This window comes from Rutidosis leptorrhynchoides, chromosome 7 (genome assembly GCF_046630445.1).
Source record: "Rutidosis leptorrhynchoides isolate AG116_Rl617_1_P2 chromosome 7, CSIRO_AGI_Rlap_v1, whole genome shotgun sequence".
NCBI classification, from domain to species: domain Eukaryota; kingdom Viridiplantae; phylum Streptophyta; class Magnoliopsida; order Asterales; family Asteraceae; genus Rutidosis; species Rutidosis leptorrhynchoides.
The window spans coordinates 368,079,189-368,151,277 of NC_092339.1; the positions used below are offsets into that span (position 1 = coordinate 368,079,189).

The following is a 72,089-nucleotide window of genomic DNA, read 5'->3' on the forward strand; positions in this document are numbered from 1 at the left end:
GTTGGTTATAGGTGTTCTAATAGGCTTGGTTATAGTCATACCGGTTAAAGGGTGGTCGGATCTCGGGGCTGTGTGGCGGAAAATGAGCAGGTCGAGTAGGTACATAGTTATTTAGTACCTGATATGATAGCTGGCTCATGATTTGGTGCTGATAAACTAACCAGCTATCGTGTTGGCGTCACCTATAATCCTCGTATACTCGCTCGGAGTTCCACTGCTCATACATACTATGTCTGGCCGCGTTCGTCATTGCTTCCTCATCTATACGAACGTGGACGTCAAGAATAGCATCTCGAAAGACATCCCTAATGTCTTCCGCCTCCTCCATTTCCTCGTCTGAGCCTCTCTCTACCTGAGGATGAGATCCCTCATAGGGTACTGCCTGGTTACGTCTACTTTTCAATACCTTAGCACCCACATAAACTTTCAATCCTAAGGGCTCAACATGTTCTCTACAAAGCTGTAATGGACCTCATTGGTTCCTATCAACACCTAAATACTCTCCAATGAGAGTAACAAAAATCCCTCCTCCTATTATACTCCCGTCCTGCATTCCCTCTACCATTTTAGATAAATAAAAAGCAACACAGTAAGGGATATTGACAAAGCTTCTAGGATCCCGAATACACTTTAGGTAGAATAAATCATGTAAGGTAATTTTTTCTTTATTGTGAACTCTCTGTGTAATCGAGTTAGCCAAAAATCTATGAATAATATGAAGCTCGGCTCTGTCAATATGTGTATAGGAGTGTCCTCCTGCTCGTGTAAAAACATCAAAATGTGACATACGCCTCCAAATGGTGTCAGCGTCAAAGTTGCTATCTACCCTTTCACCATAATGAATCAAGTTTGTACAATCGGGTAGTAGCAACTCACCAGGACTATATATCTGTAAAGCCCTGGCCATGTCCAGCATGGACATTCTGTACATCCTACCGCCAAGGATAAACCTAAGAAATCTTCTATCATCTATTCTAACTATATTTGTATCAAGTGATACAGTACTCATCAACTCAACACACCATTCCTTATATACAGGTCTACGAATGGTGAAAAGACGTTCCCAATCTGTAAAAGAAGCACTGCCATACCTTTGAACTAAAAGCTGTCTAACACGGTCAGCTAGATGGACCGTTTCCAAAGGGGCCCAATCGATTACCCTTGGCACCTCTACATTTTTTGTTACCAATTTAAATTTGTTCCTTTGATATGTCTCGTAATCTCTCCATCTTCTATCAAATCTCATATTAGGATGTAGAGTGTGCTCAGGAATCGTTGGGAATTCTACTGGCGGCCTCATTGGGAATACTATGAATTCATCAACAAACTGTATCGGATCATAATAAGGTATGTGCTGATCAGGCTGTTGTTGTGGTTCTTGTTGTGGTTCTTGTTCGTGTTGCATTTCTGGTTCTGGTTCTGGTGCTGGTCGTCTAGATGATGATGCTCCTGAACCTCCAATATCGGCTTTTTGCAAAACACATTAAACACAAAATTTGTGCATCCAAATATGCATTAGTGTTAGCAAAATAACAACTTAAAACAATCACTATAACATGTTAAATCAAAATTAAACTTATACACATTTTCACAATTCTACACTTTTCAAATAAGCACATATGAAAATGTATACAAAGTTCATAAGCTTTTAACTCAAATAACATGTCAAAATAGTCATTACTAATAATTAAACAAGTCTCAAATGGCAATTACATCAAATTAATCAAGTTCATGAATTTTGGACTTAAAAAGTCCACTTTAATCTCCAAAAATCATGTTTAGGATCAATGTTTAGATCATTTAACTACCTAAACATGTTACACTACTCAATTTAGCAATAATTCATGACAAAAATCGACCATAACCTGTTTATATCAAAAAGCCCCAAATTGCTCAAGAACACAAACCCTAGATTTCTAAAAAATTTTAAGTTTTTGACTTCAAATCATGTTAAATAGCATCAATCTAGGTTATACATGCATAAAATACTAACAATTTAACACTAATTACACTAGAAATTAACAAAATTGCATTAGGTAAAATATTGGTAATTATCACAAAAACTAGCAAATTTATGAGTTTAGGGGTGTAATTCTTACTATTTTGCTGAAGAATGAGAATCTAGGCATGGTTAGTGCAAGAAAAATGACGAATTACGGTGGAAAATTGGCGAAATTTGGTGAAGATTTGAGAGAGTTTCGTGTTTGTGTGTGTGTTATGTGGAGAAGACAGACCCGCTGTCTGTTTTGAGTCTGGCCTGCATTTGGTCCCCATGCGATCGCATGGGTTCCAAGTGCAAACCCCATGCGATCGCATGGGGTGCCGGCTACAGTACTTTCAGCTTTTTTTTTTTTTTTTTTTGTAAAACCTTATACTTTATAAAACATATAATTAATAAAATTCTAAAAATTTTGTTTTCCTTTAGGAGCGAGGGCGTTACGGATCGTTGTCCTAGTCTGTCCCTCGACAAAATTTTAAAATTTGTCAAATCAAAGCGCCGTTTTAAAAGTAAAGATTTTTGGGTTTTTTTTTTTTAATGTTTTTGGCATACTTTAGTTCAATAAGATTAAAAATAATGATAATAAAAGTTCTCGTCCCTCCCTCGGGTAAAGCAATTTCTGTTCAACGACCTAATCTTCAACTCACGACGAATTTTAAAAATCATATTTTTAACTTAGCAAAATAAAGTAAATTTTTATTTTTAAATTCACACAACTTAAATTAAAAAATGCATAAAATTAAAAATTCACACCAAACTTAAATAAAAATTCATATTATAAATTCACACCAAACTTATATTATATTTTTGTTTTTATACATACAAACTTATATTAATTATATTAATTTTTCAAATATTTACAATTTTAAATATATTGATTTAATTTAAACAAGTTTACAATATTATTTTAATATTAATTTTAAAAACAAAGTAAAAATAAAATTAAAAAACTTTTTGGCTTTTATCCCACTTTAATCAATCAAATATTATCAAAAATATGCGCCCCTCTTTTCGGTAAAGTAATTTCGGTTCCATGACCTAATTTAACTCATGACGAATTTTTGAAATATTTTGGGTTGATTGATTAAAGATATTTATACCTTAAGAATAAACGTTAAATTTCGCAGTGATGTAATAAATTTTTGAATGATATCAATAATTTCGGTCGCCAAACCTAATTTCATCGAATACCAATTTAATACTTTATAGCGAACAAATTAGCGTTTATTATCAAAAGGTTAAAAATAAAAATAAAAAAATAAAAATTGTACAGACTTACCTGTGAGATAGTATTCTTAGTGATACGATCTATTCTACTCATAAGATAGTCGGTTTAATTGGTTTTCCATAGCTACATAGGCGTAACCTCGAGCATTCAGTGTTTTTTCTTCTAAACATATGAACGGTCCGTCTCTGCATAAAGTAACAAATTCGGTGTTTGAATAGGTTTGATTATTTGAACATTTACCTCCATGTGACCATTTTCCGCATTTGTGACATCTTTCTAGGTGTCGTGCTCTTCTTTTCGCTGCAGATTTTGATTTTCCTTTACCAAAATTGTAACTTATTATCTTCACATCTGGATTCTTTTCTTACTCCATCCAATCTTTCTCTGATTACTGATACTAGTTCACTTGGAAGTGTGTCATTATTACGTTTAGTGATCAAAGCGTGTAGCATTAGACCATGGTTTAGTTCACAGGAAGTCTTCATTTCGTAAAAACCTAAAAAAAATAAAAATTCAGAATGGGGGAAGAAGACTAGTTCTTTAGGGTCTGCTAGGGAAAGACCATTCGGGTTCCATTTTCGAGAACTACACGAAAACAGAAAATCTAACTCTAACAGAAATACATATTATCCTTTAAAGACTTGATTCTTCCCACACTTAGTTAGCTGTGGTATCGAAATTGTGATTAACTTCGTTGTCGACTTCCATCGGACTATCTATGTAATGTTTAACTCTGTGACCATTAACTTTAAATTCAATTCCATTTGAATTTATTAATTCTATTGTCCCGTATGGGAAAACTCTTTTGACTATGAATGGTTCAGACCATCTTGATTTCAATTTTCCAGGAAATAGCTTGAATCGTGAATTGAAAAGAAGAACTATGTCTCCTTCTTTAAATTCTTTTAAACTTCTGATTCTTTTATCATGCCATTTCTTTGTTCTTTATTTATAGATTAACGAATTTTCGTATGCTTCATGTCTTAATTCTTCTAATTCGTTTAGTTGACTTAACCGTAGACGTCCAGCTTCATGTAAATCAAGATTACATGTCTTCAAAGCCCAAAATGCTTTGTGTTCAATTTCTACTGGAAGATGACATACTTTTCCATAAACGAGTCTAAAAGGTGTGGTTCCAATTGGAGTTTTGTAGGCTGTTCTAAAAGCCCAGAGTGCATCCTCCAATTTAATGGACCATTCCTTCGGATTTGATCCTACGATTTTCTCTAGAATACGTTTTAAAGCTCGGTTGGTATTTTTAACTTGTTCACTTGTCTGTGGATGATAAGCAGTGGAGATTTTATGAGTTACTCCATATCTTTTAAGAACTTTCTCAAGTTGATTATTACAGAAATGAGTTCCCCGATCACTTATTAAAGCTTTCGGTGTTCCAAACCTTGCAAAAAGACGTTTTAAAAAGTTGACTACAACTCGTGCAACGTTAGTTGGGAGAGCTTGTGCTTCCGGCCATTTAGATACATAATCAATGGCTACGAGAATATAGAGATTATTATGAGATTTTGGAAATGGACCCATAAAGTCAATACCCCAAATGTCAAATACTTCACATACTTGAATGACATTTTGTGGCATTTCATCACGTTGACTTATTTTTTCGGCCCTTTGACAAGCATCAAAGGATTTGCAAAGAAGGTGTGCGTCTTTGTAAATTGTAGGCCAATACAATCCAGCATCATAAACTTTTCTTGCTGTTAGTTGAGGCCCATAATGCCCTCCTGTTGTTCCTGTGTGACAATGGTTTAAAATTTTACTAGCTTCATCTCTGAATACACATCGGCGTATTATTCCATCTGGACAACTTTTAAACAGATGTGGATCTTCCCAGAAATAGTGTTTTATATCACTAAAGAATTTCTTTCGTTTTTGGTACGATAATCCTTTTTCAAGGAATCCACATACTAAGTAGTTTGCATAGTCTGCAAACCATGGAATTTCATTATAATCTATCTTCAATAGATATTCATCAGGAAAGTTGTCTTGTATGGCCGATTCATTTAGAACTTCTAATTCGGGATTTTCAAGACGAGAAAGATGATCAGCGGCGAGATTTTCTGCTCCTCTTTTATCTCGGATTTCAATATTGAACTCTTGTAAGAGTAAGATCCAACGAATTAATCTTGGTTTGGCATCTTGTTTCGAAAATAGGTATCTAAGAGCAGAATGGTCGGTATAGACCACCGTTTTTGCTAGAACGAGATATGATCGAAATTTGTCAAAAGCAAAGACAATAGCAAGGAGTTCTTTTTCAGTAGTTCTGTTATTTGTTTGTGCTCCTTGTAACGTCTTACTAGCATAATATATAGGTTGAAATCTTTTTTCAATCCTTTGTCCTAAAACGGCTCCCATTGCAAAATCACTTGCATCGCACATTAGTTCAAACGGTAGATTCCAATTTGGTGTTATCATGATCGGCGCATTAGTGAGTTTCTATTTAAGAATATTAAAAGATTTGATGCATTCATCTAAAAAGATGAATGGAGCATCCTTTTCTAGGAGTTTATTCATAGGAGTGGCAATTTTAGAAAAATCTTTTATGAAACGTCGGTAAAAACCGGCATGCCCTAGAAAACTCCTAACTCCTCTAACATTGGTGGGATGTGGAAGTTTAGCAATTACATCTACTTTAGCTCTATCCACTTCAATTCCTTCTTTTGAAATTTTATGTCCAAGAACGATGCCTTCTTTAACCATGAAATGGAATTTCTCCCAATTAAGTACTAGATTTGATTGTTCGCATCTAATAAGCATTTGTTCCAGATTAACTAGACAAGATTCAAATGTATCACCGAAGACTGAAAAGTCATCCATGAAAACTTCCATGCATTCTTCTATCATGTCGTGAAAAATCGCCATCATGCACCTTTGAAAGGTTGCAGGGGCGTTGCAAAGTCCAAATGGCATGCGTTTGTAAGCAAAAGTACCATAAGGGCACGTGAATGTGGTTTTATCTTGATCTTCGGGTGCTATTGGAATTTAAAAATATCCGGAAAAACCATCTAGAAAACAATAGTAACTATTTTCGGCTAATCTTTCCAACATTTGATCAATGAAAGGTAAGGGAAAGTGATCTTTTCTGGTGGCGTCATTTAATTTTCTATAATCAATACAAACACGCCATCCTGTTACAGTCCTAGTAGGAATAAGTTCATTTTTCTCATTTGTAATGACAGTCATGCCACCCTTCTTAGGCACGCATTGAACTGGGCTTACCCATGGACTATCAGAAATTGGATAAATTAAACCTGTATCTAGCAGTTTAATTATTTCTTTTTTAACAACATCTTGCATATTAGGATTTAGTCTTCGTTGGCGTTGCACATACGTTTTATGACCTTCTTCCATAAGGATTTTATGTGTGCAATACGAAGGACTTATTCCTTTAATATCATGAATCTTTCATGCAATGGCTGGTTTATGAGCTTTCAACACAGAAATGAGTTGAGATTTTTCATTTTCAGTAAGAGAAGATGATATTATTACAGGTAATTCAGATTCACCATGTAAATAAGCGTATTTCAAATGGTTTGGAAGTGGCTTTAACTCTAATTTTGGAGGTTCTTCTATCGATGATTTGTATCGATATCTGTCTTCTTCTTTTAGCATTTGAATTTCTTCTGTTGTTGGTTCATATCCATTAGCCATTAGTGTAGCTAACATTTCAGTTTCATCAATTGGTTCAGTTCCTTCTCCTAAAGAACATTCTCCTGTTCCTTGTAATTCTGGAAATTCTTCTAATAATTCTGCATGTGAATCTATAGTTTGAATATAATAACATGTATCATCTGCAGATTGCGGTTGTTGCATTGCTCTATCAACTGAAAAGGTAACACTCTCGTCCTCTATACTTAGGGTCAGTTTCTTACCAAACACGTCTATCATTGCTTTAGCCGTGTTTAAGAATGGTCTTCCTAATATGAGAGGAGCTTGAGAATCTTCTTCCATGTCCAGAACAACAAAATCTATTGGAAATACTAAAGTACCAACTTTAACTATCATGTTCTCCATTATCCCTCTAGAATATTTTATTGATCGATCGGCTAGTTGTATGCTTATTCTTGTTGGTTTCAATTCTCCAAGGTCTAGTTTAGCGTATAGTGAATACGGCATTAAATTTATACTAGCACCTAAGTCTGCCAATGCTTCTATTGAACTAATACTACCTAGAAAACAAGGAATTGTGAAACTTCCTGGATCAGATAGTTTTTCTGGTATCTTATTCAACAGCACTGCTGAACAATTAGCATTCATAGTAACAGCCGAGAGTTCTTCCATTTTCTTTCTATTTGAGATTAGATCTTTCAGAAATTTAGCATATCTAGGCATTCCTGAAATCACATCAATGAAAGGAAGATTGACATTTATTTGTTTAAACATATCCAAGAATTTGGATTGCTCGGCTTCAAGTTTCTCTTTTTTCATTTTACTCGGGTAAGGAAGTGGTGGTTGGTATGGTTTAATATAAGGTTTAGCCTTAACTATGTTATCTTCATTAACCTTTTCAACTACCGGTTCTTTTTCCTTATCTTGTTCAGGTTGTGGTTCTTGTGGAGTAGGAATAGCTTCATCAGAAGTTACAGGTATTTCAGGTGGTTTAAGTGTTGTACCACTTCTTGTGGTAATGGCTTTAGCTGTTTCATTCCGGGGGTTTGCATTTGTATCACTAGGTAAACTTCCCGGTTTTCTTTCACCTATTAACCTTGCTAGGTTACTTACTTCTTGTTCCAAATTTTGAATAGAAGCTTGTTGATTTCTAAATGTTTGAGCATTTTGTTCATTCGTTTGTTTCTGAGATGTGAAAAACTACGTTTGAGTTTCAACTAGCTTCGTCATCATATCTTCTAAATTCGGCTTTTTATCATCGGTTTGTGGTGGTTTGTTTTGAAAATTAGGTCTTTGCTGATTGTAAGTATTATTGGATACTTGTTGATTGCTAGGACCTTGTTGGTTGTTGTATGGAATATTTCGATTATAATTCTGGTTTTGATTGTAAATTGGTCTTGGCGGTTGATAATTATTCTGATAATTATTTCCAGGCCTTTGGTTTATGTATGAAATATTCTCTCTTTGTTCCATTGTTAGTTCAATACTGAGACAATCTTTTGTCAAATGTGGTCCTCCACACTGCTCAAAACTAATTCGTATTGAGTGGATATCTTTAGTCATCTTTTCCATTCGTCTCTCGACAGCATCTATCTTTGCAGAAATGGAATCTAAGTCATGGTTAGAATCGGCTCTAGCTGCTTTAGATGATCTAATGATATCTTTTTATTGGTGCCACTCATGTGAGTGGGAAGCAGTTTCGGTTTTCTTCATAATAGAACCACCAGCTGCTATGTCTATGTCTTTTCTTGTAGTGATATCGCATCCTTGATAGAATATTTGTACTATTTGACAGGTGTCTAAACCATGTTGCGGACATCCTCTTAATAACTTTCCAAATCTTGTCCATGCCTCATATAGAGTTTCATTCGGTTTATGTGTGAACGTAACAATTTCTCCTTGAAGTCTTACGGCTTTAGATGCCTGAAAGAATTGTTTAAGAAATTTTTCAACTAAAACATCCCATGTTTCAATCGCCCCTTCAGGTAACGATTCCAACCAATCTTTGGCTTATCCCTTTAAAGTCCAGGGAAATAACATGAGATATATCTGTTCATCCTCAACTTCTCTTATTTTAAATAGTGTGCAGATCCTATTAAAGGTACGAAGATGTTCATTTGGATCTTCCTTCGGCGCACCACTAAATTGGCATTGATTAGTCACCATGTGTAGAATTTGTCCTTTGATTTCATAATATGGCGCATTAATGTCAGGATGAGTAATTGCGTGACCTTGGCCAGTGCGTTTAGCTCTCATTCGGTCTTCCATACTTAAAGGTTCCAGATTCTCCATAATTGAATTTGTTGAATCTGAATCACTAGAAGATTCTGATTTAATGGTTCGTTCCTCAACAATCTCTGTTTGAATGATTGGTGGTTCCTGAGGAAAAATTAATGGTTCAGGATCTATGAATCGTCCCTGAATATTCTCCGGATTCTCAATTGTGAGGTCGGGTTCAAAAAATGGATTATCGGAAATTTGAATTGGAGTACTTGGTCGACTGGATGATGATTCTAAAGAAAAATCAACAGCGGTAATATTCGCTAGATGTCTTGATCTAGTTACAGGTGGTGAACGTACAAAAGGTGGTGAACGTCTTGCTCGGTGCATTCACTGAATATCCTATTAGTTTTTAAAAGGAAAGAAAAATTATATAAGTTATCCAATTAATAGACTTTTCTGATTTTGCCCACGTTTCGAATAGCCAAAAGATGCAGCAGAGGGGCAGGATTCGTTTGGTCTCAATATAATTGAGTACTGTTTGGCTCCAATAACCCGGTCCACGTACAAATCCAACTATTACTACGAACCAGAAAATTTTGATGTCTATCAATTTAACCACTTAAAATAAATTTTCGTAATTTTAAGAAATTTAGATAAGAAGTAGAATAAAATCTATGTCCTAAAACTAGAATAGCGAGAAATAAGAAAGAAAAAGAGCGCGTCGAAAAAGGTCGAAAAAGAAAAGAATTGAAAAATAAAAGGCCTCGAAAAATAAGAAAGAAAAAGAAAATGACTATAAAACTTTAAAAACACTCGACTAACCCAACCTTATTACTATCACTAACTTAAAATTAAAATTGCAAATTGAGATTACTAATTGGAGTGATAATTGATACATAGGTAAAAGGCGTCGAAAAATAAAAATAAGAAAGTAGCGCGTTGAAACTTAAAAAGGAACTAAAAACTAAAAACTAAAAGTTGCGTCTAAAAATATTAAAGCTTACAAGTAAAACTATATCCCAAATGGCAATAATTTAAAAAGAAACTAAAACTTAAAAAGGCGTCGCAAAATTCTAAAACACCTAAATCTTAGTCTAAAGAAAAAGCACTTAAGGGATTTTACGGCAAAGCCTAAAAATTTAGAAGGTAAAAAAAATAACTATGGCAAAAACTATATTTAAAAACTAAATACGAACGAAAAATACAAATATTACGCTAAAAACAATTAAAAAAAATAAAATATAAAAATATACTAAAAGTTGTAAAAAGTACAATTTTTATAAAAATATTATTTTTATATTATTTATTTTATAAAAGTATTAATTTTATAAATTATTAAAACTAATTAAACATAAAAATACAAATTAAATAAACTAAACTAAATTAACTAATAAAATACTAAACCCTAATTAGGGTTTAAGTATAATTAATAATAATACTCCGTAATGATTACTGAATTGGTCAACCCTGGCGTGTCTGCAGGGCTCATGCGATCGCATGAGTTCTAAGCTACCCGGCCATGCGATCGCATGGGCTAGGGTTTCGGGCCACAGAGTGGGCTGCTACAGTACGGGCCGAATATAAATTTTTTTTTTTCAGTTTTGTTTTTGCTGTATTTATTTTTTTCTGTTTTAAATATTTATATAATATATTTATATAAATTAAATAAAACTTATATTTTTGTAAAATAAAGATAAAGAAAATTTTTATATAACTTACAAACTCTTAAAAATATTTATATTTTTGTTTTCTTTTCTATGTTTTCGAATATTTAAAACGTATTTTTACAAAAACGTATTTTTTTATAAAAGTAAACTAAAAATAAAAATCTTTTTTTTTATATTAGCGTTGCGCTTCCGGCTTTTAAGCTAGATGTTCCCCGGCAGCGGCGCCAAAAATACTTGATGTCAAAGCTAAGGAGTATAAAATACTATTAAATTTTACAAGGAAATACTATTAAATACGATATAATTTTACACAAGATATTTATTTATTTAGAGAATGGATATACTTAAACCTTGCTACAACACTTATAGGCAGTGTACCTAATCGTACAGTAGTGTAGTTTTTTAGTAAGTCCGGTTCGGTCCAAAGGGAATCTTTTAAACAAAGCTTAACGCTATATTAGTTTTATTTTATAAAAATACAAATATATATATAAGTAATATTATTATTATAAAGGGGGGTTTTTACCGTTTAATGACCGGTTTGTCAATTTTAAAAACTTAAGTCGCAATTAAAACCAAATGTAAAATATTAAAAATAAATACAAGACTTAATTTAAAGCGTAAAATAAATAACGATAATGAAATTGCAATAAATAAAAGTGCAATAATTAGAAGTGCAATTAAATATGAAATAAAGGAAATTAAATATGAAATAAAATAATTATGCTTATTTAAACTTCCGTAATCATGATGTTTGACGTGTTGATTTTAGTTTTATGCCCATGGGTTAATTGTCCTTTGTCCTGGATTATTTAATATGTCCGTCTGGTTTTTGTCAATAACAGTCCATCAGTCATAAATATAAAGTGCGAGTATCCTCGTCAAATTATCCTTATACCCGAAGTTAAATATTCCAACTAGTTGGGGACTTAAACTGTAACAAGATTTTAATACTTTGTTTAATAATTACACCAGGTTATCGACTGCGTGTAACCCAAGGTTTTAATACTTTGTTAACAATTATGCCAAGTGTCCTTGTACATAATTTCGCCCCTGTTTTAATAATTCTAGTGGCTATTAATCCATTCCCGTGTCCGGTTAAATGAACGATTATTCGTACATATAAATATCCCACCCATCGTGTCCGATTGAGTGTATATGGTTATTTATAGGGACGTCCAATTGTAAATCTTTATATTAAAATTAACAAACTATCATTTAGTTAAACAAATATAAAGCCCATTAATAGCCCATAGTCTAATTTCCACAAGTGTCGTTCTTTTGTCCAAACCCCAATTATGGTACAAAGCCCAATTACTCAATTTTAGTAATTAGCCCAACATCATGATTACTTCGTTTTAAATAAGCATAATAATAACTTAGTTACGAGACATTGAATTAAAAAGGTTGAACATAACTTACAATGATTAAAAATAGCGTAGCGTTACACGGACAGAATTTCGACTTACACTCTTACAACATTCGCTATCATACCCTTATTATTAGAAATTAAAATTAAAATTAAAATTAAAATATAAATTATAAATATAAATATTACGTATAGATATAGAGAGGATGGATATATGTTGAATGATGCACCAAACACTCGATTTTATAGGCCTTGTGAACTGGAAAAGATGCTCATGCTATCGCATGGGATTTCTTCCTCCAGGCCATGCGATCGCATGGCCGTCGGTGACAGCTCAAAGTTCTTGTTTTCTTGTTTGTCGACGTTTTAATTAAATAAATATAATATATAAATAATTATAAGAATTATTTAAATATTATATTATATTTATGTACATAGTTGACTTGTAATTTTTAGTCCGTTGCGTCGAGCGTTGAGAGTTGACTATGGTCCCGGTTCCGGATTTTCGAACGTCCTTGCGTATAATTTAATATCTTGTACTTTGCGTTTTGAATTTTGTACTCTTGTAATTTTGAGACGTTTCTTATCAATAATTGGAACCTCTTTGATTGTATTTTGTACTTTTGAGCTTTTTGGTCGTTTGCGTCTTCAATTCGTCGAATCTATCTTTTGTCTTCACCTTTTATTATTTAAACGAATATCACTTGTAAATAGAACAGTTGCAACTAAAAGCTTGTCTTTCTTGAAGAATAATGCTATGAAATATATGTTCGTTTTTAGCATTATCAGTTATCAAGCCATAATATGGCATTTTCAAAGTTTCTTGCACAAATTATTAAATTGAGAACACATTATTCTGATTACACCATTAAAAGGATGAGACTTGATAATGCCGGTGAGTTAACATCTCAAGCATTTAATGATTATTATATGTCTACAAGGATTGTTGTTGAACATCCAGTTGCTCATGTGCATACACAAAATTGGTTTAGCTGAATCAATAGATAAACGCTTGTAGCTAATAACTAGATAATTGATAATGAGTACAAAACTCCCAATATTTATATGGGGACATGTAAATTTACATGATGCGATATTAATTCGCATTAAACCAAGTGCAAGTCATAAATATTCTCCATTACCAACTTAATTTTGGTCGAGAGCCAAATATTTTCCATCTTAGAACATTTGGTTGTGCGGTTTATGTTCCTATCGCACCACCACAACACACTAAAATGGATCCTCAAAGAAGGATGGGAATATATGTTGGATATGAAATATCTTCAATCATAAGAACCCATGACGGGTGATGTTTTTACAGCACGTTTTGCTGATTGTCACTTTAATGAAACATTGTTCCCTAGATTAGGGGGAGAAATAAAAAATAAAGAAAATGATGTTTCATGATGTGAACATAAATTAATGTATCTTGATCATCGCACAAAAGAATGCGAAAAGAAAGTTCAAAAATAATACATATGCAAGAACTTGCAAATAAATTACCTAATGTATTTACAAATACAAAAAGGAGTGACTAAATCATATATACTAGCAGTAAATGTTTCAGCTAGAATTGAAATTCTAAAAGCTGCCAATAATGTCACTGTTGAGTCTTTGCCACGCATCAAACGTGGAAGATCAATTGGTTCCGAAGATAAAAAAATCCTCGAAAAATAAAATCAGCTGATAATGAGGTAAAAGAAAGTGTTCAAGAAGAACCACAAATCAATATTCCTTCTGCAGAGGATATTGATAAATGTAAATACATAAATTGCGATAAATTATGCAATAATATGGAACCGAAATGAAATGAAAAATCTTGATGAGATATTTTCATATAATATTACAATGACATCATGAATAAAGATGATGATCTAGAACCAAAATTTGTCATTGAATATCAAAATAGACATGATTGAGCTCAATGGAAAGGAGCAATACGAGCTGAATTAGAATCGCTCAATAAAAGAAAAGTTTTCGGATCAATCGTTATCACTTTTAAAGATGTGAAACGTATGAGATACAAATGAATTTTTATCCGAAAAAGAAATGTGCAAATGAAGTTACAAGGCAAAACTAGACTTGTAATTCAAGATTTTCCACAAAGACCAGAAATGAATTATGAAGAAAACTTATCCTCCTGTAATGGATACAATTACTTATTAGATACTTAATCAACCTGGTAGTTACTTAAATGCATCTCATGGATGTTATAACTACTTATCTGTATGGATCACTTGATAGTGATATACATGAATATACCTGAAGGGTTTAAGGTATCATAAGCATCTAATGCAAAACCCAAGGGAATGTATTCTATTAAATCACAAAGATTTTTTTTTTATATGGGTCTATACAATCGGGACGTATGTGGTATAACTGATTAAGTGATTACTTGATAAGAAAAGTGTATACATATAAACTTATTTGCACATGTTTTTTATTATGAAAAACAATGATCGGATATATATCGTAGTTATTTATGTCAATGTTCTTAATATCATATGAACAAATAAAGAGATCTATGAAATCATTCAACTTCTAAAGAATTATTTTGAAATGAAAGATCTTGAAAAAAACCAAGTATTACCTTGGATTGCAAATTGAGCATATGCCTAATGGTTTACTTGTACATCAAACAACTTATACCGAAAAGATTTTAAAACATTTTTTTTAAAGACAAACTCATTGTTGTTAGATCACTCAATATTGACACTGATCTATTTCATCCCTGCGAAGATCATGAAAATCTTAACAGATCAGAAGTTCCATATTTTAGTGCAATTGAGGTTCTTATGTATCTTATAAATTGTGCAAGACCTGACATTTCTCTTGCAGTTAATTTGTTGGCAAGATTCAACTCAACTTCTACCAAATGACAATGGAACGGGATCAAACACATATTTTGATACCCTTGAGGAACTGCCGATTTAAAATTATTTTATTCTAACGCTTCAAAACAAGATTTGGTTGATTATGTATATGCAAGTCATTCATCAAATCCTCATAAAGATAAATCTCAAACTCGATATGTATTCCTAAATGGAGGTATCACAAAATCATGGCGTTCTCAAAAACAAACACTTGTTGCAACATCATCAAATTATGCCGAAGTGATTGCATTACATGAAGCCACTCGAGAATGTTTTTGGTTAAGATCAATGACACAACTCATTATTGATTCTTGTGGACTAGAACGCGATAAAAGTTCAACAACTATCTATGAAGATAATGCAGCTTGCATAGCACAGATGAAAGAAGGATATATCAAAAGTGACTGAACAAAACACATACCTCCTATATTCTTCTTATATACTCAAGATCTTATAAAAGACAACCAGCTTAAAATGAGATACGTTCAATCAACAACTATACAGATCTTTATACCAAAACACTGTCAACTACTATTTTTAGAACACATGTTCACAATATTGGCATGAGGCAAGATCAAAAGATGTGACGACTCAGCGATGTCTACTTGAGGGGGAGTCAACTCTATGTTGCACTCTTTTTCCCTTCGCTAAAGTTTTTATCCCACTGGATTTTTTTTATTTAGCAAGTTTTTAACGAGGCAGTAACTTGTAGTTAATCTCTAGTGAAACAAAATTGTCGTCCAAGGGGGAGTGTTATAAATCAAGTATCACGGTGTAGTGGCCGACACTTTTGATAAAGTAAAATTTGGTGAATCAATATATTTGGTGGATCACGGATATTACTGTTCCACCTAACTGCACAGTGAATTATTGTACTATAAGTATGTTATCGATTGTAATCAGTTTGTACACCATTCTTGAATAAGAATCTACTATCTTTTTTCTTCTTTCATATTTCTTCATAATAGTTATTACAAGTAGTTATAAACTACTGAATTATAACAAATAACAATAACAATAATAATAATAATAATAATAATAATAATAATAATAATAATAATAATAATAATAATAATAATAATAAAATGACTATATTTATAGAATTCGGCTTAATGTTGAGTACAAAATTTGCGTAAATAGAAACTGAAAGTAACGATTTCCTTTAGACATATGACCGGCTTTTGTAAACTCGAAGGGGCATTGAAGATGAGCCAAGCCAATCCAACACATGACAACAATCCTAGATGGCTCCGGGTATGTTATTCGCTCATAACGTGGACAATACAAGAAGACATACTTGAGTGACTATGCACGTAAATTCATACAAAACCTGATCTTTGGTGGACGGAAGTTAGGTATTGGTTTTTCATGTTTCTTTACAACGGTTTTAACTATTTATATTGTCAAAGGTTTTAATTTTTTTTATATTTAAAAATTTGGTTGTTGAATATTATTATTTAATTATCTGATCTATCTATAGTTTCTATTAAAATGCTAAAATGATGATGTCATTATTAAGCTAATTCCTTTGTTAAGAAAAAATCAAAAATAAAAAGAAAAAATCTAGGTCACTTAGATGATGTCATTAATCCTAAATATTTTATAATTAAAAAAAAATTATTTATAGTAACTAACTTGATGATGTCATTAAAATAATTAATTATTTTAAATAAAATTATTAACATGTTAATTGTATAATATATAAAGCATTATGTACAACTTTATGATAAAATACCCTCATTACCATATGTACAATATTTGAAGCAATATGTACAACCTTATGGTAAAACACTACCATGACCATATGTACCATATTTGAAACATATATATATATATATATATATATATATATATATATATATATATATATATATATATATATATATATATATATATATATATATATATATATATATATATATATATATATATATATATATATATAACTTAATGATAAAACATCTCATTAACACATGTACAAACTTTGAAGCATATTGTACAACCTTCATATAATAATTGTATTTTAGTTTTTTGAAAAATAAAATTAAAGCGACATTTGTTATTATTAATAATTATTATTATAAATATAAATACTCAATAATAGAGCAAACTTTATTATTATTATTATTATATTATTATTATTATTATTCAAAACTGAGTCATCTTTACGGGATTAATTACGTTACATATGTATGCGAAATACATGTCCCAATAAAATGTTGTAATGTAGCTTTTATGACAAAAAAATAATAATTTTGATGAAAATTGGAACAAGGTGGTGGGAGAATAAATGTAGTTCATTTATACTGACCAAGTTTCTTAGTCGGAATCTATGGTTCCACGGGTTATTAAACTAAATGACTTTAGCATTTACATTCACTTAATACCTAAAACATATCATTAAACTGTTTCATTTAAACAAACCCGTGATTTCACGGGTCATTTCACCCGTCTATATATAAATTGCTAAAATCTTAGCAGAGATGACCAGTATGGGTCAAAGTTTGTATTATTGAATAAAACAAATACACTATTGCAAATCCTTTGCTTCTCTTTCCCATATTTATTGAAGGTAATTGTTTTCCTTTTACAATTTGCTACTCTTAATATGTTTTAATCCTTTCCATTTACTTTGTTAATATCCGCTTATCCTCTAATCGTGCCAAACTGACCTATTCGCACCGAAACGTGCGGGCCGGGAAGGACCTCTTATTTTTTAATATTAGAAAAAGTTGTGTCGTTGGTCCCTGTCGTTTGCTCAAAGTGAAGTATTGACATAAAGTTTTTTTCGACTTCGTTAGTCTCTGTTGTTTGAGATTTGAACCCGCTTGTTTGAGATTTGAACCCGCTTGTTCCCTCTCAAATGCTGGTTAAGATAGATCCGTCAAGTCACCCATGTACCTTACACATGAGGTCACCCATGTACCATACATATGAGGGTATTTTCATTTATTTACTAATCCCTTAATACGATTTGAGATTCATTCAAAATCTCTCCTGTGATAACTACTCAAATAAATATAAGTACATCGATAAACGAAATCAACTCTAATTCATCATCACCGTACCTCAAATACATACATCGTTGAACAATATTAAACCATAATTCATCATCACCGTACCTCAACTTTGGAAGAGAATAGTCATCATAATAACATCGACATAGTTATCGACTGTATTGCACCCTACGTAAACTCTCTTTTAACTAATTACAAAATATAATAATTTCTTACATAATTTTGACATTAATATAATTCATGGCATGTTTAAGTTATAAAAAGAGAATTATATTATTAATGATAGGCTTAAACCTATTATTATCAAAGAAAATAAAGAAAAATTTAGTTGAGAAAAATTTAATTGAGAAAAATATCGATATTAAATATGGAATTCGAATCTAAAACCCCGATAATACAATACTTCCTATAATAATGGGATTCAATCAAAATCTCTCCTTTGATAACTACTCATATAGATATATAAACACATCGTTGAAAGAAATCAACCCTAATTCATATTCACCGTACCTCAAATACATCGTTGAACAAAATTAACCCTAATTCATCATCACCGTACGTACCTCTACTATGGAAGAGAATAGTGATCATAATAACATCCACACAGTTATGGACTGCCTTATACCCTTCATAAACGACCGCAACACTTTTTCTTTAATCTGTCGTTCATCTTATGATGCTGATTGTAAGACGCGTAAGCATGTCACCGTCTATACCCGTTATGCCACGTCACCGTCACGTTTTTGTCAACGTTTTCCGTTTCTCCAATCACTAACCCTGGATGGATCATCCGAGTGGATGTATCGTGATGACGTCAACATCACTCAATGGGTTCAACAAATTACTACTAGTTTACATCACTTAAATTCCATTCGTTTCAAAAAAATATCTCTCAAGGATTCTGATCTTAAGTTATTAGCTCAATCACGTGGCAAACAGTTGCGCATAATTGAGATATGGTCGTGTATTGATTTTTCGAGGTTAGGGTTATATCATTTAGCAAAATATTGTAATAATTTGAAGGATTTGTGTGTGGTTGATAACGTGATTTATGGAGAAAAAAAAAAGGCGAAAATTGGTTACGGGAATTGGGCACGGGAATAGAAAAGTTAAATTTGAAGCGTGTAAAGTATGATGTAAAAGATCTTGAACTTGTTGCAAAAAATTGCAGTCGAAACTTAGTTTCAGTTAAGATAGATGAAAGTTATGATTATATTGATCTTGTGGGATTTTTCAGTTTCGCGGTTAATTTAGTGGAATTCGCTGGTATTTAGTAATGAACATAAGGATGAATATAAGAGTTTTAAGTTTCCTGATAGTGTGAAACATTTGTTGATAAGATGCACAATTGATGTAAAAATCATTGTTCCGTTTGCCCATTTGATAATGGAATTGGATTGTCGAGATTATTATGATTGTCGGTAGGGGCGGAACTTAGTTATATCCCGAGGGGGTGCCCGCCCCCTCCGGATTTGAAAAAAAAAAAAATTTACACTAAAAAAAAAAAATTTACTAATAAATAAGGTTTTTTTTAGTGTTTACCCTCCTGGCATTGAAACTTTTATTAAATTTTTACATTCGCCCCACCTGTGTCCGGGTTCAAGTTCCGCCACTGATTGTCGGTCTTTTTATAGAGACGAAAATTTAGAGTTGATTAAGAGTTGTCGTAACTTGAAAGTGCTACATTTGCGGGATGAGATTAGGAATCGTGGATTGCAAAACATTAGTTCTTATTGCAAGAATTTGAGAAAGCTTTTTATTGATTTTAATCATACATTAATGACAGAACATGGAAAAGAGTGTGAGGTGATACATAATGGAGTTATTCATATTGCAAAACATTGCGTTGAATTAGAACATTTACATATTAATGTCTCTGATATGACGAATGAAGTTATGAAGTATATTGGTAAGAAATTGAAAAAGCTTAAGGATTTTAGTTTGTATATGTGGCAGTGGACAACGAAACATGAACCAGTACTAGACTATGGGGTCCGGTCTTTGTTAATTGGTTGCAATAAACTTGAAAAGCTGGGTTTATATTCTTGGGATTATGGTGGGTGCTCGTGGTTGACAGATAAGGGTCTCGGGTTTATTGCGAAGCATGGTTGTAATTTGAGGTATCTTTATGTTAACAATATTGATGTAAAATTATCAGATGCAGGAGTTATGGAGCTGTCAAAATTGGGATATCGATGTCGGCCTAACTCGTACAACAGGGAAGTGATTATCTCTGGCCGTAATGTAAAGGGCATACCTCAACCTTGTCGGGATATTGAATAAGTTTGACATGATACGATTAGTGAGTGGGTTGTTAAGATAACACATAATCAATCAGCTTCTTTTTTGCTTGAAAGTTGCAACGACTTTGACATCTTAATATATGCCCAAGACCTGATCTTTGGTGGACGGATGTTAAGTATTGTTTTTTCATGTTTACTTTAAGGTTTAAGCTATTTATGTTGAAAAAGGTATTGATTTTTTTTATATTGGAAAATTTGGTTGTTGAATATTATTTATTAATCAGTAATGCATCCATATTCTAAAACTTGATTGTCATCATCTTTCGTTTTGTTGTTCTGTTTATGTTTGGCAGAGTGGCGAGTTTACTAGTATACCCGTGGGGGGACACCACTATTTTAAAAACTTTTAGTATAAAATATCCTTTAAATTGTATAGGACACCACTAAATTTAACCGCATGACTCCATATATTTTTCAAATTTATAGTTTTTCATTTAAATTGTTTAGTACACCACTAAATTTAAGTACTCGGACACCATATATTTTTCGAGTTTTAAGTTTTTTGAAATTAAATTACAACTAAAATAACATTCAAATATAATTAGTTGTGAAAAAAAATTTTTGGACGCATTGCGTTTTAATCCTCGAATCGCCACTGGTTTGGCAGCAATTCAAAGCTTTCCTTTTGGTGTTATACAACTGCCATGATTTTCTATTATCCTTTTTCTCCTTAGATATTTTCCTTATGTGTAAAAAATGCCTAAGAAATAGCTTTGGGGCAAATAGGTCCAAAGTCACCCAAATTGTACTTATGAACTGCCCAATTAACCATATGTCTTCTGTGTATATAAAACGTTAAATCTTACCAGAGATGATCTGCAAAAGATGGGTCAAACTTGCAGAAAATGGGGCAATATGATATTAGAACAATTGGTTAAATGGCTTAAATGTATCGTACAAGTCGTGTTTACCGTTTTGTTTATGGATGTCATTGGATTGGCTTGCTGTTGATGAATAGTTTAGCAGATGGTGTTTAGTATACAGGTATTCTTTTTTGTTTTGGGCAGGAATAACCCCTGTGCCTTTCTTTTGAATGGATGGTTATTAATATGTTGGTCAATTAAAGAGTTTTTCACAAAAGTACATACGATGGATACTAACCATCGATACACACACACATATATATATATATATAGAACCACCGATAATAACAAACCTCCGACGAGGGGGTTGGATTTTAGGTCTAGATTACTTATACCATCGACAATGGGGAACTGATTGCATATACCGGCCTTCTTGAATATGCTGACAGAAATACGCCTCCATTTGAAGAAACAACCTTTAGTCACAGGTTCCAAACTGATCAAATATGGGCAGTCAGTCTAGAGAGATTGTAAGAAAGGTTCATATGAAACCACTGACCTGATAACACATAATGCACATGATGATGATGATGATGATGATGATGATGATGATGATGATGATGATGATGATGATGATGATGATGATGATGATGATGATGATAATAATAATAATAAAGAAAAAAAAAAAAAAAAGTAGCGTTGTTGTTACGTTAAAGTCGGCCTTTTTTTGCTTCTTTTGTGTAAAATACGAATGTGGAATCTTATATGAAGTCATTATCGTCATACATTTTTGTATATTTTGTATCTGTCTATTCTGACCAAGCAAATAAAGCCAGTGGCTGCTTACCACCGAGCCTTTGATTGAGAGTGGTATGAGAGGTTGAATTTTGTTCCAGGTTCGAATCTTAGGGAGGCGAATTTTAAGGATATTATTTCACGGGTTTAAATCTCGTAGAGGGTTTTCACCAATTTTGGTTGCCTAACGGGACGAATCGGTTTCCTCCGGTGTGTGAATGTGCCGAATATGATCGGTTGGTGGTTTCTATCCCGTCCGTCAGTGATTCCAAAATCACCGTTCTAAAAAATGTATTGTGCGTGAGGAAAGGATCTTGCATGATAAAGCATCATGATTGACTTTTGAACATGTAAGATTGTCAATGTTTGCATTATTGAGCTCAACGGATTATGTGAAGCACTTTCGTACTACACTATTATTAATGAACAAAAACAAACAAAATAATTTGTTCCGAGTTATCATGTTTTGTTGTAAATCACACACATTTTAATACACGAGTTTTTCAATTTTTAGATCTGTATAATAAATAAAATAACCATAGCATTCGGCTTAATGTTGGGTACAAAATTTGCGTAAATAGAAACTGAAAGTAACCATTTCATTTAGACATATAACCAGCTTTGTAGTCTCAAAGGGGCATTGAAGATGAGCCAAGTCAATCCAACAGATGAAAACAAACCTAGATGGCTCAAAGGGATATGTTTTTCGCTCATAACGTGACAATACAAGAAGACATACTTGAGTGACTATGCACGTAAATTCATACAAAACGTTTTTTGAAAAGGCTGTGTCGCTTTGCTGGATCCTTAGGCTTGCTCTTTAACCCTCCCTTTTGTCCAGTCCTGCAAAAAAGTAAATGGGGGCGCCTCTAATGAGAAGGATCAAAACCACTCGGTGTAAAATATATAAAATCTAGAAGTACAAAATATATTTTCCAAGGAAAAATTTATATTATTCTTCCTAATTAATTAGTATTAGATTAGTTAACACAGTTGTTTCGCGACTAGCTAGCATTCGGTTGGTTTTAGTACACGTGGGAACCAAGCACTTGATGGCTCGCTTATAACGTGACAATACAAAAAGACATACTTGACTGACTAGGTAAGCACATTCATTCATTCATTCATTCATACAAAACGTTTTTTGAAAAGCTGGTGTCGCTTTGCTGGATCCTTAGGCTTGCTCTTTAACCCACCCTTTTGTCCAGTCCTGCAAAAAAAGTAAATGGCGAGCGCCTCTAATGAGAAGGATCAAAAGCAGTTAAGTATAAAATATATTTTCAGCAGAAATTGATAAAATCCTCCCTAGTTACAAAGTAACAATTAGATAACAGTTTCTTGGCGACTAGCAGTCGGTTGGTTTTAGTACACGTGGGAAACAACAAAGAGAAGAAGAAGACCATAAATAAATAAATAAATAAAAAATAAAATACAAACCTGAACTCATGATACATCATTCCTTTAGCTCCTGACATGGCACTCATAGATCCCGCAAGACGACGAGCACGAGCTTTTTGAAGTGCAATGTCATCCGTATCATCTTCTAGTATTTCTAAACCTACTAAATCATCTCCCGCACTTAACACCTGTCCGGTCATATAAACAATGAGTAACTACCCCAAGACTAGAACCTGACAGTTTTGACCCATTTAAAATTATGAGTCAAATGGGTTTATCTATCTATTTAATTAAAATAATAATGCAAACAAACCTGTAAATCCATGTTATTTATTTATTATTATTATTCAGTTTATATTAATACCATAATAATCATCAAGTATTTGTGAGTAAACCTTAACCCACACAACCCGTTTCAACCCATCCTAAAATGAACCCACTCATACTGTATGTATATATAGCAATAGAAAAAGAAATAAAACCTTTCCAAGAAGAGAAAGTTGATCCTCGAGCCGATGATAGCTCAACTCCGCCCCTGTGTCTGGAGGAGGCAGGCTTGTTATCACCTGAGGTATAATACGACAGATCTCAATACAACGCCAGTTTTAGTTGCTAATTGTGGGTCCCATTTTTTATTTTTTTTAAAAGGATGCAGCAACATAAAGCTCAAATCAGTTGATCACAAAAAGTAACAAGGGGTTACCTTGAAGCTGTAACCTTGGTCAATCAGAAACTGTTGCCTCTTCGTTGAGTAGTACATTTCCTGCAGCAGTATAAATAAATGAAATAATAATTAACCAACCAATTTGCTAATCACAAACAAAAACTAGGTTTGTCATAAAGTTGATTAAGACCGTTAACAATATTAGTATTAGTACAAGTATATTACCTGTGTATCTGTAGATACTAAGGAGTAGAAGAAAGCATTGTATTCTTCTTTACCACCCGCCATCCTATCTTGAAGACGACCCTACACACGATCATTGATTCAAAGAAAATCAGTTAACAACTTGTAGATCATCATAATAACAAAATCTGGTCAACGTTAATGGCACAATAATAACAATATAAAAATAACAAAGCCGAAAATTTACCTTGGCCCTAAGAATACGTCCAAGACGTTGAGCTTCTTGACGTCTTGAACCAGCATGTGATGATATTTGAATAATCACATTTGCCTCGGGAATATCTATCGAGTTATCACCCACCTATAATAAACAAAAGTAACGATTTCAGCACATTATAGATTCATTAAGCAGCCATATAATAATAATCCACAACCAAAATGAATAACTAAAGAGGAATTTGGGGTACAAACCTTTGAAAGAAAAACAGTGTTGACGTCCTTGCTAGTTTTAAAAGCCTCTAGTATCTTTGTCCTTTCAATATGGCTGCACGTGATATATATAAATATATATTAAATATATGCAAGATAATGATAAAAAAAAGGTTTATTTTTAAAAAACTGTAAGCCAAAACAAACCTGGTAGCACCATAGATCATCGGTTTGCGAAGTTTCATTGCATACTCAGTAAGTGCAAAAAGATTATCAGCAAAAACAATTATCTTATCTCCACGTTGCTGTTCATGAAATCTAATAAGGAACTCGCAAGCTCTGAACTTGTTAGGGTTCATCACATATAGCGCCTGCAAATTTAACCAAAAAATCACAATTTTCAGTTACAGATATAATAATAGCAAAAACAGTCACCAAAGATCTATTATTAAAAAACTCAAATGCACGAAATTATAAACCTGTTTCTTTTTTGAGTTTTCTTTCTTGAGATATTCAGCGAAAAACTCTTTGGTCATTGGGCACCAAACTTCAGCACACTGAACGTTAGCAATGAACCCTCCTTTGACCAAGTCTAGCCAATTTGCCTCGTACAGTTTTGGACCGATAAGAAAATTCAGATCCGTAATCCTTTCATCTTCTCGAACAAGTGTAGCTGCATTATTTATATACTCCCACCTCAGACAACTAGTATACAACCATCCATGTATATATACATATATACATGCCTATATACACATGTATACATATATATACACATGTATACATACATCTTACATCTATATATACACATGATATAGGGTATACATACACATGATATAGGTATACATTAATACATGTATAGACACACATATATATATAAACATGTATAGATACACATGATATAGAGTATACATACACATGATATAGGTATACATGTATAGACACACACACATATATAAACATGTATAGATACACATGATATAGGTACACATACGCATAATATAGGTATACATTAATACATACATGCATACATGCAATATATACATGTATACATACATCTATATACATCTATATATACACATAATATAGGGTATACATGCATATGATATAGGTATACATGTATACATACATACATATACATGTATAGATTCACATTATATAGGTGCACATACACATGATATAGGTATACATGTATACATGTGTACATGCATACATACAATATATATGCATATACATGTATACATACAGTATAGATGTACACATGTATACATACAATATATGTGTGTATGTGTGTGTGTAATATAGTTGTTAGAAGCGTACCGGTCAGGCCAAGCTTGCAATGGGATTTGGTGATGCTAATGACCTTACGAAACATGTGTGCAGGGACCACATGCACCTAAAACAAGCACAAGAACAAAGATCAATATTCAGTTTCATAAAACTAAGGTAAAATTCACAAAAAAAAAAAAAAATTACCTCGTCCATAAGTAGTAAACCCCATTCTCTGTTTCTAATCTCCTCGATAATCTTTTCAGATTCTTCAGATCGTTTACCACCAAAAGCAACCATGTTGTATGTGGTTACAACAACACCAGCGTTACCACGAAATCTTTCTTTACTATCAGATGTAAACCGACATATATGTTCATCCCGAATGTTTGACCATAACTTGAACTGAAAAGCCCATTGGTCAACCGAAACAGCATTTGTTGCTAAACATAGACAACTTTTCTTGATTCGGCACGCAGCAGAAACACCTACTAATGATTTCCCGGCACCGCAGGGTAAAACAATGATGCCAGACCTTGCTCTACCTGGAAATTAGGTAAAGGGTATAACATGTTAAGTCTCCCGAAGTCTAAGGGCCCGTTTATTTTTTTAATTATTAAGTTATGTTGGAGTATGAATTTATATAAGATAAATAATGTTCGTTTTATGTGCTAAATAATTGTCTGAGTAATTAAAATTACCAATTTAAACCTCTATGTGAGGTAATTATAAAAGCAGTTACTAATAAAGTTCAAAAATTTATGACAAAAAAAATGTAATTTCACACTTATTTGAATTTTTTATTAAGACGCATCTTATCAGTGTTGTAAAAGTCGGTCGACTTGGCCGAAGCGTCGGCCGATGCGTCGTTTTTTTGGGTTCTCCGTCCCGTTTTTTCTGAAAACGACTCAAAAGACGGTCAAAGCTAAAAGTTCGATCAAAGTCTGTCAAAGATGGTCAAAGTTGGTCAAAAACGGTCAAAGTCAATCAAATTTTCGTCAAGATCTGATATATTTTAAAATTAGGGTTTGTTTTCATTTTTTGAGCCGCTCTTTTCTCTGTGTCCTTACTGATTATGTACTCGGTAACATTAATTGAGTTTGAAGTTTGATTGGTTTTAAATTCAAGTTCTTATTTAAGAAATTTATGGTACATAATCAACTATTTTATGTATATATAAATATATATTTAAGAAATTATTAATAAAGTCAACGTTAGTCAACGACCGATGCGTCCACGATGCGTCCCCCGACACAGCCGACGCGTCCTTTTTAGGTCTCGACCGATGCGTCCCCGACTCGCGACTTTTACAACCTTGCATCTTATTTAATAAGTTAAAAACAAGCACCCCTTTATTACTCTCCATATTAAGTTCATTCTATTAAGATCAAATTAAACATGGCCCAAGTCTAATGCATATATCATAACCATTCTAAACAAGATTTTCATTAACATATACAGAAACACAAAAAACACAGTCGGCAGATTTTAAGGATCTGTAAAGTGTAATTACCATTTCCAAACATTTTGCTAAGACTCTTCTCTTGATAGGGACGTGGTTGTGCTTGAGGCTTTAATTCCATCTCAAGATCTGGATTAATCTGCATAAGTTTATTAGTGATTATAAATCGTAAAAAACAACAACCAATTCTAAAAATGAAAAAATAAAAACTTGATGAGAAGTCGAGTACAGTGTAAATGAAAACTTACTGTATCATTGCGAAAATCATATTCCTCCAACATGGGATAGTTTAGAGCATTTGGCAAGCATCTCTGCTTTACATTTTCAACCTGTCATCATGTAATTTTGTTAACTCCATGTATTTATATTATTATTATCTTAATTAACAATGCATAATTTCCAAATTTACAGCCTAAACGAATTCTTGTACAAGAAAATTTGAAGTACCCAAGTTAAATATATGATGAAAGATACCTGAGAAGGGTCAATTTCAAATGAATGTGCTTCTTTTTCTTCAGCTACAGCCGCTAACTGTGCTTCATTTAATAACTCATCATGTGTGCCTTCGATTTCGCCAGTTGATCTGCTAACAGTGAATCCATCACCACCCTAAAAATGTGAAAATTAGAATCAAAATTAATCCCAAAATAAGGGGATATTTAAAAGGGACTTCTAATTGTGAATGTAATTACAGGGAAGAATAAACATCGCATAAGGGCATACCTCATTAGAAATTCTTGCTCGGGATATCACTTCATCACTTAACAATCTCTTCAAAACCTGCAAAAAAGCATCAAATAAAGTAAAAAAAACTAACAGAAAATCAACAATCTGTATTCTAAACAGGAAAAAATGATGAAAAATCTTGCCTCTGGAAACGGAGATTCAACCAAGTACCGATTTTTCTTTAGTACAAGCTTCACTTTACCATAATTAGCAGTTGATGCATGAATAAAATCAATCATCTCCTTTGGTAACTTAGTTTTTGAAAGTTTGTTTAAAACAGATATAATGGTCTCGGTTTCAAGACCCACTGATACAGCCGCGTAAAGTGAATGAGGAGTGAGGTTGTATTCATGCATTGATTCTGGCCTATATAAACAAAAAACCACGCCCATAAGATACTAAAATCTCGTTTTTTTACAGAAGATTACATAGTTATTAGTGGGGATACATCATGTATTACCTGCAAACAGGTTCTGCAATAGCAATTAAGAAGTCATAAGCTTGTTTATACAACGACGAAAAGGTCTCAAGAAAGATACGGCCATCTGCGCAAGCCCATAACGGGCGATTGGCGTGGTCGGCTTTAAGTTCCAATTTAGTAAAATCTCTATTACTGCCCTCACCATCACCTTAAATACATACACAAAAATTATTTATCTGGCATCTTAATTAAACTCAAAGCCAAGGGAATAAAATACAGTCATGAGTCATAATATTCGATTAAAAATACCATCACGATTATCATCACCACCACCAAATTCTTCATAATACGCCTCTTCTTCATCAACTGCAGCTCTATACTCCTCCTGCATGATAAAACATAATTAAACCCTAATTCCTACAAATCCTAATGGTATATCAAACTTGTCGAAAATTCATTTCAGATACAAATTCATATGATTATGAATACAAAAAACTCATATTTCTACTATCATATTATGACTAACCTTTTGGACTATTGGTATTATCAAACCAATGTACATCTAAAACCCTAGAAATATAGGTATATATAATTTATAATTTATATATTATAAAGCAACATTATCATTGATATAATTAAAACAGGTTCAATAATCAGTTGATCAATGTAACTACAATATAACTTTTGTTTAGCCCTAAAAGGATTATTAGTTGAACTTTTGATCGTATGATAAAAATTGCAATTGATATCCTTATCAATTAATTAATATAACCTTGGATGATGACGATGATGATTTGTGTTTCTTGCTAGGTCTTCCACTTTTTTCACCTGTAAAAACAAAAACAGATAGTTGAATATATCTACACGGAATCTGTTTAATCGTAGAAATTTAGGTTTCGATTTATTCAGACTGTAATTAAATTGTAAATTGAAAATACCGTGTCCCATGATCGGCTCTGGATTCGTAGATAGAATCAACGATCAACGTTTTTGTGTATATATATAAGAAAATTTTCGGGTATGTATGAGTGATGATGAGAACTGAAGATCTTTATGACCGTGGGTTATAATTTATAAGGGAAGGGATTCACGTCGGTTGTGCTTGAAAACTAAGTTTCGGGTCAAGTAATTAGTGATCTTCAAACGGATCAAGTGATTAGTTTTTTCCCTTTTTTTTTCTATGCAAAAAACGGTATCTCTCTTCTCTCTTACCTATAATAAGAAAGTAACTATGGTGTCATAAAAAGCAATGTGGCAAAATTCCACCCATTAGATGCTTTTCCTAAATTAAATCTCAGCCATTTAAATTGTTAATGGCGTCATTAGCAATGTTAATCGGCAGTTTAAGGTTTTTAATTACACTTGTGCCCTCTATACGAATTAAATAATAAAAAAACTGTACCGCTAAATTAGGGGAAACTGATCAAGGTCAAAATTGCTACCGGTTTCTTTCTTCCATTAACGCTTCATCTTCAATAAACCCTAGATACATATCGATGATTGTTTTTTTATAATTCATTTCGATTTTTTCTATCTATGATAATGACCGACGATCAATCAACCATCAGTTGCGATTCATTTCTGTTCCATCTTTTTTCATTGCGCTTGATGATTAAAAGAGCTTTTGTCCTTTGATTCTAGGCTTTAATTTTCAATCAATTGCAAATATATAATCATTGATTTATTATTAAAAAGTTTGTGGTTGATTTAGGTTTCTGAATTCAAAATACTTTTGCAACCGGTGGCTATCAATATCCATCTAATCATCTGTTACCCGATAATCACAATAACCATTGGACGAGGTAAGTAAACATTCAATACTTCTCTTTTCTATAAGTGGTTTGTATTGGTTATACTAGGGAATATTGGTTGTTTAGTTATTGATTGATTCGATTTTTTTCAACTTTGATATTTGATGTTTACGTAATGTTCTTTTGTAACAACCCAAACCAAACCACGACAATTCCCGTTAAATTTCACAACATAAAAAAAAAAATTCTAGTGCAGTTCATTTGCGCGGCGCGCCAGGTGGGTGCGCGGCGCGCCAAACCACCTGGACAGCCCGCTGTCCCCGGAAGTCAATTTAACGAAAATGTTTGACTAGTTCCCGACATTTTTAGCCAAAACGCTTTTAACCATAAATTCATATATATAAAACTAGCACGTTTAATTAATAAAATTGAGTTTACGAAGCGGGTCCCACAACGACCCATTTTACCACCTTAAGTACCGAAATACAATATTCGACCAAAAGACTTTTAATACAACAAAGCCGAGCATGGCGATTGGGAATACGCTACCCAATCCTAAATGATTCAAAAGTAAGTCACTAAAGCAACTATGCACGTCTTCTAGTCCTCGCGCTTACCCGAGCCACCAATCCACATGCGATCTATAAAAAGAGTCAACAACGAGAGGGTAAGCTAATGCTTAATGAATGATAATATACTACATACATATATATGTATAAAATGAATACGCCACACAAACAAATACCGCATAACGAAGCATCCAAGTATAAAGCATCTACACTAAGCATACCGTACGATCTAAGCAACGAGCTAAAGATACAACACAAACATGAGTCCACCAACGACAAAGTGAACATCGCCAAATAGCTACACCCGGAGGGTTAGCTACAACACAACAATACATTAATATATATAACAATAATAATAATGCACAAGGTTAACCCCTTAACCTCAATCACACGAACATTGGCCGAACTACCCGAGCCTTGTGAATTCGCACAACCCGAAATTCACTTCTCAACCATAAGATGACCGAACAACCCGAGTCATCGTGAATCCGCACTACCCGAGATTCACTACCTCAAATAAGGTGACCGAACAACCCGAGTCACCATGAATCCGCACTACCCGAGATTCATTTCTCAATACCAAAACCCATGGTCACGGGATTATAAAATCCACCAAATCGGGGTCATCCACAACACAACCATATCAACCCTTCGCCATTAGGGTTACAACAAACAAATCACAACCAAGTGTGATAATGTGCACACAAAATGTGCACCTCGCCAAAGATGGTCAACCAAAACGCACAACCGTGCCAATTGGACTTATACACAAGTCCATCAAGTCCACCTATATGTGAAGTGAGCTCTATAACCGAGAATCACTTCACCCGACCCGCACCCATCCTACACATACATATGCACATAGGATATTATCACTCACCTTGAAGTCTTGAAGAAAGCTTCCAAGTAATCCGCAACTCGTCAATGGAAAGTACCTATTCCATTATCACAAATATCACAACACAATTAGGATGGATTTACAAACCACCCAATTCGACCCTTAGTGCAATTTCGACCCAAATGCACTTCCAAGCACAAACCGTATCCGAACTAACCAATAATCACTAACACAAGTGAGAATGGTCATAATATGCTAAATAAACCCGAACTCAAGTGTTAAACACGTGTCATACCCATTTTGACACTTAAACCCTAATTTTGACCCATAAAGGTCAAAATCTCATCCTTTACAAGTTTGACACCAAAACACAATTAACTCGATTTAATACATCAACTTAATCCATTTTAAGTTTATAAACCTCATTAATTCGCCAATCGGGTCATAATTACCACCAAAACCTAATTTGACCCAAAGTCACAATTAGTCACCCAAATTACCCTAAATGGGTTCCAATACTTCCATAATCACTAATCCAAGTGATTAAACTCCAAACCAAAGCCTAATCAAGGCCAAAACGTCATACAACCCAAAACCCGCCAAGTGACAAGAATAACTAGTCACCATAAACCCATTTCATCACCTAAGTGGGTTACTCAACAAATTAACTCAAAACCCTAAATTGAATATCAAGTTAAACAAATGAAATTCGGAGTTTGAGCTTACCAATACTATCACCGCGTAGCCGAGAACGAAAGGAACAACTTTAAAACCCGAGCTTTTGCGAGAAATCCACTCCTTCTTCCCCAATCAAGCTCTCTCTCTCTAAACTCCCTTCTCTCTCTCTAGATGTAAGTGTGTGAGTGAAAGAGGTGAAAATGAAGATAAGATTGCCCATGGATCAGTTTTGTGGCTCAAAACCCGGCCACCAAGTGAAATACCCATTTTACCCTTTTTAAAACACTTAAAAGAAAAAGGGGTCTGCCAGCTCGATTCTGCGCGGCGCGCACCAGGACCGCGCGGCGCGCAACATGCCTGTTCCAGCTTCTTTTGCTTTTTAACTAATACAAATAGCCAATGCAACCAGAACTCGAATGTTATAAGTACATAAGTATGTAATATAAATATTTGGGTCTTACAACTCTCCCCCACTTAGACTCGATCACGTCCTCGTGATCCTCGTCACTTAACCCAACGGACCTCACCTCACGGTCCTCGACGTAAGTCCCAAACCGACTTTCCTAAGCAATTCTTTCCAACGAATCGCCTTCTACAACTTAATCGTCACCCGCGATTTCTCAAGTTCACAACCCGAGCACTAAACCATGCTCATTCCCCAACATCGAGGAAAACTCAGCTAATCTCGTACCGGGATGTCAATCCCTTAGCATACTAATACCGAGTACAACTCTAAAAGCAACCAAGTCTCAACCTAAGGTCAACGACCCGAAACAATGAAGACCGAACCAAAAGAATCCTTACGGATACCACCAATCACGAATCATCCATTGTAGTGCGCAATACGACCCATACGCAACTACCGTAACAACACAATCCACGGTTAGAAACCGATAGCGCCCAAAGCGGCTATGGGAACACAAATCCCAAGGTGTACGAAATCGTCCATCGTCACACCCGTAACAAACATGTGAGCGAAACACGGCTATCGCATCACTAATCATACCACGTGGTCCTCACGACCCCACCATCGACGCATAAAACGACCGATAGTTCCCACAACATGGTCCTTACGACCCCACCATTGGTGTATCAAACAACCAATAGATTACAACTCAACATGGCCGAAACAACCCGAGCCAAAACACATATGGAGGATGGTCGAAACAACCCGAACCTTAGTGAATTCGCACAACCCGAAATCCACCAACCCAATCCATATATCTCACAACGAAATGACCGCACAACCCGAGTCATCGTGAATACGCGCGAACCGATATTCACTACCACCGCCACATAGTATAACCGAGGATGGCCGTACAACCCGAACCTTAGTGAATCCGAACTACCCGACATTCACTACCTCAAACTATGAGCCCAACCAACAGGGACATTCGTACTACCCGAAATATTGTGAATACGAACAACCCGATATTCACGTCCCACAACACAACCCTCTTGATGAAGTCAGCGGACCCCGAAGGTCATGCTCCACCAATCTCAACACCACGCTCATGACGAAGTCAGCGGACCCTAAAGATCTTGCTCCATCAATCACGTACTCCCATGATGAAGTCAGCGGACCCTAAAGATCATGCTCCATCACGCAACCATACTATAATGAAGTCAGCGGACCCCGAAAGTCATGCTTCATTAATCATCAATACCACGATGAAGTCAGCGGACCCCGAAGGTCATGCTTCATCAACTACATACCATAATCGAGCAAGAACCACCTATATCAAACATAGGTACCGAACAAGAATTCTCCAAAAGAGAACCCGACACACACCTTCCTTAACCGAAGGATTTCACCTTGCTCACCAAACACGTCCATTATCTCTCAACGAGATTTACCACATTACCGCCTCGGTGGGATTCCAATCCAAACCATAAGTACAATTTATCCGAAATCGCACTCTACCACGAATCGACCCAAAACTAGGTCTCGGTAAAAATTCCAGATCTACCAAAATCATCATCCGAAATATCACACTAACACTTTCCTCGCGCAGGAGTGCGACTCCCCCACTTGGAAACACGTTCCTATATCACAACTCGTACACCCGTACGATACTACCAAAGGTAGACTTTACCAACAATTGGGTACACACGACCCATCACCACACCTTGCTCTAACCTTGAGCACACGAAGGATTTCAATCAATCCTTAAACACTTCGAACGAAAAGTGTACCACGATTACACAAACCATACCCTCGCAATTATCCAATTGCTTTAGTTTGTCAAGTTTCACCTAGTCACTCATGTACCTACGGGTTTCTCCCGGTACCCTAAGTACAATGTAACCACAACACAATCGGAGTCGACACCACGCTAGTAGGTATAAAAGAGGCACCTAATGTCGCGTCATAAAGACTCCATTACCAACACACATCGAGATTTTAAACACTCGGCCTCAAAGGTTCCAATCACCCGACGAACCTCATGGTTCATCACTTCAACACCAAAAGCGAACACGCGCTAAACAATCGAACACCAAAACCATTTCCGTGGCTTGGTAGTAACATTCCCCAAATACTAAGGAATGCTTGGTTACACCAAGTCTTACGCCCTTCGTCCAAAAAATCAAACATCGTCACAAGGTACTTCCATTAGGAACGTCACCCTTAACAATAACATGCACAACACAATGCATCTAACAAATCCGAACCTAAACGCCACATAAATAAATATTCAAAAGACATATTTATTAAAACGAAACGTACCTCAACGTCTCCTTGCGGCATTCGCCGCCGCCAACTCGGGACAATCCGGCTTGCGATGTCCCTCTTTATGACAATAGTAGCACATTCCGTCATCACTTCTCGGCATTGTGCATTCCCACAACTTGTGACCCCTAACGCCACAATTGAAACACCTAGGCGCACGAGAATCCACCGCGCCCTTTACCTCATTACTCGTACTCGCACTCGGACCCTTAGTCCTCTTATTCGGAGCACCATAAGAAATAACCCTTCTCTCACTTGAAGGTTCGGCCTTTTTCGATCGCGTATAAGACTCGAAACCTCTAGCCACCGCAAATAACTCCGCAAACGACTTCGCGTAACCCCGGCTAATTTTGCTTTTCAAGTCATCGCTCAAAGTTCGATAGAAATCCTCCATCAACAAACGATCATTCCCCAAATATTCCGGGCAAAAACGAGCCTTCGACATAAAAGTCGTCTTTAAAGTATTCAAGTCCATAGAACCCTGTTGCAAATTTCGCAACTCACAACGCAATTCCGATAAATCGGCTGAAGTTCGGAACTCCTCGAAGAATTCCTCCTTAAATTCGTCCCACGATAACGTCATAAACGTTTCACCACCGACAAGATCAATCTTGCCATCCAACCAATCCTTCGCCCTACCCCGCAACAAACTAGTAGCGAGTCTCGTCTTTTTCTCGGGAGGGCATTCCATAGTACGAAAACACCCTTCGACATCTGAAACCCAAGTCGTACTCACCAAAGGATCCGGTTTCCCATCATACATCGGGGGTCTAGTCCTCATGAAGCTCTTAAGACAACGCTCCATTTCACCCCTATTTTGGAATTCGGAATACTTCCCATCCATTTCTTCTCGAAACGCTCTCATTTGCTCCGCAACGGCGGCCGCAACTCTAGCGTTAAATTCCGTGTCATTCGTCTCGGTCTCGTTTCGCGTCGTCATTCTAAAGAATGCAAAACGATTAGTCCACGCACGTATAAAACGACACGCACAACACCACCCCATCTTGCTAAACACTCATCGTACATCACTTGTTAGACACGATTTGCACCCGTAATAAGGTCTGCAAGTTCTTATTACGCACGCACGCCGCATCGACTCGTTAGTACAACGACCGCCTCGCTCGATGCTATAAACAAACACAAACAAAATTCTACGCGATAGAAGCACACGCGAGAATTACCCCACAACACAAATAATATATTAATAATATCCGCATTACTAATATAAACGTTAGTCAACCTATAAACAAGGCACTAACTAAACCCGTTCCTGACCCGTAATCCTACAAGTCCCGCAACAAATTACGCGCACACAAAAGTCTAAGTCTAGGCACTTATCTCAAGTCACCTAAATCCCTTAGACCATGCTCTGATACCACTTGTAACAACCCAAACCAAACCACGACAATTCCCGTTAAATTTCACAACATAAAAAAAAAAAATTCTGGTGCAGTTCATTTGCGCGGCGCGCCAGGTGGGTGCGCGGCGCGCCAAACCACCTGGACAGCCCGCTGTCCCCGGAAGTCAATTTAACGAAAATGTTTGACTAGTTCCCGACATTTTTAGCCAAAACGCTTTTAACCATAAATTCATATATATAAAACTAGCACGTTTAATTAATAAAATTGAGTTTACGAAGCGAGTCCCACAACGACCCATTTTACCACCTTAAGTACCGAAATACAATATTCGACCAAAAGACTTTTAATACAACAAAGCCGAGCATGGCGATTGGGAATACGCTACCCAATTCTAAATGATCCAAAAGTAAGTCACTAAAGCAACTATGCACGTCTTCTAGTCCTCGCGCTTACCCGAGCCACCAATCCACATGCGATCTATAAAAAGAGTCAACAACGAGAGGGTAAGCTAATGCTTAGTGAATGATAATATACTACATACATATATATGTATAAAATGAATACGCCACACAAACAAATACCGCATAACGAAGCATCCAAGTATAAAGCATCTACACTAAGCATACCGTACGATCTAAGCAACGAGCTAAAGATACAACACAAACATGAGTCCACCAACGACAAAGTGAACATCGCCAAATAGCTACACCCGGAGGGTTAGCTACAACACAACAATACATTAATATATATAACAATAATAATAATGCACAAGGTTAACCCCTTAACCTCAATCACACGAACATTGGCCGAACTACCCGAGCCTTGTGAATTCGCACAACCCGAAATTCACTTCTCAACCATAAGATGACCGAACAACCCGAGTCATCGTGAATCCGCACTACCCGAGATTCACTACCTCAAATAAGGTGACCGAACAACCCGAGTCACCATGAATCCGCACTACCCGAGATTCATTTCTCAATACCAAAACCCATGGTCACGGGATTATAAAATCCACCAAATCGGGGTCATCCACAACACAACCATATCAACCCTTTGCCATTAGGGTTACAACAACCAAATCACAACCAAGTGTGATAATGTGCACACAAAATGTGCACCTCGCCAAAGATGGTCAACCAAAACGCACAACCGTGCCAATTGGACTTATACACAAGTCCATCAAGTCCACCTATATGTGAAGTGAGCTCTATAACCGAGAATCACTTCACCCGACCCGCACCCATCCTACACATACATATGCACATAGGATATTATCACTCACCTTGAAGTCTTGAAGAAAGCTTCCAAGTAATCCGCAACTCGTCAATGGAAAGTACCTATTCCATTATCACAAATATCACAACACAATTAGGATGGATTTACAAACCACCCAATTCGACCCTTAGTGCAATTTCGACCCAAATGCACTTCCAAGCACAAACCGTATCCGAACTAACCAATAATCACTAACACAAGTGAGAATGGTCATAATATGCTAAATAAACCCGAACTCAAGTGTTAAACACGTGTCATACCCATTTTGACACTTAAACCCTAATTTTGACCCATAAAGGTCAAAATCTCATCCTTTACAAGTTTGACACCAAAACACAATTAACTCGATTTAATACATCAACTTAATCCATTTTAAGTTTATAAACCTCATTAATTCGCCAATCGGGTCATAATTACCACCAAAACCTAATTTGACCCAAAGTCACAATTAGTCACCCAAATTACCCTAAATGGGTTCCAATACTTCCATAATCACTAATCCAAGTGATTAAACTCCAAACCAAAGCCTAATCAAGGCCAAAACGTCATCCAACCCAAAACCCACCAAGTGACAAGAATAACTAGTCACCATAAACCCATTTCATCACCTAAGTGGGTTACTCAACAAATTAACTCAAAACCCTAAATTGAATATCAAGTTAAACAAATGAAATTCGGAGTTTGAGCTTACCAATACTATCACCGCGTAGCCGAGAACGAAAGGAACAACTTTAAAACCCGAGCTTTTGCGAGAAATCCACTCCTTCTTCCCCAATCAAGCTCTCTCTCTCTCTAAACTCCCTTCTCTCTCTCTAGATGTAAGTGTGTGAGTGAAAGAGGTGAAAATGAAGATAAGATTGCCCATGGATCAGTTTTGTGGCTCAAAACCCGGCCACCAAGTGAAATACCCATTTTACCCTTTTTAAAACACTTAAAAGAAAAAGGGGTCTGCCAGCTCGATTCTGCGCGGCGCGCACCAGGACCGCGCGGCGCGCAACATGCCTGTTCCAGCTTCTTTTGCTTTTTAACTAATACAAATAGCCAATGCAACCAGAAATCGAATGTTATAAGTACATAAGTATGTAATATAAATATTTGGGTCTTACATCTTTATAGGTAATGTTTTTTTAAGACGTATCATTTTTGGCGCTTTTTTGATGCACACAACGTGTTTGATGTAATTTCAATAAGAATTTTAATGTCTATAGTCTAATCATGTTCGAGTGTAGAGCCTTGGGATAAGACAGTTAATACAAAGACAATGTTTGTATTGTGAATCATCAGATAGTTTTTTTTTTTTTTTTTTTGAGGTTGCTTTGTATAACATACCTTCATTTTCAAGTTGCTCTCTGTGTCACTTATGTCAAACATTATGCCAATCATTTTATGGTATTGCAGAACTCTGTAGAAGGATATCATGGTGTTAGTTGCACAACTCTTGTGCATTACTATTGCTATTGAAATGCAATTTCAAATCGATCAAGTGTGTTATTTTTAAAACCTATTTTAATTGATACACCATAAACCCTAAAACGAGAGGTTGCCCATAAACGATAATCAATCATACGATTTATATGAAGCTTTCATCAGTACCTATTTGAATGGTTACGACTCATTATATATTTCATTCCAGGAAAGAAGGTAAGTATTCATTTGAATTAGGGCTTTTTTCTGGTTTATTAATTCGATTATGATTGTTGTATTGTTATAGTCTGGCATTCAATTAGTTCTGTAATTTGATTATGAACACTGAATTCAATAAATTGAAATGTCACCTTTGGATACTGATGTATGATGATGTTTTGTTATTGTAGTGATCATCAATTATTTGCTATGATCGCTTTACATGTGTTGAGCAGATACCTGAGAAGCATTTGGTAAGTTTAATTCCAGCAATCATGTTACTTGAATTTTATTACTTTCCTTAATATTAAACAATTATAATATGATGCATATACATCTTATATTTTCCGAGCATCGAAATAACATTTACAAAGATGTAATTTAAGCAGACCACGTCTACTGGTATGTGTTCACTAAACAAAGTATAGTGCTATCACTATAATTCAGGATCCAAATTCTTCTTAGTTGAAGAGTTAATCTATTACTTTCTGATAATTGCATGTCTTACATCAGTCATGGTTTTTTTTTTTTTTTTTTTTTTTGTAAAGTTCTTCAATCAACCTAAATGAAAATAATTGGCAGACTGAAATCTCTATTCAATTTTATCTTTGTAAATGTTAATTTGATGCTCTTAAGAGATAAGCTGTATATGCATGATGCATCATATTTGGTATTCAATTGTGTGTATTATTTGTATCAATTAAATGCATGTGTGAAAGTTCACTATAGGAAAATTTGTAGCAAAGCAGATTCAATTTGTTCAAACTCATTTCTGATATATATTATATATGGTATGGGTTCTGTTACTTTTTCTTTTTACCTGGGAATTTGCGTGAGATAGTTTTTATCGGTTTTTATATGGACATCAGTTTTCAAAAACTTACATTTTAAAGGTTCTCTCAAATGGCTCGTGTCTGGTGAATTGTTATGAGCAGGTTATGAATTTGTTCCAAGAGGGTATATGTACTACGCTTACCCCTGTTTTCTCTTGTCATATTAAGTTGTTTACTGTTGTCTCACAGGATCTGAATGGGATTCTTACCGACGAGATGGGATTTGGGAAGTCTATTCAAGCAATGTCATTTTTTTCTCAGTTGGCCGAATGAGTAAGCTACCTGAAACTTAAATATAAATATCATCTTATGAAATGTCCCGTTCTTATTGATTAAAAACGTTCCATATTAATTGATTTCGTTGCGAGGTTTTGACCTCTATATGAGACGTTTTTCAAAGACTGCATTCATTTTTAAAACAAACCATAACCTTTATTTCATAAATAAAGGTTTAAAAAAAACTTTACGTAGATTATCAAATAATGATAATCTAAAATATCCTGTTTACACACGACCATTACATAATGGTTTACAATACAAATATGTTACATCGAAATCAGTTTCTTGAATGCAGTTTTTACACAATATCATACAAACATGGACTCCAAATCTTGTCCTTATTTTAGTATGCAACAGCAGAAGCTCTTAATATTCACCTGAGAATAAACATGATTTAAACGTCAACAAAAATGTTGGTGAGTTATAGGTTTAACCTATATATATCAAATCGTAACAATAGACCACAAGATTTCATATTTCAATACACATCCCATACATAGAGATAAAAATCATTCATATGGTGAACACCTGGTAACCGACATTAACAAGATGCATATATAAGAATATCCCCATCATTCCGGGACACCCTTCGGATATGATATAAATTTCGAAGTACTAAAGCATCCGGTACTTTGGATGGGGTTTGTTAGGCCCAATAGATCTATCTTTAGGATTCGCGTCAATTAGGGTGTCTGTTCCCTAATTCTTAGATTACCAGACTTAATAAAAAGGGGCATATTCGATTTCGATAATTCAACCATAGAATGTAGTTTCACGTACTTGTGTCTATTTTGTAAATCATTTATAAAACCTGCATGTATTCTCATCCCAAAAATATTAGATTTTAAAAGTGGGACTATAACTCACTTTCACAGATTTTTACTTCGTCGGGAAGTAAGACTTGGCCACTGGTTGATTCACGAACCTATAACAATATATACATATATATCAAAGTATGTTCAAAATATATTTACAACACTTTTAATATATTTTGATGTTTTAAGTTTATTAAGTCAGCTGTCCTCGTTAGTAACCTACAACTAGTTGTCCACAGTTAGATGTACAGAAATAAATCGATAAATATTATCTTGAATCAATCCACGACCTAGTGTATACGTATCTCAGTATTGATCACAACTCAAACTATATATATTTTGGAATCAACCTCAACCCTGTATAGCTAACTCCAACATTCACATATAGAGTGTCTATGGTTGTTCCGAAATATATATAGATGTGTCGACATGATAGGTCGAAACATTGTATACGTGTCTATGGTATCTCAAGATTACATAATATACAATACAAGTTGATTAAGTTATGGTTGGAATAGATTTGTTACCAATTTTCACGTAGCTAAAATGAGAAAAATTATCCAATCTTGTTTTACCCATAACTTCTTCATTTTAAATCCGTTTTGAGTGAATCAAATTGCTATGGTTTCATATTGAACTCTATTTTATGAATCTAAACAGAAAAGTATAGGTTTATAGTCGGAAAAAATAAGTTACAAGTCGTTTTTGTAAAGGTAGTCATTTCAGTCGAAAGAACGACGTCTAGATGACCATTTTAGAAAACATACTTCCACTTTGAGTTTAATCATAATTTTTTGGATATAGTTTCATGTTCATAATAAAAATCATTTTCTCAGAATAACAACTTTAAAATCAAAGTTTATCATAGTTTTTAATTAACTAACCCAAAACAGCCCGCGGTGTTACTACGACGGCTTAAATCCGGTTTTACGGTGTTTTTCGTGTTTCCAGGTTTTAAATCATTAAGTTAGCATATCATATAGATATAGAACATGTGTTTAGTTGATTTTAAAAGTCAAGTTAGAAGGATTAACTTTTGTTTGCGAACAAGTTTAGAATTAACTAAACTATGTTCTAGTGATTACAAGTTTAAACCTTCGAATAAGATAGCTTTATATGTATGAATCGAATGATGTTATGAACATCATTACTACCTTAAGTTCCTTGGATAAACCTACTGGAAAATAGAAAAATGGATCTAGCTTCAATGGATCCTTGGATGGCTCGAAGTTCTTGAAGCAGAATCATGACACGAAAACAAGTTCAAGTAAGATCATCACTTGAAATAAGATTGTTATAGTTATAGAAATTGAACCAAAGTTTGAATATGATTATTACCTTGTATTAGAATGATAACCTACTGTAAGAAACAAAGATTTCTTGAGGTTGGATGATCACCTTACAAGATTGGAAGTGAGCTAGCAAACTTGAAAGTATTCTTGATTTTATGAAACTAGAACTTTTGGAATTTATGAAGAACACTTAGAACTTGAAGATAGAACTTGAGAGAGATCAATTAGATGAAGAAAATTGAAGAATGAAAGTGTTTGTAGGTGTTTTTGGTCGTTGGTGTATGGATTAGATATAAAGGATATGTAATTTTGTTTTCATGTAAATAAGTCATGAATGATTACTCATATTTTTGTAATTTTATGAGATATTTCATGCTAGTTGCTAAATGATGGTTCCCACATGTGTTAGGTGACTCACATGGGCTGCTAAGAGCTGATCATTAGAGTGTATATACCAATAGTACATACATCTAAAAGCTGTGTATTGTACGAGTACGAATACGGGTGCATACGAGTAGAATTGTTGATGAAACTGAACGAGGATGTAATTGTAAGCATTTTTGTTAAGTAGAAGTATTTTGATAAGTGTATTGAACTCTTTCAAAAGTGTATAAATACATATTAAAACACTTCATGTATATACATTTTAACTGAGTCGTTAAGTCATCGTTAGTCGTTACATGTAAGTGTTGTTTTGAAACCTTTAGGTTAACGATCTTGTTAAATGTTGTTAACCCAATGTTTATAATATAAAATGAGATTTTAAATTATTATATTATCATGATATTATCATGTATGAATATCTCTTAATATGATATATATACATTAAATGTCTTTACAACGATAATCGTTACATATATGTCTCGTTTAAAAATCATTAAGTTAGTAGTCTTGTTTTTACATATGTAGTTCATTGTTAATATACTTAATGATATGTTTACTTATCATAGTATCATGTTAACTATATATATATCCATATATATGTCATCATATAGTTTTTACAAGTTTTAACGTTCGTGAATCACCGGTCAACTTGGGTGGTCAATTGTCTATATGAAACATATTTCAATTAATCAAGTCTTAACAAGTTTGATTGCTTAACATGTTGGAAACATTTAATCATGTAAATATCAATCTCAATTAATATATATATAAACATGGAAAAGTTCGGGTCACTACAGTACCTACCCGTTAAATAAATTTCGTCCCGAAATTTTAAGCTGTTGAAGGTGTTGACGAATCTTCTGGAAATAGATGTGGGTATTTCTTCTTCATCTGATCTTCACGCTCCCAGGTGAACTCGGGTCCTCTACGAGCATTCCATCGAACCTTAACAATTGGTATCTTGTTTTGCTTAAGTCTTTTAACCTCACGATCCATTATTTCGACGGGTTCTTCGATGAATTGAAGTTTTTCGTTGATTTGGATTTCATCTAACGGAATAGTGAGATCTTCTTTAGCAAAACATTTCTTTAAATTCGAGACGTGGAAAGTGTTATGTACAGCCGCGAGTTGTTGAGGTAACTCTAGTCGGTAAGCTACTGGTCCGATACGATCAATAATCTTGAATGGTCCAATATACCTTGGATTTAATTTCCCTCGTTTACCAAATCGAACAACGCCTTTCCAAGGTGTAACTTTAAGCATGACCATCTCTCCAATTTCAAATTCTATATCTTTTCTTTTAATGTCAGCGTAGCTCTTTTGTCGACTTTGGGCGGTTTTCAACCGTTGTTGAATTTGGATGATCTTCTCGGTAGTTTCTTGTATAATCTCCGGACCCGTAATCTGTCTATCCCCCACTTCACTTCAACAAATCGGAGACCTGCACTTTCTACCATAAAGTGCTTCAAACGGCGCCATCTCAATGCTTGAATGGTAGCTGTTGTTGTAGGAAAATTCTGCTAACGGTAGATGTCGATCCCAACTGTTTCCAAAATCAATAACACATGCTCGTAGCATGTCTTCAAGCGTTTGTATCGTCTTTTCGCTCTGCCCATCAGTTTGTGGATGATAGGCAGTACTCATGTCTAGACGAGTTCCTAATGCTTGCTGTAATGTCTGCCAGAATCTTGAAATAAATCTGCCATCCCTATCAGAGATAATAGAGATTGGTATTCCATGTCTGGAGATGACTTCCTTCAAATACAGTCGTGCTAACTTCTCCATCTTGTCATATTCTCTTATTGGTAAGAAGTGTGCTGATTTGGTGAGACGGTCAACTATTACCCAAATAGTATCAAAACCACTTGCAGTCCTTGGCAATTTAGTGATGAAATCTATGGTAATGTTTTCCCATTTCCATTCCGGGATTTCGGATTGTTGAAGTAGACCTGATGGTTTCTGATGCTCAGCTTTGACCTTAGAACACGTCAAACATTCTCCTACGTATTTAGCAACATCGGCTTTCATACCCGGCCACCAAAAATGTTTCTTGAGATCCTTGTACATCTTCCCCGTTCCAGGATGTATTGAGTATCTGGTTTTATGAGCTTCTCTAAGTACCATTTCTCTCATATCTCCAAATTTTGGTACCCAAATCCATTCAGCCCTATACCGGGTTCCATCTTCCCGAATATTAAGATGCTTCTCCGATCCTTTGGGTATTTCATCCTTTAAATTTCCCTCTTTTAAAACTCCTTGTTGCGCCTCCTTTATTTGAGTAGTAATGTTATTATGAATCATTATATTCATAGATTTTACTCGAATGGGTTCTCTGTCCTTCCTGCTCAAGGCATCGGCTACCACATTTGCCTTCCCCGGGTGGTAACGAATCTCAAAGTCGTAATCATTCAATAATTCAATCCACCTACGCTGCCTCATATTCAGTTGTTTCTGATTAAATATGTGTTGAAGACTTTTGTGGTCGGTATATATAATACTTTTGACCCCATATAAGTAGTGCCTCCAAGTCTTTAATGCAAAAACAACCGCGCCTAATTCCAAATCATGCGTCGTATAATTTTGTTCGTGAATCTTCAATTGTCTAGACGCATAAGCAATCACCTTCGTTCGTTGCATTAATACACAACCGAGACCTTGCTTTGATGCATCACAATAAATCACAAAATCATCATTCCCTTCAGGCAATGACAATATAGGTGCCGTAGTTAGCTTTTTCTTCAATAACTGAAACGCTTTCTCTTGTTCATCATTCCATTCAAATTTCTTCCCTTTATGCGTTAATGCAGTCAAGGGTTTTGCTATTCTGGAAAAGTCTTGGATGAACCTTCTGTAGTAACCAGCTAGTCCTAAAAACTGGCGTATGTGTTTCGGAGTTTTCGGGGTTTCCCACTTTTCAACAGTTTCTATCTTTGCCGGATCCACCTTAATATCTTCTTTGTTCACTATGTGACCGAGGAATTAAACTTCTTCCAACCAAAATGCACACTTTGAAAACTTAGCGTACAATTTTTCCTTCCTCAATACTTCTAACACCTTTCTTAAATGTTCACCGTGTTCTTGGTCATTCTTTGAGTAAATAAGTATGTCATCAATGAAAACAATGACAAACTTGTCAAGGTATGGTCCACACACTCGGTTCATAAGGTCCATGAACACCGCTGGTGCATTAGTTAAACCAAACGGCATGACCATAAACTCGTAATGACCGTAACGTGTTCTGAAAGCAGTCTTTGGAATATCATCTTCTTTCACCCGCATTTGATGATACCCGAAACGTAAGTCAATCTTTGAATAAACAGACGAGCCTTGTAGTTGATCAAATAAGTCGTCGATTCTCGGTAGTGGGTAGCGGTTCTTGATGGTAAGTTTGTTCAACTCTCGGTAGTCGATACACAACCTGAATGTACCATCTTTCTTCTTGACAAACAAAACAGGAGCTCCCCACGGTGATGTGCTTGGTCGAATGAAACCACGCTCTAAAAGTTCTTGTAATTGGCTTTGCAGTTCTTTCATCTCGCTGGGTGCGAGTCTGTAAGGAGCACGAGCTATTGGTGCAGCTCCTGGTACAAGATCTATTTGAAATTCAACGGATCGATGTGGGGGTAGTCCCGGTAATTCTTTCGGAAATACATCGGGAAATTCTTTTGCAATGGGTACATCATTGATGCTCTTTTCTTCAGTTTGTACTTTCTCGACGTGTGCTAGAACAGCATAGCAACCTTTTCTTATTAGTTTTTGTGCCTTCAAATTACTAATAAGATGTAGCTTCGTGTTGCCCTTTTCTCCGTACACCATTAAGGGTTTTCCTTTTTCTCGTATAATGCGAATTGCATTTTTGTAACAAACGATCTCCGCTTTCACTTCTTTCAACCAGTCCATACCGATTATCACATCAAAACTCCCTAACTCTACTGGTATCAAATCAATCTTAAATGTTTCGCTAACCAGTTTAATTTCTCGATTCCGACATATATTATCTGCTGAAATTAATTTACCATTTGCTAATTCGAGTAAAAATTTACTATCCAAAGGCGTCAATGGACAACTTAATTTAGCACAAAAATCTCTACTCATATAGCTTCTATCTGCACCCGAATCAAATAAAACGTAAGCAGATTTATTGTCAATAAGAAACGTACCCGTAACAAGCTCCGGGTCTTCCTGTGCCTCTGCCGCATTAATATTGAAAACTCTTCCACGGCCTTGTCCATTCGTGTTCTCCTGGTTCGGGCAATTTCTAATAATGTGGCCCGGTTTTCCACATTTATAACAAACTACATTGGCATAACTTGCTCCGACACTACTTGCTTCGCCATTACTCATTCCGACACCATTTGTTCCTTTCGTTCTATTAACCCCTGGTCCGTAGACCTCACACTTCGCCGCGCTATGACCATTTCTTTTACACTTGTTGCAAAATTTGGTGCAGAACCCCGAGTGATTCTTTTCACACCTTTGGCATAGCTGCTTCTGATTATTGTTGTTGTTGCGGTTATTATTGTTGTTGTGATGATTGTTGTAGTTGCTGTTGTTGTTGTTGTTGGGCCGTTTGTTGTAGTTGCGATTGATGTTGCGATTGTTGGGATAATTGTTGCGATTATTGTTGTAATTGCTGTTGTTGTTGTATTGGTGATTCTTATCACCGTTTTCCTCCCACTTTCTTTTGACTTGCTTCACATTGGCCTCTTCAGCAGTCTGTTCTTTAATTCTTTCTTCAATTTGGTTCACGAGTTTGTGAGCCATTCTACATGCCTGTTGTATGGAGGCGGGCTCGTGTGAACTTATATCTTCTTGGATTCTTTCCGGTAATCCTTTCACAAACGCGTCGATCTTCTCTTCCTCATCTTCGAATGCTCCCGGACACAATAGGCACAATTCTGTGAATCGTCTTTCGTACGTGGTAATATCAAATCCTTGGGTTCGTAACCCTCTAAGTTCTGTCTTGAGCTTATTGACCTCGGTTCTGGGACGGTACTTCTCGTTCATCAAGTGCTTGAATGCTGACCACGGTAGTGCGTACGCATCGTCTTGTCCCACTTGCTCTAGATAGGTATTCCACCATGTTAACGCAGAACCTGTGAAGGTATGCGTAGCGTACTTTACTTTGTCCTCTTCAGTACACTTACTTATGGCAAACACCGATTCGACCTTCTCGGTCCACCGTTTCAATCCGATCGGTCCTTCGGTTCCATCAAATTCCAAAGGTTTGCAGGCAGTGAATTCTTTGTAGGTGCATCCTACACGATTTCCTGTACTGCTAGATCCAAGGTTATTGTTGGTATGTAGCGCAGCCTGTACTGCGGCTATGTTTGAAGCTAGAAAAGTACGGAATTCCTCTTCATTCATATTCACGGTGTGTCGAGTAGTCGGTGCCATTTCCTTCAAAATAGTTAAATGGAACAAGTTAATCATACAGAATATTAAGAGTAGTTAATAGTATTTCGTAGCATAATATGAACTTATTTATAAAAGCTTTTTCTTCCTATTAGCGTTTTATAAGTTTAAATTCGGGTAGTACCTACCCGTTAAGTTCATACTTAGTAGCTAATATACAATTCAACTACTACAATTCTATATGAAAAACTGATTATAATAATATTTCGCGTTCAAACTTTTATACAATATTTTACAAACTTACAATACCGCTTATTTTACATAAAGCATGAAATATAGCACACAATAACTTTGATACAAGATAGTTGTGAAGATAATTCTAGCTAGTACACAAGTCGTTCAGCAAAGGCAATAAAGACACGTAATTCATACGTCCAGAAACAAGTCATGCATTCTGGTTTTACTAGGACTACTTCCCATCCTTGGTCTTGTGCAACATAACCGTTATGGCCGTTGATAAGACAGCGTGTTGTAACGTCGTCAAAGGGACGAGGGTTACGTAATGTCCAACAGTCCCGTAATAATCTAAAAACCTCATTTCTTACCCCAATTACCGACTCCGTCACTTGTGGAAACGTTTTGTTTAATAGTTGTAGCCCGATGTTCTTGTTCTCACTTTGGTGAGAAGCGAACATTACTAATCCGTAAGCATAACATGCTTCTTTATGTTGCATGTTAGCCGCTTTTTATAAATCATGAAGTCCAATATTCGGATATATTGAGTCAAAATAATTTCTTAACCCGTTGCGTAAAATAGCATTTGGGTTCCCCGCAATATATGCGTCAAAGTAAACACATCGTAACTTATGGGTTTCCCAATGTGATATCCCCCATCTTTCAAACGAAAGTCTCTTATAAACCAAGACATTCTTGGAACATTCTTCGAATGTCTTACAAACTGATCTCGCCTTAAATAGTTGTGCCGAGGAATTCTGGCCGACTCTAGACAAGATTTCATCAATCATGTCTCCGGGTAGGTCTCTTAAAATATTGGGTTGTCTATCCATTTTGTGTTTTTAAACTGTAAAATAGACAAGAGTTAGATTCATAAAAAAATACTTATTAATACAAGCAATTTTTACATATATCATAAAGTATAAGAACACTATATTACATATATTACACCACACGAATACAACTATCTTATTCCGACTCGCTCGTTTCTTCTTCTTCGGTTTTGGTTCGTTTTGCCAAGTTTCTAGGGATATATGATGTTCCCCTAATACGAGCCGTCGTTGTCCACATTGGTTTAGAAAAACCTGGTGGTTTAGAGGTTCCCGGGTCATTGTTACAACTTAAGGACTTCGGGCGTTGACGATACATATAAAGTTCATCGGGGTTGGAATTAGATTTCTCTATTTTTATGCCCTTTCCCTTATTATTTTCTTTTGCCTTTTTAAATTCAGTTGGGGTAATTTCTATAACATCATCGGAATTCTCGTCGGAATCCGATTCATCGGAGAATTGGTAATCCTCCCAATATTTTGCTTCCTTGGCGGAAACACCATTGACCATAATTAACCTTGGTCGGTTGGTTGAGGATTTTCTTTTACTTAACCGTTTTATTATTTCCCCCACCGGTTCTATTTCTTCATCCGGTTCCGATTCTTCTTCCGGTTCCGATTCTTCTTCCGGTTCCGACTCTTCTTCCGGTTCCTCTTCGGGAACTTGTGAATCAGTCCACGAATCATTCCAATTTACATTTGACTCTTCATTATTATTAGGTGAGTCAATGGGACTTGTTCTAGAGGTAGACATCTATCACATAATATCAAACGCGTTAAGAGATTAATATATCACATAATATTCACATGTTAAAAATATATAGTTTCCAACAAAATTTGTTAAGCAATCATTTTTCAAGTAAACACGGTCGAAGTCCAGACTCACTAATGCATCCTAACAAACTCGATAAGACACACTAATGAAAAATTTTGGTTCTCTAAGACCAACGCTCGTATACCAACTGAAATGTCCCGTTCTTATTGATTAAAAACGTTCCATATTAATTGATTTCGTTGCGAGGTTTTGACCTCTATATGAGACGTTTTTCAAAGACTGCATTCATTTTTAAAACAAACCATAACCTTTATTTCATAAATAAAGGTTTAAAAAAAACTTTACGTAGATTATCAAATAATGATAATCTAAAATATCCTGTTTACACACGACCATTACATAATGGTTTACAATACAAATATGTTACATCGAAATCAGTTTCTTGAATGCAGTTTTTACACAATATCATACAAACATGGACTCCAAATCTTGTCCTTATTTTAGTATGCAACAGCGGAAGCTCTTAATATTCACCTGAGAATAAACATGCTTTAAACGTCAACAAAAATGTTGGTGAGTTATAGGTTTAACCTATATATATCAAATCGTAACAATAGACCACAAGATTTCATATTTCAATACACATCCCATACATAGAGATAAAAATCATTCATATGGTGAACACCTGGTAACCGACATTAACAAGATGCATATATAAGAATATCCCCATCATTCCGGGACACCCTTCGGATATGATATAAATTTCGAAGTACTAAAGCATCCGGTACTTTGGATGGGGTTTGTTAGGCCCAATAGATCTATCTTTAGGATTCGCGTCAATTAGGGTGTCTGTTCCCTAATTCTTAGATTACCAGACTTAATAAAAAGGGGCATATTCGATTTCGATAATTCAACCATAGAATGTAGTTTCACGTACTTGTGTCTATTTTGTAAATCATTTATAAAACTTGCATGTATTCTCATCCCAAAAATATTAGATTTTAAAAGTGGGACTATAACTCACTTTCACAGATTTTTACTTCGTCGGGAAGTAAGACTTGGCCACTGGTTGATTCACGAACCTATAACAATATATACATATATATCAAAGTATGTTCAAAATATATTTACAACACTTTTAATATATTTTGATGTTTTAAGTTTATTAAGTCAGCTGTCCTCGTTAGTAACCTACAACTAGTTGTCCACAGTTAGATGTACAGAAATAAATTGATAAATATTATCTTGAATCAATCCACGACCCAGTGTATACGTATCTCAGTATTGATCACAACTCAAACTATATATATTTTGGAATCAACCTCAACCCTGTATAGCTAACTCCAACATTCACATATAGAGTGTCTATGGTTGTTCCGAAATATATATAGATGTGTCGACATGATAGGTCGAAACATTGTATACGTGTCTATGGTATCTCAAGATTACATAATATACAATACAAGTTGATTAAGTTATGGTTGGAATAGATTTGTTACCAATTTTCACGTAGCTAAAATGAGAAAAATTATCCAATCTTGTTTTACCCATAACTTCTTCATTTTAAATCCGTTTTGAGTGAATCAAATTGCTATGGTTTCATATTGAACTCTATTTTATGAATCTAAATAGAAAAGTATAGGTTTATAGTCGGAAAAAATAAGTTACAAGTCGTTTTTGTAAAGGTAGTCATTTCAGTCGAAAGAACGACGTCTAGATGACCATTTTAGAAAACATACTTCCACTTTGAGTTTAATCATAATTTTTTGGATATAGTTTCATGTTCATAATAAAAATCATTTTCTCAGAATAACAACTTTAAAATCAAAGTTTATCATAGTTTTTAATTAACTAACCCAAAACAGCCCGCGGTGTTACTACGACGGCGTAAATCCGGTTTTACGGTGTTTTTCGTGTTTCCAGGTTTTAAATCATTAAGTTAGCATATCATATAGATATAGAACATGTGTTTAGTTGATTTTAAAAGTCAAGTTAGAAGGATTAACTTTTGTTTGCGAACAAGTTTAGAATTAACTAAACTATGTTCTAGTGATTACAAGTTTAAACCTTCGAATAAGATAGCTTTATATGTATGAATCGAATGATGTTATGAACATCATTACTACCTTAAGTTCCTTGGATAAACCTACTGGAAAAGAGAAAAATGGATCTAGCTTCAATGGATCCTTGGATGGCTCGAAGTTCTTGAAGCAGAATCATGACACGAAAACAAGTTCAAGTAAGATCATCACTTGAAATAAGATTGTTATAGTTATAGAAATTGAACCAAAGTTTGAATATGATTATTACCTTGTATTAGAATGATAACCTACTGTAAGAAACAAAGATTTCTTGAGGTTGGATGATCACCTTACAAGATTGGAAGTGAGCTAGCAAACTTGAAAGTATTCTTGATTTTATGAAACTAGAACTTTTGGAATTTATGAAGAACACTTAGAACTTGAAGATAGAACTTGAGAGAGATCAATTAGATGAAGAAAATTGAAGAATGAAAGTGTTTGTAGGTGTTTTTGGTCGTTGGTGTATGGATTAGATATAAAGGATATGTAATTTTGTTTTCATGTAAATAAGTCATGAATGATTACTCATATTTTTGTAATTTTATGAGATATTTCATGCTAGTTGCTAAATGATGGTTCCCACATGTGTTAGGTGACTCACATGGGCTGCTAAGAGCTGATCATTGGAGTGTATATACCAATAGTACATACATCTAAAAGCTGTGTATTGTACGAGTACGAATACGGGTGCATACGAGTAGAATTGTTGATGAAACTGAACGAGGATGTAATTGTAAGCATTTTTGTTAAGTAGAAGTATTTTGATAAGTGTATTGAACTCTTTCAAAAGTGTATAAATACATATTAAAACACTACATGTATATACATTTTAACTGAGTCGTTAAGTCATCGTTAGTCGTTACATGTAAGTGTTGTTTTGAAACCTTTAGGTTAACGATCTTGTTAAATGTTGTTAACCCAATGTTTATAATATCAAATGAGATTTTAAATTATTATATTATCATGATATTATCATGTATGAATATCTCTTAATATGATATATATACATTAAATGTCTTTACAACGATAATCGTTACATATATGTCTCGTTTAAAAATTATTAAGTTAGTAGTCTTGTTTTTACATATGTAGTTCATTGTTAATATACTTAATGATATGTTTACTTATCATAGTATCATGTTAACTATATATATATCCATATATATGTCATCATATAGTTTTTACAAGTTTTAACGTTCGTGAATCACCGGTCAACTTGGGTGGTCAATTGTCTATATGAAACATATTTCAATTAATCAAGTCTTAACAAGTTTGATTGTTTAACATGTTGGAAACATTTAATCATGTAAATATCAATCTCAATTAATATATATAAACATGGAAAAGTTCGGGTCACTACATCTTAAGCCTAATTTACGTAACTTGATATAAAGATAGTTGCTTATCAGATCATTAGTACAATATTGAGCAGAAGAAATGTGCTGGTGATTGTGGTTGCTGCCCTGGCGGAGGCATGAGTTTCTAATACCAGCTTCCAGCTCTTTTAGATAATAGAATTACTCTTGTCGTTAGTCTTTTGCATTCCTTATTCAATATTAACGGTGTGTCGGTGTTCCTATTTTAAAGTAGTGTATCTTTGATCTTTAAGTGGTACCTCCCATATTTAGGCATGAAACGATGATTTCAACTTACCAGAATTATTTTTATTATTGAAGACTGTTTAAAAATACTGAAGTTCTTTCATAAGAAACATGTATATATAGCTTAGGATGTCTATTTGGACCCATCCTGACTCTCATAATCAAAGTGCATAATATGTAGGGTTGGTCTAAGGTGGTCAATTGGTTGAAGGGTGTTGGATACTGCTGAGATGTTGGATTCGGTTGATATAGGTAGCAACATTAATACATTGTTGAATGAAGTGCAAACAAGGTCGACTTGAATTGGGATCAACGGGTGAATGATCCAATGACAATGAATATAGTAATTTGAAGGGTCCAAATGGGTAAAATAGTGAGCAAATGTTTGTTGCGGTAAGGGAATTTTAGGTCGAGCTAGGGATGGGTTTAGAGTAAATTTGGTTACTAAACTTTTAACTATAGTTAAGAAGACAAGAAAGTGTTGTGATTGTGACATGTTGGATTATTTTGTGAGCATATGGAATGTGGCTAAGCTGGGATGTAAATATAGAACCATGAACTGTAGTAGAGTGTTGAAGGTATATATTTTTATATATGTTGTACAACAAGAAGTGATTTTAAGCAGAACTCATTTTAAATTATACATTGAGCTTCAAACTAATCAAATGAAATTGAAGTGATAATGGCTTTAAAAAATATGGGGTGATATTTTTAGTAAGATCGGGAAAAGAACACCGATTTTAATTAATCTACTTTCCAGTTGTTTGCAAAAACAAATTAAATAAATAAATAAAATAAAATGGTTGATCTTTTTACAAAATGTGACCTCCGTATAATTATACTCATTTGGTCAGCACCAATTTTAATTGTAGTGAGTTGGTTTGCGTTTTTTGCATACTATGGAATTTGGGTCTTTTGAAGTTTCATAAGCTATTTTAGCCATTTACTTGTGGTTGTGACAACATTATTATTTATGCCTTTTAGTGTTTGATTTTAAACTAACATGTTTAAATCAATGTTAATTACCATCAAAAACAGAGCATCTAATTTTTATAATTGATTAATGTTAAGTTGTCGTGTATATATCATAAATAACTTATTAAAAATATATTTTTAGAATCATGTACGATAAAATACTCGCGAATGCGCGGTTATAAACTAGTTGAAATAAATAAGACATTTTACGAAGTGATGAAAAGTCAAAAATTACACAATGAAATGGCATGGATTTAGATACTTTGTATCCACTCATATTAACTAAAAAATACAAATAAAAGAAGTCATCTAACAATCACTAACACAATTATCAATAAACAAAAACATCATAGTGGATTTCTTAGTGATTAAATAAACTTGGGAGACTGACATCTTTACTCTTGTCATGCAATCCATATCAAATCAAAGCAAGACCCACTTTGACTTTTACATTAGCAATCACGGTTGAGTCGACTATATGTAGAATTGATGACTCGAACACGTCTTTGAATATAGTAGCATTGATATTCCACCTCTTAGATATAGATGAACACAAATTATAAAGTTATACTTTATGATAACTATAACACTTATCAATTAAGAACCAACTCATTCTGTATAAAACTTGAAGACAATTCTTCAAAACTAATCACTGAACATAACTAATACCATAACAACAATCGCACTTTCCACATCAACAAAAAACACACAATATTATTAAAAAAAAAACTCCATGTTTCAAATTTATCAAATTGAACTTCAGTCCTACTTGCCTCTTGTGCATTCAATTTCATTAAATAAAACTGAACTTCATGCCTACTGTCATCCAATTCATTCCATATACATAGGGATGACATCGGGTTGAGTTTGAGTCGGGTTTAGTTAATCCCAGACCCAAACTCGATTAGAAAAACTCGTCCTAAACCCGGACCCGACCCCGTCGGGTCCCCATTTAGTTACTAACTAGCGGGTAATCGGGTTTCCCCACGGCTATTCGTGTCCCCATTTATTTAAGAACTATTGGATAAATGAGTTATTCCACGGTTATTCGAGTTTTTTCGAGTATACGGGCCGGGTAATCGGGTATACGGGCCGGATAATCGGGTAAACGGGCCGAGTAATCGGGTATAGAGGTCAGGTATATGAACTCGGGTTTTTTCGGGTATACGGGGCGGGTAATCGAGTTTTTGTCTAAAGTCATCTCCGGACCCAAACCCATACAAAAATTAAAAACTATCCCCATACCCGACCCTAGACCGATTTACCCGGCCCGAACCCGGCCCAAAAATACCGGGTTTCGGGTTTCCCCATCAAATACATGTATTTTTCTTATCCCTACATATACAATGGTTGTCTAGGAACAGATTCACAAATCACCCAAATGGTACCCCTCGCAAATAATCGCTCTCCATGCTTCTCTACTCTCCTACCTTTAGCTCTATTCCAAACCCCCTAGTGTTCAAAGTTATTTATTCGCGTTACTTGTACGTTGTACCAATACTAATGTAATTGTTCATTACATAGTATATATATATATATATATATATATATATATATATATATATATATATATATATATATATATATATATATATATATATATATATATATATATTACAGCAGTAAAATGTAAAACAAAATGTACAATGTGATAAGTGATATTTTTGTTAATTATTATTTTTTGGTAAAGGGGAAAAGAAAAACACAATTTATTATATACATATATATATATATATATATATATATATATATATATATATATATATATATATATATATATATATATATATATATATATATATTACTCCCTCTGTCCATGATTTAGGAAAGAAATTTATTATAAAAGGTAACTGTTATATTTGTTCCTGTATCAAATGTTACATTTTTAATAATGTAAAGTGTTTAATTGAAAATTAAGTGGTTTTTTTATTGTTAATGTGAGACAATTTTTTGGAACAAACCAAAATAATAAGGTAAACCAGTATTTTAGAACGGATGGAGTATATTATTAATATATCTTATATATATTGTTATTACTGTTATTATATTATATTTATATATTTATATTATATTATTATTGCTTATTACACTATTTATATATGTATATGTATTATATAATTGTACTAGACTAGATTTATGAGCCCGTGCGTTGCACGGAGACTCTTTCGCAAACAAAAAATGGAAACGTAAGATGTTATATCAATTAACGGTATGATAAAGACAGTATCACAAGTATTATTGTGCATGAAATAAACATACCTTACTTAAATATTTTTGTGTGATCAACTTCATGCTACTGTTTTATCACAAAGTATGTCAAATGGGTTGTAATGTCCACAATTAAATGAGGTGAAAATGCTACATATATCTACACAAAACGTATGATACAATTACACTAACGAAACTCTCATTATTGATTATATTTGTATTGAAACCGAATGTATTGAGAATATACGTATTGTAAACGCTATGAATGAATACAATTAAAATGCAACTATGAATAGTTTATCGTCATTGTTACCAAGTTTCCTTTACTCACCATATGTATCCATAACCCACAAATCCACGATAGTAACAATAGTAGCTGGTACAAATAAAGATGTTATAGTTCTTGCATCAACATGAAATTTTACTTAAACAAACTCAAGTAAATCAAGTGCTAACGTTTACAATAATAAGCTACTTCTATGAGCCGGTCCGTTGGACGGAAGCTATAAAAACCATTAAACTAATACTATATTCTAAATAATACATATATATACCCAAACTGAACCAATTTATCTCGCATTATGAACCTGCTTTATTTGTTTGTATTACCAAACCATTAAACAAAAATACATTAGTTCCTCGGTTATCACGTGCTATTTCCTTGATTTATTTTAATGAAACACATTTAATTAGATTAATGACATTTTAGCATCACTAATCACTGTGATGATGGCACAACAATTTGAAGCAATAATGTAACAAATAAGTATGATTTATAGAATTTGCATCATCATTGGTATACTTGTAAGTATAAATATTGACATGTAAAAGTTGCAATGTATGGGTTGCACTTTATACCGTCATCTTATATACAAATGGAGAAATCAAATGAAAAAAAAAATTGTGGGATCCATTACAAATTGACGTGTTTCAAACTTAATAACTATAGTGGACAAATTGTAAAAAAGATAATGTATGAAATAAAAAAATAAATTTATCGTTAGCCATTTGTTTGCCATGTTTTCAACACATACTTTGTGGCGCATTGTGGTAAATCATAAATGTCTCAATATCACTTGCTAACTATTCTCCAAACCCTTCTAAAACCGAGTCTTTAGTAGCCATCTACAATTACTTTAAAACATGGACCACTATACAAATTTAGTGAATGCATATATAGTAAATAGTACAGAATGTTTACACTAAATTCCATTCTCATTCCCAGAACATGAACTTTCAGTTACTTTTTTATTTCTTTTTTAAAAAGCAATGATGCAAGTTACTTTTACATAAGGCAATATTGTCACAATCCAACAATTTTATGCCCAACCCACTAAGTTTATGGCCCAATATGTGAAAATCAAAGAAGGCCCAAGAACCTCATGGAAGTTCACTAGAACTTTCCCATGAGTTCTTCCATGGAATGGTATAGAATGTCCATGGAAATATCTAGATACATGAAGCTTCTAGTTCTTAGATCTTAGCCATCCATTGTATTTAATCCTAGCCATCCATTTTGTGATATGAGTAGTATAAATAGGGGTGGTCTCATTTGGCACACACACCTCAAATCTCAAACATTCTCTCTTGTAAAGCATTCTCAAGCAATATAAGTATTTTCTTCAATTCCACTTGTTCTATAATATTTTCTCTTTTGGTTACTTGAATCATTTAAGGTCCGAGTAAGGCTGACTTAGTAGAGACTAAGTGCCGCACGTGAGCTTATCGAGATAAGTCCGTGACATTTGGTATCAAGAGCAAGGTCGATTCAAGGAGATGGCAACCGAGACCGAGAAGAATGTGAGCGCAACAAGTGGTGTGATGGGTGATGAGACTCATGGCCGGGTAGAGACTCGCCAAGGAGCCAAGAAGAACCGAGGTACGTCCAAAGACTTTGTCGCAAACTTGGACAAAAGGATCATGGATGTAGAGACATCCATGGACGACGTGAAAGCAAAGGTCGAAGACGTCCACCAACGTTTGGATGATTTGGACGGGGACTTTGACGAATTGAAAGATGATTGCAAGAGTGCAATCAACGTGCTAGACGTTGACATGCGACGTGAGATCCATGACTTAAGGGGTATGCTCATGGGTGAGATTACGAAGTTGCGAGGCGAAATGGAGGGGGAGGTCTCCACTATTCACCAACGCCTCGTGGATTTACAAACCAACATGAACTCTTGTTTGAGATTCATGGCTAGTGGGGGTGGCAACACTGGATGCAATGCTCTGAAGGTGGACGTTCCCAAGCCGTCACCGTTCGTGGGGAAGCGAGAAGCCCGGGCGGTTGATGATTTTATATGGGAGATGGAACAATACTTGGAGGGAGTCAACATAGTGGATGATGCAATGAAGATAAAGACGGCAACCCGTTACCTGAAGGATACCGCAGCGTTATGGTGGCGTCGTCGATATGGAGATATCGAGAAAGGTACGGTTACTATTGATACTTGGGATGATTTCCTTACCGAACTTAAGAATCAATTCTACCCCAAGAATGCTCAAAAGGATGCGATGAGTCGTCTACGTAAATTACATCATTCCGGGACGATTCGGGAGTATATTAAAGAATTCATGAACCTTAGCCTGGAGGTCCCAGATATTCCCGATGATATTCTTCTCTTCTATTTTCTCGATGGTTTGCAACCTTGGGCTAAAACGGAGTTGGAGAGACGAGGAGTCCAAGACCTTGCCACCGCAATTGCTCAAGCGGAGGCACTAGTCGACCATGCTAATAGGAAAGATTCGTTCAAGTCAAAAGATAAGAAGGTGAGCCATGAGAAAGGTGGGGGAGATAAGCCCACCCAATCAAGGAATGATAATACACGTAAGCCACCAACCGGGAATAACAAGAGCATAAAAACTTCTTACAAGAATGATGGATGTTTCATATGTGATGGACCGCATAGAGCCCGAGATTGTCCGAAGAAAGCTAGCCTTCATGCTATGGAAGCTCAAAAGGCGGGTTGTCAGGATGAGGAGCGGTGCATAGGATCAATGCATATCCTCAACGCAATCAAGGCCAAGACGGAGATACCCAAGGTAGTGGCTAAAGGACTCCAATTCGTAGATATTAACATTTGTGGAGATCGGGTACGAGCTTTGGTGGATACGGGAGCAACTCATAACTTTATCTCCACCGATGAAGCCAAAAGGCTAGGACTTAAGGAAACAAAAGAGAGTGGCATGATGAAGACGGTGAACACGAGTGCCAGACCGATTAGTGGGGTGGCTAAAGACGTATATGTGAAGATTGGAGAATGGGAAGGAATGATTGATCTCTCGGTCGTGCCTATGGACGACTTCAAGTTGGTACTTGGGATGGAGTTCCTAGATAAGGTACGCGGTTTCCCTATGCCGTTTGCTAATTCACTGTGTATCTTGGATGGTGAGAAGACTTGTATGGTGTCAACCGAACGTGGAAGCAAGAGTGCATCCAAGTCACTTTCGGCCATGCAATTCAAGAAGGGGTACAACAAGAATGAGACATGCTATTTAGCGGTAGCAAAGCAAGAGACGATTGAAGATAAGGGAAAACTAGAGGTACCCAAGGAAATTAAGAAGGTCCTTGATGAGTTCAAGGATGTCATGCCCAAGGAGTTACCAAAGAAGTTACCACCTAGAAGGGAGGTTGACCATGCGATCGAGTTGGAGCCGGGATCAAAACCACCTTCCAAAGCCCCATACCGAATGCCACCACCCGAGTTAGAGGAGTTGCGAAGACAACTCAAGGAGTTGCTGGATGCGGGATACATCCGACCGTCAAAATCCCCGTATGGTGCTCCGGTGCTATTTCAAAGAAAGAAGGATGGGTCCTTGCGGATGTGTATAGATTACCGGGCACTCAACAAGGTAACTATCAAGAACAAATACCCAATCCCACTTATTGCTGATTTGTTCGATCAACTTGGGAAGGCGAGATACTTCTCCAAGTTAGACTTGAGATCGGGATATTATCAAGTCCGAATTGCCGAAGGAGATGAGGCTAAGACCACATGCGTGACGAGGTATGGCGCTTATGAATTCCTAGTCATGCCCTTTGGTTTAACCAATGCCCCTGCCACATTTTGTACTTTGATGAACAAATTATTCCACCCGTTCCTCGACAAGTTTGTCGTGGTGTACTTGGATGACATAGTCGTGTATAGCGACACCATGGAAGATCATGTGAGGCACTTGAAGCAAGTATTTCAAGTACTAAGGGACAATGAGTTGTATGTGAAGCTAGAGAAATGTTCATTCGGATTAGAGGAGGTGGATTTTCTTGGACATAGAATTAAAAATGGGAAGTTACTCATGGATGGGGCTAAGGTCAAGGCAATTCAAGAGTGGGAGGCACCAACGAAGGTGACTGATTTACGATCTTTCCTTGGTTTAGTAAACTACTATCGTCATTTTATCAAGGGATACTCGGCGAAAGCGGCTCCATTGACAGAATTGTTAAAGAAGAATAAAGCTTGGTTGTGGGATGAGAAATGTCAAGCAGCATTCGAGGAGTTGAAAGGAGCTGTCATGGAAGAACCGGTGTTGAGACTTCCGAATGTGACCATTCCGTTCGAGTTACACACAGACGCATCGGACTTTGCTATTGGAGGAGTTCTAATGCAAGAAGGTCACCCAATCGCGTTCGAAAGTCGAAAGCTTAACGAGGCGGAAAGGAAGTACACTGTGCAAGAGAAAGAGATGACAGCGATTATTCATTGTTTGAGGACATGGAGGCATTATCTTTTGGGATCAAGGTTCGTGATCAAGACGGATAATGTGGCAACGAGTTATTTTCAAACCCAAAAGAAGTTGAGTCCCAAACAAGCTCGTTGGCAAGACTTCTTAGCTGAATTTGACTATGTGTTGGAGTATAAGCCTGGGAAAGCCAATGTGGTAGCTGATGCCCTAAGTCGTAAGGCGGAGTTTGCAGCGATCACAAAACCACAATTCTTCCTTCAAGATCGTATAAAGGAGGGATTAGAGCATGATCCTATAGCCAAAAACCTTGTTGGATTGGCTCGAGATGGGAAAACGCGAAGGTTTTGGCTCAAAGGTGATCTATTATTCACCAAAGGAGACCGGTTATATGTGCCTAAGTGGGGTGATCTTAGACGGACAATCTTGAAGGAGTGTCGTGATTCAAAGTGGGCTGGTCATCCAGGTATCAAGAGGACGCTGGCATTAGTAGAAGGCACTTATTATTGGCCAAGGATGGAAGACGACGTAGAGACGTACGTGCGGACATGCCTAATATGCCAACAAGACAAGATAGAGCAACGCCAACCAGGAGGACTATTACAGCCGCTACCTACACCGAAAGGACCATGGGAGAGTGTTTCCATGGACTTCATTACTTGCTTACCCAAGTCGGAAGGGTGTGGGAGTATTATAGTCGTGGTAGACCGGTTTTCTAAGTATGGTACCTTCATAGCCGCATCATCCGAAGTTACCGCGGATGAAACCGCAAAACTATTTTTCAAGAATGTGGTGAAGTATTGGGGGATACCGCATGTGATAGTAAGTGATCGAGATCCGAGGTTCACAGGGCGTTTTTGGACGGAGTTGTTCAAGATCATGGGGACAGACTTGAATTTCTCCACGAGTTTTCATCCCCAAACAGACGGACAGACGGAAAGGGTGAATGCACTATTGGAGCTCTATCTTCGACACTATGTAAGTGCAAATCAACATGATTGGGCTAAGCTCCTTGATATTGCTCAGTTCTCTTATAACATGCAAAGGAGTGAGTCCACGGGGAAGAGTCCTTTTGAGTTGGTGACAGGACGCCAACCTTTGACCCCGAATGCTTTGGCCGCTTCATATGATGGAAGCAGCCCAGCCGCTTATAGAACGATGAAGGAGTGGCACGAACAAGCCGACTTGGCTCGAGCATCACTAGATAAGGCGGCCAAGAAAATGAAGAAATGGGCGGATGAGAAAAGACGACATGTTGAATTCAAAGTTGGGGACCAAGTGATGGTGAAGCTTTTACCTCAACAATTCAAAACATTTAGGAAGGTGCACAAAGGATTGATCCGGAGATATGAAGGCCCATTCCCAGTAATTGGACGTGTTGGGAACGTATCTTATCGAGTCCAACTACCGCCCAAATTAAAGATTCATCCAGTCTTCCACGTAAGTTTTCTAAAACCTTATCATGGGGACGAGGAAGAACCAGAACGAGGAGTTTCCAAACGAGCACCAATGGCAGTTGCGACTTCGTTTGATCGTGAGGTGGAAGATATCTTGTTACATCGAACGGTACGAAGACGAGGTGTGCCGAGCTATAGAGAATACCTAGTTAAGTGGCGTAACTTACCCGATAGTGAAGCAAGCTGGGAGGCCAAAGACTTATTGTGGCAGTTCACAGACAAAATCAAGAAGTATCACGAGGATCACACGACGAGGACGTCGTGAGTTTAGGTGGGGGAGAATGTCACAATCCAATAATTTTATGGCCCAACCCACTAAGTTTATGGCCCAATATGTGAAAATCAAAGAAGGCCCAAGAACCTCATGGAAGTTCACTAGAACTTTCCCATGAGTTCTTCCATGGAATGGTATAGAATGTCCATGGAAATATCTAGATACATGAAGCTTCTAGTTCTTAGATCTTAGCCATCCATTGTATTTAATCCTAGCCATCCATTTTGTGATATGAGTAGTATAAATAGGGGTGGTCTCATTTGGCACACACACCTCAAATCTCAAACATTCTCTCTTGTAAAGCATTCTCAAGCAATATAAGTATTTTCTTCAATTCCACTTGTTCTATAATATTTTCTCTTTTGGTTACTTGAATCATTTAAGGTCCGAGTAAGGCTGACTTAGTAGAGACTAAGTGCCGCACGTGAGCTTATCGAGATAAGTCCGTGACAATATGATCAGTTTGTTTAACAAAAGAACCAAAACAAAAGTTAGATAATTTAACATATCAAAACAGGTCAGGTCACCTTCTACCTTTTTATTGAACAAATTCAATGTTTGTATTACATATCTAGAACAAAATATCATGTGTATAATCATTCTTTCAAAAAATGATCAAATACTCCGTAACAAATATCATTATCAATATATACCATAAATGAAAACTAAAAGTTCTTTATTATGTTTTGACATTAACTCTTATAGTTAGTTTAATATACACAATAATGGTTAATATCTTTAGAGATTAATATTGAGCACTAAGGAAAATACATATATAATGGTATAGCAATCTCCGCAATTTTATTTTATTTCTTAAAGAGAATACAACCCATGTAGATTTCTTACAATCACAAGTTTAGTTACGCAACAAAAATTAATTTCAATTATTCAACACATACCAATGCCCATATGATTAGTTGATGACTGTTGTAGAGACCCGTCCTAATCCATCCGGACGAAGTCCGTATCGATTATAAACAATTCACAATAGTTGATTTCATCGCGAGACACTTGACCTCTATATGATACATTTTACAAACATTGCATTCGTTTTTGAAAAGACAATATTTCATTACATCGAAAGTTGACGGCGTGCATACCATTTCATAATATATCTAACTATAATTGACTTAATATTAATCTTGATGAACTCAACGACTCGAATGCAACGTCTTTTGAAATATATCATGAATGACTCCAAGTAATATCCCTAAATTGAGCAAATGCACAGCGGAAGATTTCTTTCGTACCTGAGAATAAACATGCTTTAAAGTGTCAACCAAAAGGTTGGTGAGTTCATTAGTTTAACATAAATAACCATTATCATCATTTTAATAGACCACAAGATTTCCATATTCAGTTCTCATAAATATACGTCTCATGCATAGAGACAAAATATCATTCATATGGATTGAACACCTGGTAATCGACATTCACAATATGCATATAAGAATATCCCCATCATTCCGGGATCCTCCTTCGGACATGATATAAATTTCGAAGTACTAAAGCATCTGGTACTTTGGATGGAGCTTGTTGGGCCCGATATATCTATCTTTAGAGTTCGCGTCAATTAGGGTGTCTGTTCCCTAATTCTTAGATTACCAGACTTAATAAAAAAGGTTATATTCGATTTCGATCATTCAACCATATAATGTAGTTTCGATTACTTGTGTCTATTTCGTAAAACATTTATAAAAATTACGCATGTATTCTCAGCCCACAAATATAAAGGGTAAAAAGATAAATGAAACTCACCTAATGTATTTTGTAGTAAAAATACATAGAACGACATTGAACAAGTATAGGGTTGGCCTCGGATTCACGAACCTAAATCATTTGTATATTCATTAATACATATAATCGTATTCGAATAAGGTTGTATTTATAAGTTGTTAATTATATCATTTTTATATTAACTATATATATATGTCTCATATTTTCTTTTTGTGTATAAAAATATTAAGTTTGGTTATGTTATATGTATTACATATAGTTTCATATAGCTGATAGTTATTTTAATAATAATAATAATGATACTTAGTAATAATAAAAATAATGATAACCATAGTACTAATTATGATATTACTAATAATTATGACAATACTAATATTAGAAACAATAGTGATACTATATATATAGTGATAAAGGTGGTACATTAATAAGGTTAATAGAAGAAATAATGATTTTAAATAATGATTTTTATATTATATTGTACTATATTAACAAAGATATCAATGATTCTAATAATCTTAATAATACAATTAATATCTTTATATTCATAGTCATAATAATCAAAATCTTTGTGTTTAATTTCTAAACTAATGGCTAAAGTTCCTATGGCATTAATTCGTAATCCTAATCAAAATAATAATAATAATAATAGTAATACTTATATTACTAATAACCTGATAATATTATTAATAATGATAATAATAGTAATATTATGTGATAATACTAGTAAGGATAATGATATTATTATTAGTAAATAATAACAATAATAATAATAATTTTAATTGTAATTATAATCGTGATAATAATAATAACAAATATCTAATACTTATTTTGTAACAATATTGATCATTATAATTACAATCTTAAATGTTATTACTAGTAGTAACAATAATAATAATAATAATAATAATAATAATAATAATAATAATAATAATAATAATAATAATAATAATAATAATAATAATGAAAATAAAGAAAGAAAGACTACCTCATAAAAAAATTCGGCCTAAAAACAATATAGTGGCCCTGAGAGGGCTCGAACCCGTGACCCTTCGCAACCCGAACACTCATTTAACCATTGCTCCATTACTGTCTTTCTTATTATTATCAGTTTCTAATTTTATTTAACCCTCATTACTTATATTTCCTTTTCTTCCTTCTTCTTCCTACTAATCGAACGACCAGGGGATAACAACCATACACAAATCGATTTTTAAATACTCCAAACTAATCTTAAACTAATAAATATCAAAGTTTGTATTAATTTAAAACAAAAATCATAAAAAAAAAAAAATTAAAAACATTGCTGCTGTGTTACGGTATAAAAAAAAAGAAAAAAAAATTGATTTTCAACTTGGAGTACGTATTAGCCAAAGTTTATAACACAAATTGAGTTTCAAATCACTCCTACAAACTTTAACAATCGTCAATTTAAAAGAAAACTACAAAAAAGTTCGAATTTTTTGGATGAATAAATAAGTTGACTTTTAAATTTTAAACTTTGACTCGCCAATTAGGGATCATTGAGAAAAATTGGAAGTTGAAAGATTGCAGATAGTTGGAATATAAGATTCCTAACATGACTGAATTCATAGATTTTAAAAAGCTCTTAAATTTCGAATTTTGACAATATTAAAAATGGAACAGAGGTATCGACTGAAACAGAAGAAAAAAAAAATAAAAATAAATAAGAAACTCTGTTTTAATTTCAATTAAAATTCTCATTGTGTCTGTAATTGTAAAGTAATATAAATGTGGAAGTGATGTATCTTTATGATCCATGAACTGCTTGAATTTTATGGAATTTAAGAAGTCGACAGGTAGAATTAGTTAGTACATAAATATAGAAAAATATTAAAAAGTTTGAAAAAGATGGCAAACTGATTTTGGACATACTATATATTGATCGAATCTGGTTTGTACGATTTTGTTGAAGATAAGTAGCAACTTTAGATAAGAAACAAAAATTCAGTATAGTTGATTGTGATTTAACCAAATTGCATAATTATTTAACTGCTATATTTGATATGTACAAATATAAATGAAATTTTTATTTTAGGATAATACTCTTAATATTATTCATAAGAATAATGATAATAGAACTAATATTAATTATAATATCAAAATAAGAATAAGAATAAAAATAATAATGGTAATAATACTTATTATAAAAATACATATAATAATCTTAAGATGATGATATAATGATGATAATTTCAATGAACTTGATATCAACCAATAATAATGATAATAATAATTTTATTAATCATACTCTTAATATTATAATTAATAATAATACTGATATAATAGTAATAATAATATTATTACTAATGTTAATAATATTAATTACAATAAAAGATATAACAATAATATTATTAATAATAATACGAATAATAACATATCGATTTATATATATATATATATATATATATATATATATCAATTTCTATATTTATATATTATCTATAGATAATAACAACATGTCTAATACCGATTTTAATATTGACAAATAAAATAGTTTTTATTATTAATGGTACTAATAATATTATTAATTAACTTTACTGATTATGATATTAACAATACTAATACAGTTTATTAATTATATCATATTACTAATTATAATATATTGAGTCTCTAACATTTGTTGATATATAACATCATTTATGTATAGAACTTCACACACACACACACACACACACACACACACACACACACACACACACACATATATATATATATATATATATATTTATTTATTTATTTATTTACGAATAAATGTTCGTGAATCGTCAGGCATGGTCAATGGGTACTTGATTACATGAATATAGATTTCAAAACTTTCGAGACTCAACATTACAGATTTTGCTTATCGTGTCGGAATCATATAAGAATTAAGTTTAAATTTTGTGACGATCGCTCCAAATCCATATGGATGAACACGTCATTCATCGATTTCATTGCGAGGTATTTGACCTCTATATGATACGTTTTGTAAACATTGCATTCTTTTAAAAAGGCACACCATAAATGAATATTTAAATCAAAGGTTTTCGACATCTGATGATTTCTACATATAGACAATCACCGTAAATAATAGTTTACAATAGTAATTCCGTTGACAATGCAGTTAAAATAAGATACATGGTGATGATTTGGTGAATGCAACGTTTCCTTGATAAATATGCCATGTAAGACTCCATGCACATAGCTTGTCTAACATATAAGCAAACAGCGAAAGACTTCTAGGGAACCTGAGAATAAACATGCTAACAAGTGTCAACACAAAGGTTGGTGAGTTCATAGTTTTAGTGTTTCGCATAATCTGTATATAAAGGTGGATCACAAGATTTCAGTTGTTTCATCCGAAATGTTTATCAAAATATTCTACGAAATTGAGCACCCTGGTAACTAAACTTAACGTATATATAATAAGTACCCCTATTTTAACATACATGCAACCAACATGTACAATACACGCAATCCAACGTGTACTAAACTCAAATAGCATACGTCTGTTTTATAGTTCAGGCTAGGGTCTCTATACCTAGAACAGACGGGGATGTCAAGCCCTATGGATCCATATATAACTACTCGCGCCCACCAGTTCTTATAACCGGCAGTTACTAATTACCAAAGCTAAGGGATTTTAGGTTCAAACTCGGTGTAGAATTTAGTATGTACTTGTATCCATTGTGTTTAAAATAAAGTGCATGTATTCTCAGCCCAAAAATATAGATTGCAAAAGCAATTAAAAAGGGAGCAAATGAAACTCACGGATATAATTATTGTAAAACAGTTAATAAAATATTTGCATGTATTCTCAGCCCCAAAAATGGAAAAAGTAAAAGGGAAGCAAATGAAACTCACATATTTTTTGTTTTCTTGTTTGTCGACATAATTAAATATAATATATATAATATATATAATTTAAATAATTAATTATATATTATATTAAATTTATGTGCATAGTTGACTTGTAATTTTTGTTCCGATGACTCGTACGTTGTCACTCGACTTATGTCCCGGTTCCGGTTTCTCGAACGCATTTTCGTACGCTTAGAAAACTCGCAATTTACGTTTTGTGACTCGTACTTTTGTCAAAATATAGTCTTAAATTATCAATAAACTATATCATTCAAAGTGTATCTTAAACTTTCGAGTGTTTTGGTCATTTACTTCTATAAATCATTGTCTCGCTATTTGTTTATATATATATATATATATATATATATATATATATATATATAATAACAAATCGTTTTATGACCAAGTTAATATATATTTTCAACATTCATAAACACGTTTTAAATATACGTCGTAAGTTATTCAGACAATTAATATTCCAACATATCATATATATTCAAAGAAATATTTAAACCAATAAGTTTAATGTACGGTATCAAAAAAATTAATACATTGTTACGTTTTCAAGTTATAGTGTATTGATATTGCTCAAAATAGACATATCATTAGTCGCAATATCAAGTCATTTTCATTGTTTTGCATTTTTATTTGTATTATTTCCTTGTATATTTCATTGTATTGTAATTAAGCATAGAATCATTGTATACTTGAAGAAATGTTGAAGATAATGAATGAAACAACTCAAAGATCAAAACCAGAACAAGAAACGAAGAAACAAAAACGTGCACCCTGGGTGTGCACTCTGCGCACGCACCGCGCACGCCACCGCGCACGACCAATTTTGATCAGAAAGTTGCTTAAACAAAACATAAATGTGCACCGCGCAAAATTAAAGTGTGCACTCCGCGCACTACAGTGCGCACCGCGCACATCCTCCGCTCACGATCCCCTTTTTCATCTGTAAAGTAGATCTGAGACGTGTAATCGAGCTGTAAAGTAAAAGGTGGTAGGTGGCTAGTGCGCCCCGCGCACCTACTTTTCTAGCTATATTCTTCCTTTTTAAGCCCCTTTCCAGCTTCATTCTTCAGACACCATTACACAGTCATTTTTAGAGGCAGAGGTTACGATTCAAGGTGATCCTTGGAGTAATCCAGGATTACCTAATCCATCATTTCAATCCGGATTCAAGAATCATCAGGATCATCATCCAAGATTCATATCAAAGGTCGATTCTTGTTATCACAATGAATTCTATCTTTACTTCCAGTTTGTTATTGTCTTTAAATATGATTGTTAGCTAGTTCTTTTTATGCTTGTCTAGATTAATAACCGAGATGTTGATTGTTACTTTGGTTGATTGATTGTTCTTATGTATGATAGTTTGATGTTTGAATACAAGAACCATTCTTGTTAAGTTTAATCTTTTCGATTCAATTAGTTAGTATACTTGTTTAACTAAGAAACACCATCTTGTTGATTTAGTATATTGATTTGCACCTAGTGACAAGTGTTTGCCCGTCTTTTACCAAAAGGGGTAAGTTGCGTCCAAACGATTAATCTATATAGGAATGTAAGAACGACTCTTGTAGATACTTTCGGATAGCTTATTTGAAATGTGTAGTTGTCTAGGTAAACGATCAATTCCCTAGAATCTGTTATACATATTTTCACTACTCAATTCCATATAGCTAATAGGTGTTAGAAATTTGCCTTACCTAGTGACGTTTATAGGGATCCTATTACTACACTTAATTGATTACTTGGGTTGGGTGAATTGAGCATTTAACTGGACCAAGGGAATGAACTAAGCTAAACCATTAGTTGACATAGGAGTGGATCATGATCAACACATCATTGGCATGATCATCATTCAAGTCTTTAGACTAGTTGAATTAATTGATTACAAATAGGAGGTCTTAGATGACAAGAACATCACTTGCGTCGTGTAATCCCGTTTGAGTGTTTGCGCAAGACTACTCTTGGTAAACCGATTTATTAGTTCTCGTGCATAGTCAATCAATCCGGTCTTAATCCTAAAACAACAATCAACAATCGAGGGTAAAAAGTCTAGACGAGCATATTTGTTTAATTTGATATAAAAACTATCTTTCATCATCATAAACCTAAAATACCAAAAATATTGTCTTTAAACTTATTCCTTTATTGATTTGCCCATCGTTAAAGGGCAACCCAATATCTTGTACTTGTTTGATTTCATTTATTTTAGCTTAATCACAATTTAGTTTATACAATCTTAATTTGCACATATAACTGTCCTTGGAACGATACACGGATTTTACCATTATCTATACTACTACACGATCGGGTACACTGCCCGTTAGTGTGTGTAATCTTTAAAACCGGTATTTTCCATACAACAATTCATATACCACTTTTCGCACATCAAGTTTTTGGTGCCGCTGCCTGGGACAGTTGTGTCAAGATAAGAATTGTTGACTAAGTTGTGATTATTATTTTTTAGATTTTATCATTTTTTTTTGTAGAATTTTTATTATTATTTTTGTTTCTTTCACTGTTTAGTGTCGGTGCTTTTATTCTTTTATAGTTTTTGTTAGTTGCAGGAAAATAGTTGACCATAGGAATATGACAATGGGTGAGAGAATGAGAGTAGAACGGAGGAAACTAATCGAATTATATTTATCTCCTAGTGTTACCAACGAGGGGTACCAAGAGAAAGAAGAAAATGAAGTCGTGGTTAACACTAAAAACATGTCTATGAAAGAAAAGATGATAGTCGAAGGTTTCTGCCCGTGTTTTTATGGGTCTTGGCAATGTTGCATGAATCCGAATGTAAAACATTCGAGTCCCCTACCCACTATGCAACTTGCTACCGATCATTATTCACCGTTGATTCTGTTTCCAAATGTGAAAGAATCCAGTCTAGCTCCACAATTTGTAACTTCACAATCTAGTTTGCAAGACGAACTGGTTGTTGAAAAATGTACTCGTTTAGATCCACTTTCTGAGCTTTTGCAGGATTTCCCCGAGTTACATTCTTACTCTTCTAGTTATATAGATGAGATTGTGTTAAAGGAGGATGACGGTTTGCTACTCGTTCTCATGGCTAATGGTTATGAAACTACAACTGAAGAATTAATGGAATTGAAGCTGGAAA

General features: G+C 34.6%; 2 protein-coding genes and 1 long non-coding RNA gene across 4 annotated transcripts; 2 read left to right on the top strand and 1 right to left on the bottom strand.

The window, feature by feature from the left end:
- Window positions 1–19,776: 19,776 nt before the first annotated feature.
- On the top strand, window positions 19,777–20,280 carry LOC139860499 (coronatine-insensitive protein 1-like). The gene has a single exon (XM_071849254.1). The coding sequence runs from the start codon at window positions 19,777–19,779 to the stop codon at window positions 20,278–20,280; it is 504 nt and encodes a 167-aa protein (XP_071705355.1).
- Window positions 20,281–22,408: 2,128 nt separating this feature from the next.
- LOC139860590 (general transcription and DNA repair factor IIH helicase/translocase subunit XPB1-like) lies at window positions 22,409–29,485 on the bottom strand. 2 transcript variants are annotated; one of them, XM_071849337.1, is made up of 21 exons: window positions 29,389–29,485; window positions 29,223–29,278; window positions 28,760–28,835; window positions 28,490–28,658; window positions 28,173–28,395; window positions 28,027–28,083; window positions 27,778–27,912; window positions 27,552–27,632; window positions 27,355–27,442; window positions 26,049–26,386; window positions 25,893–25,968; window positions 25,052–25,245; window positions 24,780–24,943; window positions 24,615–24,687; window positions 24,391–24,504; window positions 24,186–24,266; window positions 24,000–24,059; window positions 23,779–23,862; window positions 23,336–23,484; window positions 23,033–23,108; window positions 22,409–22,741 (listed from the first exon to the last, which is right to left on the bottom strand). In XM_071849337.1, exons 1-21 carry the CDS (start codon window positions 29,396–29,398, stop codon window positions 22,706–22,708), a joined length of 2,340 nt encoding a protein of 779 aa, XP_071705438.1. In that variant the 5' UTR covers window positions 29,399–29,485; the 3' UTR covers window positions 22,409–22,705. The 2 variants fall into 2 exon arrangements, with proteins under 2 accessions (XP_071705438.1, XP_071705437.1); XM_071849336.1 differs by lacking the exon at window positions 23,033–23,108.
- A 641-nt stretch (window positions 29,486–30,126) lies between these two features.
- On the top strand, window positions 30,127–53,805 carry LOC139857004 (uncharacterized). The gene is made up of 4 exons (XR_011762290.1): window positions 30,127–30,252; window positions 39,471–39,533; window positions 40,302–40,385; window positions 53,567–53,805. It is a non-coding gene; the product is annotated as an uncharacterized lncRNA (long non-coding RNA).
- Window positions 53,806–72,089: the final 18,284 nt, after the last annotated feature.

Coding starts and splice junctions, on each gene's coding strand:
- LOC139860499 (XM_071849254.1), top strand. CDS start 19,777: ATGACAGAACATGGAAAAGAGTGTGAGGTGATACATAATGGAGTTATT.
- LOC139860590 (XM_071849337.1), bottom strand. Junction 28,836..29,222: donor CATCATCGTCATCATCCAAG/GTTATATTAATT, acceptor TTTATCATGCAG/GAGGAGTATAGAGCTGCAGT. Junction 24,505..24,614: donor ACACTGTTTTTCTTTCAAAG/GTTTGTACCCCA, acceptor TGTTTATTATAG/GTGGGTGATAACTCGATAGA.